The sequence below is a fragment of the Silurus aristotelis genome (genome assembly GCF_946808225.1).
Source record: "Silurus aristotelis genome assembly, chromosome: 15".
Taxonomy (NCBI): Eukaryota; Metazoa; Chordata; class Actinopteri; order Siluriformes; family Siluridae; genus Silurus; species Silurus aristotelis.
Genome location: NC_139588.1, coordinates 1522918 through 1588428, shown reverse-complemented (window position 1 = coordinate 1588428; position 65511 = coordinate 1522918). Strand labels below are relative to the sequence as shown.

At 40.3% G+C, this 65511-nt stretch overlaps 4 protein-coding genes and 2 pseudogenes across 6 annotated transcripts in view; all 6 read left to right on the top strand.

The window, feature by feature from the left end:
• Positions 1-17840: 17840 nt before the first annotated feature.
• Positions 17841-18467, top strand: LOC310738159 (histone H1-like; the record flags this gene model as incomplete). The annotated part of the gene is made up of 1 exon (XM_083563154.1): positions 17841-18467. One exon carries the CDS (start codon positions 17841-17843, stop codon positions 18465-18467), a length of 627 nt encoding a protein of 208 aa, XP_083419280.1.
• Positions 18468-18965: 498 nt separating this feature from the next.
• LOC310738203 (histone H2A) lies at positions 18966-19429 on the top strand. The gene has a single exon (XM_083563206.1). The coding sequence runs from the start codon at positions 19020-19022 to the stop codon at positions 19404-19406; it is 387 nt and encodes a 128-aa protein (XP_083419332.1). The 5' UTR covers positions 18966-19019; the 3' UTR covers positions 19407-19429.
• Positions 19430-19899: 470 nt separating this feature from the next.
• On the top strand, positions 19900-20375 carry LOC310738188 (histone H3.2). Its single transcript, XM_083563192.1, has one exon. The coding sequence runs from the start codon at positions 19919-19921 to the stop codon at positions 20327-20329; it is 411 nt and encodes a 136-aa protein (XP_083419318.1). The 5' UTR covers positions 19900-19918; the 3' UTR covers positions 20330-20375.
• A 7313-nt stretch (positions 20376-27688) lies between these two features.
• LOC310738262 (histone H4 pseudogene) lies at positions 27689-28000 on the top strand (annotated as a pseudogene). Its single transcript has one exon. The product of its transcript is annotated as a histone H4 pseudogene (transcript).
• A 500-nt stretch (positions 28001-28500) lies between these two features.
• LOC310738245 (histone H2B pseudogene) lies at positions 28501-28920 on the top strand (annotated as a pseudogene). Its single transcript has one exon. The product of its transcript is annotated as a histone H2B pseudogene (transcript).
• A 22225-nt stretch (positions 28921-51145) lies between these two features.
• The window catches only part of LOC310738274 (uncharacterized protein), a 259060-nt gene continuing 244694 nt past the window's right edge, over positions 51146-65511 (top strand). Inside the window, 10 exon segments of the mRNA XM_083563256.1 lie at positions 51146-51484; positions 55723-55824; positions 56366-56482; positions 57722-57838; positions 58222-58275; positions 58503-58938; positions 58983-60014; positions 60016-60468; positions 60859-61056; positions 62137-62310. Of these exon segments, the coding sequence (XP_083419382.1) occupies positions 58871-58938; positions 58983-60014; positions 60016-60468; positions 60859-61056; positions 62137-62310 (1925 nt within the window). The 5' untranslated portion in view covers positions 51146-51484; positions 55723-55824; positions 56366-56482; ... (1 more) ...; positions 58222-58275; positions 58503-58870.

The window sequence follows — 65511 nt, the reverse complement described above, 5'->3', positions numbered from 1 at the left end:
AAGCAGAATGGAGATGCTGACGCACTATCGCAACGTCCCCATGGCAACCTGCAAGACGACCCCACATCTCAAAAAGAATGGGACAGGATCCGCCAGTTCACCCAACAACATCTATCCGATCCAGATAACATTGAGGCTGTGGATCAGGGGGCTGTTTGTGCCATCTGTGAGAGACAACTGATTTATTGTTCCAATGATGGAATGGGCAGAGATGGAAGTATCTCCCTTGTCGAGAGCCTAGCTATCTCTGGAGATGCTGTACCTGACAGTTTTGAGCAGGAAGATGAGCTTGGAGGGCTTCCCATCGTCCCACACCTATCAGAGGCAGAGCTCAGAGACAAACAGAGAGCCGACCAATGCATTAAACATGTCTTCTCCCAGATTGAGCATGACGAGAAACCACCACCCGCTGTGAGAACCTTGCTTCCAGACCTACCTCTGTTGTTGAGAGAGTTGTCCAGGCTTGAACTGCGGAACGGCATCCTCTATAGAACACGCCAAGAAGAAGGCCAAACACAGTACCAGCAAGTCTTACCTGAAGATCTTCGTGAGAAGGTCTTAATGAGCATGCATGATAACATGGGTCATATGTGAAAAGACCGCACGCTGGACTTGGTAAGAGCCAGATTCTACTGGCCGAGGATGGCCTCTGACATTGAGCAGAAAGTCAAGATGTGTAACAGGTGTGTGCTCAGGAAAACCCTACCTGAGAGGGCAGCACCTTTAGTAAACATCATGACAACAAGACCGCTTGAACTGGTCTGCATGGACTTCTTGTCTATAGAACCGGACAGAAGTAACACAAAGGACATTCTTGTGATCACGGATCACTTTACAAAATACACAGTGGCTATCCCAACACCAAACCAAAGGGCTCAAACGTTTGCAAAGTGCTTATGGGACAATTTCATCATCCATTATGGTATTCCAGAGAAACTGCACAGCGACCAAGGTCCTGAATTTGAGTCGCGGTTAATCAAACAACTGTGTGAAGTTGCGGGCATACAGAAAATTCGTTTTAATGTTTTAACCGCACTCTGTTAGACATGCTTGGCACTATGGAAAACCAGGATAAGTCACAATGGAAGGACTTTGTAAAGCCTTTGGTTCACGCGTATAATTTTATTAGGAATGAGGTGACTGGGTTCACACCATATGAGTTAATGTTTGGACGCCAGCCACGCCTGCCAGTCGACCTTGCATTCGGCTTACCTTTCAAAGAAGAGCAACAGAAGTCACACTCCCAGTATGTAAAGCACCTCAAATCCCACCTCGAGGAGAGCTACAGAATAGCTACAAGGAGTGCTGTCAAGGTGGCTGAAAAGAACAAAACAAGGTTTGATAAGCGTGTGACTCCTTCTGCTCTGGACATTGGAGACAGAGTACTTGTCAGGAACGTACGCATTCGTGGAAAGCACAAGCTTGCTGATAACTGGGAGTCCACCGTCCATGTGGTAGTGAGGAAAGCTGGAGACCTCCTCGTTTATACAGTAAAATCAGAGACCGGAGAAGGCCCCTGGCGCACCTTGCATCGAGACCTCTTGCTCCCATGTGGGTTCCTCCATGTAACACCAGAAGAACAACCAAAACCACTCGAGCGCCGCAAGACACACCAGAACAATCGCAGTGACCCAAGAGAAGTTGATCAGTCCTCTGATGAGGACGATATCATGCTTGTTACCTGGTCCCAAAAAGAAGCGGTTCCAGAAGTAACCAGATATATTGTCTCGCGAGATGTTCCAAGACACCATGGTCCAAGTCATTCTAAAGAGAGTCTGACGACAAACTTCAACAAAATGATTGATGATGTTCCAGCTAATGAGAGTAGCCTACCCGATGTTGCTCCAGTCAACAGAGTAACACAGAACCCGAACACACCTGGAAATGAACTTGTGGAAAAAAAAGACCTACCTGGAAGTGAATCTGTGGAACGAGAGACAAACTTATCTGACAATGGTAACCTTGTAAAAGGCTTGGATGAGGACTGCCCTGAACAACTTCCAGTCCCCTCTGACATGCCAGAATGTGATGAGACAAATGTTCTTGAAAATGAAGGAGAAGAGGAGATTAATGAGACAGAGGAACAGGCTGATACTGATGACCTAGTCAGGAGATCCATGAGGAATCATCAGCCACCTAGGCGGCTGAACTACACTGAACTGGGAACCCCCTTAGTCACAGTGGTGAAGTCATTCTTTCAAGGAGACTGACCACTGTGTGGAACAACCTCATAAGTGAGAATGATGCATCAGCTTGTCCCCCTGTTTTGTTTCCTCCGGTGATAACTGTTTGAACATTGACATGCACAGGGACGTGCATAAGTTAGGAGGGGAGAGTGTAACCCACCTAAGGATACTGAAGTGACACACTCTACTCTGCCTGCGGGTGGCCCATACACCCCAGGTAATTCACCTAAAAACAAGCTTCTCCGGTGAAGAAGTTGCTAGAAAGCAAACAATTCAAATTGATTCAAATTGTTTTATGTTGCTCATAAAAGATTGCTAATCGCGCTAGCTGCATGCTAATTGTTAACAATCTATAAGTCCTATTTGGTTTGTCATGCTGGCTTAGCTAAGCTAGACACCACTGTAGCAGATCTTTAATAGTGTTTACACCGCTAAAGGTGCCTTTATACTGTTTTTTTACTTGTTGACTTAAAAGTTAATATACATGTATTTAAAATAAGGGTGATTTAGTTCATTTAATTGTGAATATACATGTTTGTGTATGTATATGTATATGAGGAGGAGAAGTTTCTTAGCTGTTAAAAAGAATGAAAATGGTAAAATGTGATGGTTAAAATGTTAAGATGCAAAAACAGGTTCAAAAAGTTAAAAAGGTTAATATCTGGTTTCATAAATATGTTTCTGAAATCCTATGATTTATTTTGTACTGTAAGATATAAATACATGATTGTTGTTCATTGGAACTGACTTATGTTATGTGGTGTGATGTGTGCCTATTCATTTGCACAATGATCAGAGTATTTATAATCTTTACAATTGGTTATATTTGATTTGATATTTGAATGGAGAAAAGTTGATTAGATTTGAACAAAAATGAGGCAATTGTAATTAATGCATTCTGTACTGTATGTATAGATTGTTTTTTTAGAAAGGGATAGACCATCTGAATCTGACCCTAGCGGTCAGTGGCGAGCCAACCCGCAGAAGTGAACGGATCAAAAGCCCGGTGTGGCCAGCCGTGGCATCTTTGGACCAGCATCATCCTGTGCCTTCATTTGTGAACAGATAAGAACATAGGTAGACCTACCCGGGTAGTGAAAAGAACATACTCTACGAAACACACACACACACACACATCAACAACTTCTATGGACTCTTTCTTTATTTGAGTTTTTTATTTTGAGTTTGTTGTGCGCTGTGCACTCACGAAGCCTTTTTAGGTAGGCAGGGATTGTAAATAACTGCCAATTTATTTTGTATAATACTTTTATTTTTTTTTTAATAAAAAAAATAGCACTTTATTAAATAGCACTATGGAGGAGCAGGTGGAGAAGATGAGCATTACAGAGGAGCAGGTGGAGCAGATCAGCACTATGGAGGAGCAGGTGGAGAAGATCAGCACTATGGAGGAGCAGGTGGAGAAGATCAGCACTATGGAGGGACAAGGTAATTAAGACATCTTTAAAGTTAGTTAATTTTGTAAAGGCTTAAATTGTTTAAACCATGTGGTACCTTAAAATTGCTCAATGTCTAAGGTTTTCCCCATTGAGCTTTATGCAGGTCCGGGCTGCATGATATCTTTTTAGCGTCGGTGCTGCAATGTAATAATGCAGTAAGATAATTACACTTGATAAGATTTCTTAAAATAAGAAAACATACCTAGCCTTTAGAAAATAGCAAAGTGTTTAAAACAAGGATTAAAATACTTATTTGAAGCAGTATATTTAGTGTCATTTACTTAAAACTAGGTTGTTAATTTTTTTAATTTTTAAGAGTTTGCTTTTCTTAATTTGTGTGAAAAGATCTTAAGACCAGAGCTATTAAACAAGATGATTCTTCTTAATTTAGGATTTGTCATAAGGTAATCTGTCTTAAAATGAGTAAAGCATTTAAACTTAAAACACGGTTATATAAACTAAAATCAAGACCATGCATTCAGAGTCAAAAATGATTTATTCAAATGAAAACCTGCCTTCTTCCACAGAATAGTTACCATGCACAAAACAAAGCTTACTTTACTGCTTCTCAAAATACTGAACTTACTGTAACATAAAACAGTACATGTGTTGCCATTGCTGAACACGGAATCACAATCAACATGAGAATCTGACACTGTAATAAAACTACAAAACAACTTGTAACAGAGATGCCCAAGAAAAAAGAACAAAAAACATACAAGTCTTCTGTATAACCCCCCCCCCATAGATTTATGACATTACTTGTTGCTAGTGTAACGAAGGTCATAAGAACCGTATCAAAACCAAAAAAAGAAGAATTATACAAATGCACAATAATTTTAAATCATATTTTAAATATTTTATTTTAAGGTTTTGGGAATCAAATATTGCCAAAAGAAATTAGTAAATGTCACAAACCAGAAATATTTATGAGATTAAATAATTAAGAGTAGCTCCGCCCTTAATGATTGTTCTTCGTCATCATTGGTGTTGATCAGAGGGGGAGGAGCCTTGAACAGAAAAAAAGATGCATGCCATTAGCAGTACTAAAAAGGAAAAAAAAAACTAAATGAAAACCCAAGCTGATGACTTTGTGAAAGCGATTTCCCTTAGTTCATCTGGTATTATTTAATACCATTTCTCTTTCTTGGTGTTAGTTTTTTCCTTTTTTTTGTGCTAAGACAACCTTATTGAGTTATGGGTTGTGTATTGTTCAGTCTTTTGTGAAATCAGACATTTTAAAATCATACTGTGGATAATTCCTCTGAAATGTTTAAACATCTGAGTGAAGTGATAAATGAACAGTTGATTTGCTGCTTTAGTGTTCATGTAGATTGCCAATCGTATTAGTGTGGTGTGTGTAACATAGGTCATGTGGTGTTCTGCTAACCATGCAGTCTCATGCTCTGATATCAGCTATAGGCGGATTGAATGCTCACAGATAAATTAAGCAATTATTCAGATAAAAGAAACAATTTAGTGTCAGTAAATGTGTTGATGCATTTTGAACATTATTACATTGAAAATTATAATTAGAAATATTAATGTGTGTAAATGGGAATTTACTGCAATAAATTATTTTCCTGCCTTGTCTTCGCATGGTTGTTTTTTGTTTTTTTTCCCTCCCTTTGTTTCCTCTTCCTAATTTGTTTGACATCTCTCTTTGATGCTGGATGAGGAGTTCTCGGAGCTCTGGAATTAGAATCGTTTCTACCATCAGCTAGGAGCTCAACATTGATGGAGACTGGTGAGCCCCTTGTTTCTTCTGAACCTGGATCATTTTCTGTTCTTCATCTGTGTGGTAGAACCATAAGTGCACCATTTTCCTTTCCTTTTTTTCTCTCTTCCTGGATTTCCATGAACTTTTTTTGGAATGTGTTGCAGGTCTGAATGACAGGAAATGATGTATATTTACACATGACATGAAGTTGACCAAACAAAACATGAAATATTTTGTTTTCATATTGTCTGCAATGAAATACAAGTCAAAGTAAATTTAGAAATCACTACTTTCTTTTTTTATTTGCGTTTTCCATACTGTCCCAACTTTTTCTGATTTGGGGTTGTAGTTTTCTAGTTTTTCCATTGCGGGACGATTTTACAGTCTTTAAAACGATTTGCATGAAAACTGAATACATAGAATCTATCGAGTCTCGCCATAGATAAAACATTATCCCTGCTGTGGGCCATGTTTACTGCCTGGTCTTAGTATTCATGTTCCTCCAAATGTCACACAAATCAGAAGTTCTGATCAGCTGTACAGGTGTTTTTTGAGAGCTAATATGTGGTTCTATGTGATTCCTATCCAGTTTATCATCTTCAGTGCAATTAAAATCCCCACCTAGAAACAAAAAACCTTCTGAATTGATGTTTTTTAAAGTGGAGCTGATTTTGTTTAGAAAGAGGATTTTTTTCTGCCCCTTGGTAGGTGCATAAACATAACAAAAATTCATTTCTGTGTTTTCGAATTTTGCTTGTACTTTTAAAATGTGCCCTTTAACTATTTCTTCCATTTTGTAAGAGGTTGGTAGAAAGTGTTTTGAAAAGAGTATTGCTACTCCTCCACTAGTAGAGAACATCCAATCCACTTCAGTTTTATGATCCCTGTGTGATTCCTGAATAAACATGACATCAATCCGTTTCAGCTTTATAAACTCAAACAACACCATTCTTTTCTGACCAGCTCTAGCAGCATTTAGATTAAGAGTTCCTACTTTTACATACTGAGATCTCAAAACTCTGGGCTTCTAGTAGTTCCTAGAATAGCAAAGTCCACTAAAGGCGGTAGAGCATTTTCACATTTAGCTCCTAAACTCTGGAATAGTCTTCCTGACAGTGTTCGGGGTTCAGATACACTCTCCCAGTTTAAGTGCAGATTAAAAACATATCTTTTTAGCAAAGCCTACACATAACACACATCACACACATCACATCACAATCTTGTGCTCCAGAACATCTGATCACATGCACATTATCAACTTGTGCTGTTAATATCATGAACAGCAGCTACGCTAATTCCTCTCCACTGCTTCTCTTTCTCTCCCCATCCCGAGGCTTCCTGAGGTTTGGCCAGCTCCAGTCACGTCCCACCTCGTGAAGATTATGGACCTATGGATGATCATGGAGAAGTAGATGCCGAGTGTTTAAAGGCCCTGGCATGGAGAAGCTGATGCTGGATCTATGATGATCACAAATTGTTCTGTATCGTTGAAAGATTTATGACCAAACTTTTGATGTCACCCATATGAGGATGGGTTCCCCTTTGAGTCTGGTTCCTCTCAAGGTTTCTTCCTCATATCATCTAAGGGAGTTTTTCCTTGCCACTGTCGCCACGGCTGCTCATCAGGGACAAACGCACACCATTCACCTTCACTGTTGTTTTCTGTAAAGCTGCTTTGAGACAATGTCTGTTGTGAAAAGCGCTATACAAATAAACTTGACTTGACTTGACTTGACATACTTCATATTGGAAATAGAGAACAACATACCTATACAGTACAGTACAGTACAGTAGTGACACTGGGCGCCAGTTCTTCAGCTGCGTCAGGTCTCCCTTCTTTGGCAGCAGGCGCTTTTCTTTTAAACAGTTGTAGCTGCTAATTCCAGGTCTTTCTGAAGCTCTCCACAAGTGGTCCTTGTCTCTTGGACAACTCTTTTGATATTCTTTTTGCTCCTCTGTCTGAAATCTTGTGAGGAGCACCTGGTCATGGCTGCTTTATGGTGAGATGATGTTCTTTCTACTTCTGGATTATGATCCTAACAGTTCTCGCTGGAACATTCAGAAGTTTAGAAATCCTTCTGTAACCAATGCTAATAGTATGTTTTGCAACAATAAGGTTGTGAAGGTCTTGAGAGAGCTCTTCACTTTTACCCATCATGAGATGTTTCTTGTGTGACACCTTGGTAATGAGACATCTTTATACAGGCCATTAGTTGGGACTGAAGCAGCTGATATTGATTTTCACTGACACGGGGCAGGACTGCTTTCTAATTACTGATTGATTTCAGCTGGTGTCTCGGCTTCCATGCCTTTTTTCACCTGCCTTTCTTCATGTGTTCAACACTTTTCACCAGATGGAATAAAATTAAAGTAACGAGACTGTTTTTGAAAATGTAAGAAGTAGAAAGTACAGATATTTATGGGGGAAAAAAATAATGAGTAAAAGTAAAATGTTTTGTAAAAAATAAATAATGAAGTAAAAGACTGATTAAAATTACACTTAAATTGTACAAGAGTCTGTTATTATCAATATAATCATCTTTCTAATAATAATAATAATAATAATAATAATTATTATTATTATTATTATTATTATTATTATTATTATTATTATAATAATAATAATAATAATAATAATAATAATAATAATAATAAATCTAGTAATATATCTTGTAGGTTCCCTGGTGGTCTTTAGGCCATTAGGGTTGCACAAGCCTTAGTGCCGGTCCCAAGCCCGGATAAATGGGGAGGGTTGTGTTAGGAAGGACATCCAGTGTAAAAACATGTGCCAAATCAAACATGCGGATGATCCGCTGTGGCGCCCCCTAATGGGAGAAGCCGAAAGAAAGTTTTAGTAATGTATTTTGTATCTAACAATATTCTACATATATATAAAAAAAAAGGATAGCTATTATAAAATTTTAAATTATATAATAAAATAAAGAATATATAAAAGTAACAACAATTTTAATCATTTTATTATTTGCTTAATTAATCTTTATCATTACTGTACATTCTGCCCAACATTTAACATTCATTTGTGTATACAATGTATGTATATATATATATATATATATATATATATATATATATATATATATATATATATATATAAATATATATATATATATATATATGTGTATATATATATATATATATATATATATATATATATATATATATATATATATATATATATATATATATATTTTATATATAGTAGACTGTTTATTCAGCTTGCTACTCCTTAATGCCATAATCTTGTGATCTGTAACCTTTCATTTCTGCACATTTTCTTAATTACTGTACACCTCTATATTTATTCACTGTACTTCTGAATGTCCACACATCTCTGCACTCAAATAGCCTTTATATTTATTCACTGTATATACTTTCATATATACCACTTGCTGTAAATATGCTAGATAGTTATCTGCACTGTAAATATGCTAGATGTTTATCTGCACTTTTGCACGACTGCTAAGTTTTGCACTTCTGGTAGATGCCAAACTGCATTTCGTTGCTGTGTATCTATCTATCTATCATGCTACCTATGTTGTGCTACTATGGCTCTAATTCGAATCATGTTGTGCTGGTAGGTCCCTGATGTGAATCACAGTTAGCATTAGAGCTATAGTAGCAGTACAGTGTTTCATATTAGGGCCCTAGAGGCACAACATATATTAACTTAGAGCCATAGTTGGCCCACATGATTAGTATTGGAGTCATATCGGCGTTACATAATTAGCATTAGAGCTACAGTGGCACATCAGTGTTTTACATCAGGGCCAGGACAGCACAGCATGAATTGAATTTGAGCCACAGTAGCGGAACAGTGTTTCCCACTAGGGCCATGGCAGCACGCCATAATTTGAATTAGAGCCATAGTAGCACAACATAATTTGAATTAGAGTCATAGTTGGCTAACATCATTTTAATTAGAGTCACATCAGCACTACATAATTAGCATTAGAGCTACTGTAGCACAACAGTGTTTGACATCAAGGCCCTAGCAGCACAACATATTTTAAATTGGAACTACAGTAGCACGCCATCATTTGACCTAGAGCCATAGTTGGCCAAAATAATTTGAATTAGAATTATAGTAGCGCAACAGAATTTGCATTAGAGCTATAGTTGAAGAACATTGATCCACATCAGAGCCATAGCAGCACAACATACTTCCATTCAGAGGCATAGTAGCACAACAGAATCTGAATTAGGGCTATAGTAAAACAACCTAATTTGAATTTGGGCCATGGCCGCACGACATAATTTCTATTACTGCCATAGTGGCACAACATCTTTTGAATTAGAGTCATAGTAAGACTACATAGTTAGCTTTAGAGCTGTAGTAGTACAACAGTGTTTCACATTAAGGCCATAGCAGCACAACTTAATTTGAGTTTGGCTTAGTGCAGCACAAAGGTAGGGTTAGGATTACCACTTTTCAATTGAGGGTTAGAGCGGCCTGAATGGAACAGGGTTAGGGTTGGTACTGTTCGAATTAGGGGTAAAGCAGCCTGAGTGACATGGAATTAGGGTTAGGGTTGGCACTGTTCGAATTAGGGTTAGTGCAGCCTGAATGACATGGAGTTAGGGTTGGGGTTGCACTCTTCGAATTAGGGTTAGCGCCGCCTGAGTGACATGGAGTTAGGGTTATGGTTAGGGTTGGCACTATTCGAATTAGGGTTAGCGCAGCCTGAGTGACCTGGAGTTAGGGGTGGCACTGTTCAAATTAGGGTTAGCGCAGCCTGAGTGACATGGAGTTAGGGTTAGGGTTGGCACTGTTCGAATTAGGGTTAGCGCAGCCTGAGTGACATGGAGTTAGGGTTAGGGTTGGCACTGTTCGAATTAGGATTAGCGCAGCCTGAGTGACATGGAGTTAGGGTTAGGGTTGGCACTGTTCGAATTAGGGTTAGCGCAGCCTGAGTGACATGGAGTTAGGGTTAGGGTTGGCACTGTTCGAATTAGGGTTAGCGCAGCCTGAGTGACATGGAGTTAGGGTTAGGGTTGGCACTGTTCGAATTAGGGTTAGCGCAGCCTGAGTGACATGGAGTTAGGGTTAGGGTTGGCACTGTTCGAATTAGGGTTAGCGCAGCCTGAGTGACATGGAGTTAGGGTTAGGGTTGGCACTGTTCGAATTAGGGTTAGCGCAGCCTGAGTGACATGGAGTTAGGGTTAGGGTTGGCACTGTTCGAATTAGGGTTAGCGCAGCCTGAGTGACATGGAGTTAGGGTTAGGGTTGGCACTGTTCGAATTAGGGTTAGCGCAGCCTGAGTGACATGGAGTTAGGGTTAGGGTTGGCACTGTTCTAATTAGGGTTAGCGCAGCCTGAGTGACATGGAGTTAGGGTTAGGGTTGGCACTGTTCGAATTAGGGTTAGCACAGCCTGAATGATCTGGAGTTAGGGTTAGGGTTGGCACTGTTCGAATTAGGGTTAGCACAGCCTGAGTGACATGGAGTTAGGGTTAGCACTGTTCGAATTAGGGTTGTTCTGCTACTATAGCTCTAATGCTAACTATGTTGTGCTACTATGGCTATAATACAAATTATGTTGTGCTGCTAGGGCCCTGATGTGAAACACAGTTAGCATTAGAGCTATATTTGCAGTACAGTGTTTCACATCAGGGCCCTAGTAGCACAACATAACTCGAGTTAGAGTCATAGTAGCACAACATTGTTCTGCTACTATAGCTCTAATGCTAACTATGACTCTAACTCAAGTTATGTTGTGCTGCTAGGTCCCTGATGTTTCACACCAGGGCCCTGTAGCCCTGTAGCCACATCAGGGCTAGGGTCCCTCGCAGCACACCATAATTTAAATGAGAGGCATAGTAGCACACTGTACTTTTAATTAGAGTCATATCAGCACTACATAATTAGCATTAGAGCTACAGTAGCACAACAGTGTTTTACATCAGGGCCAGGACAGCACAACATTATTTGAAATTGGGCCACAGTAGCGGAACAGTGTTTCCCACTAGGGCCATAGCAGCAAAACAAAATTGAAATTAGAGCCATAGTTGGCCAACATAATTTGACTCAGAGCCATAGTTGGCCCACATAAATTGACTTAGAGTCATAGCAGCACTACACAATTAGCATTAGAGCTATAGTAGCAGCACAGTGTTTCACATCAGGGCCCTAGAGGCACAACATATATTAACTTAGAGCCATAGTTGGCCCACATGATTTGTATTGGAGTCATATCGGCATTACATAATTAGCATTAGGGCTATAGTAGCAGCACAGTGTTTTACATCAGGGCCCTAGAGGCACAACATATTTCAAATTAGAGCCATGGTAGCACAACGTAATTTGAATTAGAGTCATAGTTGGCCAACATAAGTTGAATTATAGTTATAGCAGCACTACATAATTAGCATTAGAGCTATAGTAGCAGTACAGTGTTTAACATCAGGGCCCTAGCAGCACAACATAATTTGTATTAGACCCATATTAGCACAACATAGTTAGCATTAGAGCTATAGTAGTAGAACAATGTTCATAGAACATGCTACTATGACTCTAACTCAAGGTATGTTGTGCTGTTAGGGCCCTGATGTGAAACACAGTTAGCATTAGAGCTATAGTAGCAGTATAGTGTTTTACACCAGTGCCCTGTAGCCACATCAGGGCTGGGGTCCCTAGCAGCACACCATAATTTGAATGAGAGCCATTGTAGCACAACGTACTTTGAATTAGAGCCATATCAGTACTACATAATTCTCATTAGAGCTACATTGGCGGAACAGTGTTTCCCACTAGGGCCATAACAGCACAACATGATTTGAATTAGAGCCATGGTAGCAGAGCATAATTTGACTTAGAGCCATCGTTGGCCAAGATCATTTGGATTAGAGTCAGAGTAGCACATCATAGTTAGCACTAGAGCTGTAGTAGCAGCACAGTGTTCCACATCAGGGCCCTAGTAGCACAACACAATTTGAATTAAAGTCATAGTAGCACAACATTGTTCTGCTACTGTAGCTCTAATGCTACCTATGTTGTGCTGCTAGGGCCCTGACGAGAAACACAGTTAGCATTAGAGCTACAGTAGCAGCACAGTGTTTCACATCAGGGCCCTAGCAGCACAACATAATTTCAATTAGAGCAATAGTAGCACAACATAGTTAGCGTTAGAGCTATAGTAGCAAACCAATGTTGTGCTACTATGACTCTAACTCAAGTTATGTTGTGCTGCTAGGGCCCTGATGTGAAACACAGTTAGCATTAGAGCTATAGTAGCAGTATAGTGTTTCACACCAGGGCCCTGTAGCTACATCAGGGCTGGGGTCCCTAGCAGCACACCATAATTTGAATGAGAGCCATAGTAGCACAACGTACTTTGAATTAGAGCCATATCAGTACTACATATTTTTTATTAGAGCTACATTGGCGGAACAGTGTTTCCCACTAGGGCCATAACAGCACAACATAAATTGAATTTGGGCCACAGTAGCGGAACAGTGTTTCCCACTAGGGCCATAACAGCACAGTTGGCCAAGATCATTTGGATTAAAGTCATAGTAGCACGACATAATTAGCACTAGAGCTGTAGTAGCAGCTCAGTGTTCCACATCAGGGCCCTAGCAGCACAACACAATTTGAATTAAAGTCATAGTAGCACAACATTGTTCTGCTACTGTAGTTCTAATGCTACCTATGTTTTGCTACTATGGCTCTGATTCAAATTATGTTGTGCTGCTAGGGCTCTGATGTGAAACACAGTTAGCATTAGAGCTACAGTAGCAGCACAGTGTTTCACATCAGGGCCCTAGCAGCACAACATAATTTTAATTAGACCCATAGTTGGCCCACTTAAATTAACAGAGTCATAGCAGCACTACATAATTAGCTAAAGAGCTATAGTAGCAGCACAGTGTTTCACATCAGGGCCGTAGAGGCACAACATATATTAACTTAGAGCCATAGTTGGCCCACATGATTTGTATTGGAGTCATATCGGCGTTACATAATTAGCATCAGAGCTACAGTGGCACATCAGTGTTTAACATCAGGGCCAGGACAGCACAGCATAAATTGATTTTGGGCCACAGTAGCGGAACAGTGTTTCCCACTAGGGCCATAGCAGCTGCCATTATTTGAATTAGAGCCATAGTAGCACAACATAATTTGAATTAGAGTCATAGTTGGCTAACATAATTTTAATTAGAGTCACATCAGCACTACATAATTAGCATTAGAGCTACTGTAGCACAACAGTGTTTGACATCAAGGCCCTAGCAGCACAACATATTTTAAATTGGAACTACAGTAGCACACCATCATTTGACCTAGAGCCATAGTTGGCCAAAATAATCTGAATTAGAATCAAAGTAGCGCAACTGAATTAGCATTAGAGCTATAGTTGAAGAACATTGATCCACATCAGGGCCATAGCAGCACAACATACTTCCATTCAGAGGCATAGTAGCACAACAGAATCTAAATTAGGGCTATAGTAAAACAACATAATTTGAATTTGGGCCATGGCCGCACGACATAATTTCTATTACTGCCCTAGTGGCACAACATCTTTTGAATTGAAGTCATAGTAAGACTACATAGTTAGCTTTAGAGCTGTAGTAGTACAACAGTGTTTCACATTAAGGCCATAGCAGAACAACTTAATTTGAGTTTGGCTTAGTGCAGCACAAAGGTATTCAGCGTTAGGGTTACCACTTTTCAATTGAGGGTTAGAGCGGCCTGAATGGAACAGGGTAAGGGTTAGTGCTGTTCGAATTAGGGTTAAAGCAGCCTGAGTGACATGGTATTAGGGTTAGGGTTGGCACTGTTCGAATTACGGTTAGTGCAGCCTGACCTGATTGGAATTAGGGTTAGAGTTAGCACTGTTTGAATTAGGCTTAGGGCAGCCTGAGTGACATGGAATTAGGGTTAGGGTTGGCACTGTTCGAATTAGGGTTAGGGCAGCCTGAGTGACATGGAATTAGGGTTAGGGTTGGCACTGTTCGAATTAGGGTTGGCGCAGCCTGAGTGACATGGAGTTAGGGTTAGGGTTGGGACTGTTCGAATTAGGGTTAGCGCAGCCCGAGTGACATGGAGTTAGGGTTAGGGTTGGCATTGTCCGAATTACGGTTAGCGCAGCCTGAGTGACATGGAGTTGGGGTTAGGGTTAGGGTTGGCACTGTTCGAATTAGGGTTAGCGCAGCCTCAGTGACATGGAGTTAGGTTTAGGGTTAGGGTTGGCACTGTTCGAATTAGGGTTAGCGCAGCCTGAATGACATGGAGTTAGGGTTAGGGTTGGGGTTGGCACTGTTCGAATTAGGGTTAGCGCAGCCTGAGTGACATGGAGTTAGGGTTAGCACTGTTCGAATTAGGGTTGTTCTGCTACTATAGCTCTAATGCTAACTATGTTGTGCTACTATGGCTATAATACAAATTATGTTGTGCTGCTAGGGCCCTGATGTGAAACACAGTTAGCATTAGCGCTATAGTAGCATTACAGTGTTTCACATCAGGGCCCTAGTAGCACAACATAACTCGAGTTAGAGTCATAGTAGCACAACATTGTTCTGCTACTATAGCTCTAATGCTAACTTTGACTCTAACTCAAGTTATGTTGTGCTGCTAGGTCCCTGATGTTTCACACCAGGGCCCTGTAGCCCCATAGCCACATCAGGGCTAGGGTCCCTCGCAGCACACCATAATTTGAAAGAGAGGCATAGTAGCACACTGTACATTGTATTAGAGTCATATCAGCACTACATATTTAGCATTAGAGCTACAGTAGCACAACAGTGTTTTACATCAGGGCCAGGACAGCACAACATTATTTGAAATTGGGCCACAGTAGCGGAACAGTGTTTCCCACTAGGGCCATAGCAGCAAAACAAAATTGAAATTAGAGCCATAGTTGGCCAACATAATTTGACTCAGAGCCATAGTTGGCACACATAAATTGACTTAGAGTCATAGCAGCACTACACAATTAGCATTAGGGCTATAGTAGCAGCACATTGTTTTACTTCGGGGTCCTAGAGGCACAACATATTTCAAATTAGAGCCATGGTAGCACAACGTAATTTGAATTAGAGTCATAGTTGGCCAACATAAGTTGAATTATAGTTATAGCAGCACTACATAATTAGCATTAGAGCTATAGTAGCAGTACAGTGTTTCACATCAGGGCCCTAGCAGCATAACATAATTTGTATTAGAGCCATAGTAGCACAACATAGTTAGCATTAGAGCTACAGTAGTAGAACAATGTTGTGCTACTATGACTTTAATTCAAATTGTGTTGTGCTACTAGGGCCAACCCATAGTTGGCCCACATGATTTGTATTGGAGTCATATCAGCATTACATAGTTAGCATTAGAGCTACAGTGGCACATCAGTGTTTAACATCAGGGCCAGGACAGCACAGCATGAATTGAATTTGGGCCAAAGTAGCGGAACAGTGTTTCCCACTAGGGCCATAACAGCACAACATGATTTGAATTAGAGCCATAGTAGCAGAGCATCATTTGACTTAGAGCCATATTTGGCCAAGATCATTTGAATTAAAGTCATAGTAGCACAACATTGTTCTGCTACTATGGCTATAATGCTACCTATGTTGTGCTGGTAGGTCCGTGATGTGAATCACAGTTAGCATTAGAGCTATAGTAGCAGTACAGTGTTTCATATTAGGGCCCTAGAGGCACAACATATATTAACTTAGACCCATAGTTGGCCCACATGATTAGTATTGGAGTCATATCGGCGTTACATAATTAGCATTAGAGCTACAGTGGCACATCAGTGTTTTACATCAGGGCCAGGACAGCACAGCATGAATTGAATTTGAGCCACAGTAGCAGAACAGTGTTTCCCACTAGGGCCATAGCAGCACAACATTATTTGAATTAGAGCCATAGTAGCACAACATAATTCGAATTAGAGTCATAGTTGGCTAACATAATTTTAATTAGAGTCACATCAGCACTACATTATTAGCATTAGAGCTACTGTAGCACAAAAGTGTTTGACATCAAGGCCCTAGCAGCACAACATATTTTAAATTGGAACTACAGTAGCACGCCATCATTTGACTTAGAGCCATAGTTGGCCAAAAAAATTTGAATTAGAATCATAGTAGCGCAACTGAATTAGCATTAGAGCTATAGTTGAAGAACATTGATCCACATCAGGGCCAGCGCAGCACAACATACTTCTATTCAGAGGCATAGTAGCACAACAGAATCTGAATTAGGGCTATAGTAAAACAACATAATTTGAATTTGGGCCATGGCCGCACGACATAATTTATATTACTGCCATAGTGGCACAACATCTTTTGAATTGGAGTCATAGTAAGACTACATAGTTAGCTTTAGAGCTGTAGTAGTACAACAGTGTTTCACATTAAGGCCATAGCAGAACAACTTAATTTGAGTTTGGCTTAGTGCAGCACAAAGGTAGGGTTAGGATTACCACTTTTCAATTGAGGGTTAGAGCGGCCTGAATGGAACAGGGTAAGGGTTAGTGCTGTTCGAATTAGGGTTAGCGCAGCCTGAATGACATGGAGTTAGGGTTAGGGTTGGCGCAGCCTGAATGACATGGAGTTAGGGTTATGGTTGGCACTGCTCTAATTAGGGTTAGCGCAGCCTTGAGTGACATGGAGTTAGGGTTAGGGTTGCCACTGTTCGAATTAGGGTTAGCGCAGCCTGAATGACATAGAGTTAGGGTTGGCGCAGCCTGAATGACATGGAGTTAGTGTAAGGGTTGGCACTGTTCGAGTTAAGGTTAGCACAGCCTGACCTGATTGGAATTAGGGTTAAGCGGGCAACGAGGCACACCTGTCGGCCTGGGACTACTAGAGCACGGGGCCATGCACGAAGCGTGCCATGCCTAGTGGCGAAGACCAGACGATGACAAAGACATAGGGAGTCCGGCTGCGGGAGGCACACGGGGAGTTTGCACACCTGCTCCATACACTAACACGTGCTTCACACAGCCCACAAGAGCCAGCGTTCCCAATACTACGCACAGCATTCACACACTGCCAATGCGTCAGACACATTGACAAGGCTCGCCGTTCACGTGAAACACACGCTGTTCCGCCGACATGGATGTAACTCAACCCTTTTTACACTGCACTCTGCACAAAATGCGCCGAGCGCCGGCTCGAGCGCCAGGCGCGCGGTGCACTTCCGTGCAAAACGCGAGCGACCACTGCTCTCTATTCGGCCATGACGGGCCTCGCGGAACACTTGCAAGCCCGTACGCGCGAAATGTGTGCATAATAGCGCGGGATCTTGTCTTCGGCGTCTTATTTACGACGAGAAACGCTGCGAGAAAACACACTCGCGAGCGTGTCGCGGAAGCGGCGGCTGCCCGGTTGAGTCTACAACGTTCTCATGCTCGGTTTTAAGACCGGCCCACCAGCAGAGGGGCGGGAGGTTTCTGTGTGTTACACAGCGTATACAGAGTCTGACTCGCACTGAGATACTACAGATACTAGAGAGATGGCAGAAGTTGCTCCCGCGCCCGCCGCCGCGCCGGCTAAAGCGCCAAAAAAGAAAGCAGCGTCGAGGGCCAAGAAAGCCGGCCCCAGCGTCGGCGAGCTCATCGTCAAAGCGGTTTCCTCGTCCAAGGAGAGGAGCGGTGTGTCGCTCGCCGCCCTGAAGAAAGCCTTGGCCGCCGGCGGATACGACGTGGAGAAGAACAACTCCCGCGTCAAGCTCGCTGTCAAGGGTCTCGTGTTGAAGGGAACTCTTCTACAGACCAAAGGGACCGGCGCGTCTGGCTCTTTCAAGCTAAACAAGAAGCAGACCGAAGCCAAGAAGCCCGCAAAGAAGACCGCAACTAAGGCGAAGAAGCCCGTCGCTGTTAAGGCGAAGAAACCCGCCGCGGCGAAGAAGCCCAAGAAGGTGGCGGCCAAGAAACCTGTTGCCGCCGCCAAGAAGTCCCCGAAGAAGGCAAAGAAGCCCGCAGCGGCTGCTAAAAAAGCCACCAAGAGCCCGAAGAAAGCGAAAAAGCCGGCAACTCCTAAAAAAGCAGCCAAGAGCCCCAAGAAAGCAAAGACCGTGAAGCCCAAAGCGGCGAAGCCCAAGGCTGCAAAGGCGAAAAAGACAGCGCCCAAGAAGAAGTAAACATGTTTGTTTATTTCATGTCTACCTTAACTAAACGGCTCTTTTAAGAGCCACCTATATTTTCCCCCAAAGAGCAACATTTTGAATCCTCCCATGATGAAAGTGAAAGCGAATACAAGATAGGGATTTATGACATATGGATACGCAAACTATGTAGTAGTTATAGAGATGCTTATGATTATATGATATATGTGTCGTTGTACACATTTCACATGAATGTTGTTTCCTGATACCTGTGTCTCCCATGAGCGCGCGCTCAATCCTCAGTCACACACACACACACACACACACACACACACACACACACAGAGACTATTAGGGAAGGGGAGGTGTGTGTGTGTGTGTGTGTGTGTGTGTGCGGGGGGGGGGGGGGGGGGGTTGTTAGGCTAAAGCTGAATGAGTGTCACCATTTGTGCATTTGTGATTGGATGTTGATCACATGGTGTTCTAAGCCAATGAGAGAGTGGCTGTGTTGCCTATATCACTGAGTTTTCAGCGCGAAGCGTTCACTATTATCGACTTGTTCCTTGAACAAATCTGATCTACAGCAAAATGAGTGGAAGAGGCAAAACCGGTGGCAAAGCCAGGGCCAAGGCCAAGACTCGCTCATCCAGGGCAGGACTGCAGTTTCCTGTAGGCCGTGTGCACAGGCTTCTGCGTAAAGGCAACTACGCTGAGCGCGTCGGTGCCGGCGCTCCCGTTTACCTGGCGGCTGTGCTGGAGTATCTGACCGCTGAGATTCTGGAGTTGGCTGGTAACGCTGCCCGTGATAACAAGAAGACTCGTATCATTCCCCGACACTTGCAACTCGCCGTGCGTAACGATGAGGAGCTGAACAAACTGCTCGGCGGAGTGACCATCGCTCAGGGTGGTGTGCTGCCTAATATTCAGGCTGTACTTCTGCCTAAGAAGACTGAGAAGGCTGTCAAGACCAAGTAAAGACGTCCAATGCTGTGTTTGTCAGTACCCAAAGGCTCTTTTAAGAGCCACCCACTTTGACTCAAAAAGTGCAAGTTTGTTACTTTGTGTATATAATTGTATTCATTCTAGAAAGTTGCACCCAAGAGAATCACATTTAATAAAGCCCATTGGAATAGTCTAATAATCATGCCATTCTCATTAGTGACTTAGAAGCATAAATATAACGGAAGTATTTTTAATTTTTTTCTAAATTGCGACGGCCGTCTTTGTGTAACTATAGAACAGAGGAAAACAGTGCTGTGCAAGAGAGCCGAGGGAGGGAGGGAGGGAGGGAGGGTGGGGTGTTCAAACTGTGGCGCTGACTAGGTCTAAGCCAATAATCGTCGAGTGACGTATAGCGATCGATCCAATGCAATTCGAGAGGTTTCGAGACGCCCAATGAACGCGAGGCGTCGTTCAGGCTTAAAAAGCCAGCGTTTGCTAGCGCTTTTTATTCAGTTTTTCTTCCGCGAAGTGCAGAGCTCAACGCTATGGCAAGAACTAAGCAGACTGCCCGTAAATCCACTGGTGGCAAGGCGCCCAGGAAGCAGCTCGCCACCAAGGCTGCTCGCAAGAGCGCTCCGGCTACCGGCGGCGTGAAGAAGCCTCACCGTTACAGGCCCGGCACAGTGGCTTTGAGAGAGATCCGTCGCTATCAGAAGTCTACTGAGCTGCTCATCCGCAAGCTGCCCTTCCAGCGCCTGGTGAGAGAAATTGCTCAAGACTTCAAGACTGACTTGCGTTTCCAGAGCTCTGCTGTAATGGCTTTGCAGGAGGCGAGCGAGGCATACTTGGTCGGCCTGTTCGAGGACACCAACCTGTGCGCCATCCACGCCAAGAGAGTGACCATCATGCCCAAGGACATTCAGCTGGCCCGCCGTATTCGCGGAGAGCGCGCTTAAACAATAACTCTGTCCAGTATACACAAAGGCTCTTTTAAGAGCCACCTCATTGTCTCAGTAAAACGAGCAAGTCTATACCGTGGTTGTTTTAAACAAATGATGATTTTATATATATATATATATATATATATATATATAACTAGTTATTAGATTGGAGTGCTTCGGCAAACCTCTGATTTTGTGGCTCTGTCGCTGAGCATTTTGTGTATTTTATTATAGATTATTTTAATACTTGGCGACAGTAATAATATTAATAATAATAAATGCAAAAAGAAGTTCGCTTGCTGTTCTGCACGGAGCGTGACTGCCATCTTGTGGCCAAAGTGTCACCTCCCATTCTCGTGTTCTCGTTTGTATTCTAAGGGAGACAAAAAACAAACAAAACAATAAATTGCATTCATCATAGTATTAATTCTCTCACATATAACTTTAGTATGCTGACTACGATTCTGACCATTTAAACATGTTTTTATGCGTTAGGAACAATTTGACATAACATGAATCTAAAGCACTGTATGTATGTTCTCTTTCGTTGTCGTGCATATACGTCCAAACCTGACCACACACACACACACACACACATGTATATGTGTATATGTATTTGTGTGGGAAAATGTGCAATACCAAGAGCAACACAATGAAATGAATGAATAGTGGCCCTCTCCAAGTACTCATGGACACTAGTGTAATTTTATATTATATTTTAGATTAGATTTATTGTTGACTTTATTGTCATTGTGCAAGATACATGTACAGAGCTAAGAGAATGCATTTAGCATCTGCTCAGAGGTTCGTTAGATAGATAGAAATATATATCTGTATATACATGAATGTGGCAGGATGTACAGTAAGGTATATACAGATACACAAATATAATAGTAGTGCAGATGGAAGTGAGGCACAATATGTGTAGAGAATGCGGAGTATACAAAAAACAATATGTAACATTTACATATACAGTGCTTATACAGTGATCTAACGGTGTAGTGTAGAGTTCAGTGTGGTGATGGTGGATGGAAATAAAGCTGTCCCTGATCCTGCTGGTTCTGGTGCGTATGTTTCTGTATCTGGATCTTGATGGATGGAGGTTAAACAGTTTGTGACTGGGATGTGAAGGGTCCTTGATGATCTTGTGAGCTCTGCACAGACAACTGCTGCGCCCTTTGTTCTGTAACCACTAGTTCAACGGTAAAAGACCTGGGAGTTATTTTAGACAGCAACTTATCTTTTAAAAATCACATCAATCAAGTTACAAAAACAGCCTTCTTTCACCTTAGAAATATTTCTAAGTTAAGAAACATGTCTATATCCGATGCAGAGAAGCTCGTCCATGCGTTTATGACCTCCAGAATAGACTACTGTAATGCATTACTAGGTGGATGTCCTGCGTCATTAATAAACAAGCTTCAGTTAGTTCAGAATGCAGCAGCAAGAGTTCTTACTAGGTCAAGAAAATACGATCATATAACCCCAATCTTATCGTCCCTACATTGGCTTCCTGTTAAGTTTCGAATAGACTACAAACTACTGCTACTCACTTATAAAGCACTAAATGGTTTGGCTCCCATGTATCTATCCAGTCTCTTAACACGCTACAATCCGTCACGCTCCCTGAGATCTCAAAACTCTGGGCTTCTAGTAGTTCCTAGAATAGCAAAGTCCACTAAAGGCGGTAGAGCATTTTCACATTTAGCTCCTAAACTCTGGAATTAGTCTTCCTGACAGTGTTCGGGGTTCAGACACACTCTCCCAGTTTAAGTGTAGATTAAAAACATATCTTTTTAGCAAAGCCTACACATAACACACATCACATATCATAAGTTTGTGCTCCAGAATACATGAGCACATGCACATTATCAATTTGTGCTGTTAATATCATGAACAGCAGCTACGCTAATTCCTTTCCACTGCTTCTCTCTCTCTCCCCATCCCGAGGCATCCTGAGGTTTGGCCAGCTCCAGTCACGTCCCACCTCGTGAAGATTATGGACCTACGGATGACCATGGAGAAGTAGATGCCGAGTGTTTAAAGGCCCTGGCATGGAGAAGCTGATGCTGGATCTATGATGATCACAAATTGTTCTGTATTGTTGAAAGATTTATGACCAAACTCTTGATGTCACCCATATGAGGATGGGTTCCCCTTTGAGTCTGGTTCCTCTCAAGGTTTCTTCCTCATATCATCTAAGGGAGTTTTTCCTTGCCACTGTCGCCACGGCTTGCTCATCAGGGACAAACGCACACCATTCACCTTCACTGTTGTTTTCTGTAAAGCTGCTTTGATACAATGTCTGTTGTGAAAAGCGCTATACAAATAAACTAGACTTGACTAGACCTTTCCAGACAGTGTTTCTTGTGAATGTTCTCCAAGATGGGGAGCTGATTGCCAATGATTCATTGGGAGATTTTTATTTTCCATTTTATTTTATAGGGCCTGGAGCAGTGCAGTTGCTGTACCACACAGAAATGGTACAGCTGAAGAAGTTCTCCAGTATCCTGTAGCACAGACAGGACTTTTAAAGTGTCCTCAGCAATCACAGGCGTTGTTGAGACAAGTCAAGAGGTCAGGTCAAGAAGCTTTTATTGTCATTTCAACCATATATAGCTGACGCAGTACACAGTGAAATGAGACAACGGACCCTTTGCATCCCAGCCCTGATGCTACATTAAACAACAATTCCAGAAACAGAACACACAGGGCTGGTAAGTGTCCTTGCCACATAAAGTGCATGTGTGCAACCTGGTGCAAACAGTGCAAAGACAACACAAGACAGTGCAAGACAACACAAGTCAGTGCAGGACAATCCATAAAACACATAATAGCTCCGCCAGTGAACCTGTTGTGACAAGACAAATTGAACAAAATTGAAGAGTAGCAAAAATGTAAAGAAAAAGAAAAAGTGTTCTGCAAAGGAGCAATATAGCAGCAGTTCAGAAAGGATGTGCAAGAAACGCATTTAAAAAGGTTCTGGTATTGAAGTGATGTAATATGAGTGGTACTAAAGTCATGGGTGTGCGAAGTAGAGAGAAGAGTTCAGTGACCAGGTGAGATCCTCGAAGATAAGGCCTTAAAGTAACTTGAGGCTGAATTCACACTCCACAACATCTCTGTTGGTGTGAATTACTAGGCGCTGGATCTCCTCCCTGAAAGCCGTCTCATCTTTACCTCTGATCAGGCCTACCATTCGTGGTGTCATCAGCAAACTTGATGATGCTTTCTAAGGCTTAGGCAGGTAAGCACTCATTAGTGGAAAAGTGAATATAAGTAAGGGTACAATACGCATCCCTGAGTGTGGGACTGGAGGAGGTGAAGGTGTTCAAGCAAGTCCAGGGTCCAGTTACAGAGATGTGTGCTGATGCCAAGCTGTTGACAGGGCTAACTGTAGTATAAGCTGAGCTAAATTCAACAAACAACCTGCTGAAATGAGAGACACACACATGTTAATCTAATGTGACATTATTGACTCTCACTCTGTTTCTCTCTTCAAATTGTAACACAGTACAAATATACTGACACTTTCCAGGATATTGTGCAACATTGTTTGGTTTTATTTCTTGCTCTTCCCAAATCTCTTCTGTTGTCCAAACAAACACACGCACACACAAATATTCAAATGATCTAGGAACTTGTGACTATAGTTATGGGCACTAATGCAATTTGATATATATATATATATGACGTGTTCTACTGGCCTATTAGATAAACACGAAGCGAGACAAAAAGGGACTCACAGTTCACTTTAGGAAGAAACCCTGTATACCCTTAAACACTAGTATGAAATGTTTTTGGACTAATTTTTTTGAGGTTTAATTTGTGAATGTTGTTTGTTTGTTTTTTCTGATCTCATCTCAGACCCAGTTCTTCTACTACATTTACTACAACTACCACCACCACCAACCATGATCCTAATAATTATTCTTAGTAAGTTGAGGAATGAGTTAAGAATAGGGTTTGATGAATACCATAAATAATAATAATGATTGCTTAATGCAGCATGGTGTGTAGTTCTGCATCGGTCTTGACTGCTATTGTGTGACCAAATCTAGAAAGTGCACATTCCTCTCTACCTTTTGTTGATTACCGAAGTCAAGTCAAAGGAATTGTTCACTTCATCAAATGATGCCTGTCTACACTACATGGTACGTTATTAGGAAATATAAACAGAGATATATAGCATACACTGCATTTCCTATTCAGGTGAGCACTCAGTGAGCATACACACTCTTTGTGACAGTGGAGCAGTTACCAAGAAAAATGTGTCGTGATGCGCTAAGTTCTAGAATAATAGTTTGATTGACAGTCTGTACAAGTCAGCGTGACACTGTCCAAATACAATTGTAACCTTTGGTTAAAGGTATTAGAAATAAAAAGGAACCGACTACGCCACCTGGGTTATTTATTCACCCAGGAAAATAAATTGAACGCAAAAGAAAAATTAAACCAAAAAGTTACAAAAATATGAAGGACCCTGCTGGTTCGGATGGGGTTAAAGACAGAGACGTGACTTTCCAAAAATAGTACAAGTTTATTTCACAGAAAATGCTTACAAATATTTTAAAATACCATTTACAGCTTACCAGTTATTTACCCACAATTGGAGAGACTAGATTAATTCCACTTTTTAAACAGAAGGGACAAAACACCCAGCAAATCAGTGCATAATTCTTAAACAAAGAAACCAAAAAATAAACCAAAAACAAAGCCAACACACAAAAATACTCCCCTTCTGTTTAAGTCTCAAATCACGGCTCATCAGATAATTACATGTGGAAACAATTACATAAATGGCACATAAACTTATATACCCACAAAGAAAAACACAGTACAGCAAAACCGGTAACTCCCGATTAATATTTAAAAAGTATACAAGTGGCTCACAGAGCAAAAATACAAAGCCTGTTATTTTAATACACTTGCACCAGAGATAAATATCCATGTCCTCACTCAAACATAGTACAAAGAACGGTGCGCAAAATAATCTGTTAAAAACACTCAGTAACATAGCGGTTTACTACCGCGACGTCCGCTTAGTCCCAACTGTACACCAAAAGTCTAAATAGGGTTTATAAACCAGCTTGTAGAAGTCTCTAGAAACCAGCTTGTAGAAGTCTCTAGAAACCAGCTTGTAGAAGTCTCTAGAAACCAGCTTGTAGAAGTCTCTAGAAACCAGCTTGTAGAAGTCTCTAGAAACCAGCTTGTAGAAGTCTCTAGAAACCAGCTTGTAGAAGTCTCTAGAAACCAGCTTGTAGAAGTCTCTAGAAACCAGCTTGTAGAAGTCTCTAGAAACCAGCTTGTAGAAGTCTCTAGAAACCAGCTTGTAGAAGTCTCTAGAAACCAGCTTGTAGAAGTCTCTAGAAACCAGCTTGTAGAAGTCTCTAGAAACCAGCTTGTAGAAGTCTCTAGAAACCAGCTTGTAGAAGTCTCTAGAAACCAGCTTGTAGAAGTCTCTAGAAACCAGCAGCTAGCACTCTTTGCCGCACCTGAAAAACTAACAAATAAAACACTTCAAAAAGGTTTCCCTCTCCCATAAATAACCCACAATTAAGTTGCCTACCTCATAAACAGGGGTTAAACTATTGTCACTATATGCTACCTGCGTTCATGCACACATCCCTACAAACACACATTCAGACCATGATCAGCAACTAATAAAGTCAAATAAAACAACCATCTCACCAGGGGGCCGCAACAGGACAGTATACGCAAAAATACCTTCTCTAGCCACACAGCCTACAGATAGGAAAGGTATCAAAGAGCCAAACTCAACAGTGCTTTTTATAAAGCCAAGAGCACGCTGAACTAATTACGTGGCACAGGTGTGCTCAATGTCAAAGCGCAACTCTGCAGCAGTGGGCGTGTCTTCGGATTTAAAATTAACCCATTATGTATGCCTGTCTATTTGTCTTTATTTTAAAAGCCATTAAACCGGTCACACATAGAGACCTTACCGCATATTTTGCAGCATAGGTAAAAGATGCATACACTCCCAGACAAAGTGTGTGGCCCTGTCCATATACTTCTGGACACTAGTGCAGATTGAGCACTGGGTTTGCTCAGCTTGTCAGCTCCTGCTGTGGTGGAATGATGTTCACGAATGATTTGTGAGTTCCTGTTCCTGCACTCGTATTTGCATCTGCATATATGTTTTCTCAATAAAGGAACATTTCTCCCTTTTTTAAGGTGCCATCAAAATATTGGTGCTGTAGAAGTGACTGTGTATCTGAAGCATCATCTGTCTCTGAAACTTCGTCCTATTGAATTGGATAAATAATATACATATATTTACTCAATGTTCTACAGCCCATGTAGGTACACACAATGCTCACTCATTCTGATGCTTGATGCAAATATTACCATAATCTCCTGGTCTATGTGAGAGATGTATGGATAACTGACTACTACTACTACTACTACTACTACTTCTACTACTAATACGACTACTACTATTGCTACTACTGCTAATGCAAAAAGTACCACATTAATAGAAATGAGAATAATGCTTGTTAATATTAATAATAATCATGGGCCATTCCTACAATAGTCATGCTATATTTCTTGTGTGTTGAAAAGTATAGTACAAGATTAACGCTACTACTACTACTACTGGTAGTGGTGTAAGCAGGGCAGTGGTAGTCCAGTGGTTAAGGCTCTGGGTTACTGATCACAAGGTCAGCGGTTCAAGCCCCAGCACTGCCAAGCTACCACTGTTGAGCCCTTGAGCAAGGCACTTAGCCCTATCAGCTCCAGGGGCGCTGTACCATGGCTGACCCTGCGCTCTGACCCCAGCTTCCAGATGAGTTGGGATAAGCGAAAACCTTTTAATTGCATATGTACAGTAGCTCAATATTTTGTCCCCCATCAGGTTTACACCTTTCTGGTCAGTAGTGGCACAGTGTGTAAGTAACTGAAAGCATAGTGTGTGCAATAGTTTGCATTCCTCATGATGATATAAGCCTACTTAATGCAACAAGAACTGCAATTTGATTTATACTTCTACTGAAATAAAAATTGCAACTGAGTCAAAACAGTTTTTCTAATTATAATTCTCAATTTAAATATTTGTGTGTTGAACTGCATTGAGTGTACCATGCTGTGAGCAAAAACCAAATTAAATCAATTCCACTACATGACTATTACTATTTCTATATCACTATGTTTGTGTGGACAAAAAGCCTGAGGAAGTACAAGACTCTAGCATGTTAACGGCTGTGGCGTTTCGCTTTGAAGACATTGTTTTGTGTGATCGTTGGTTTTAGGTCCGCCCCCTCCCCTCAACTAGGTCCTGTGGAGAGAGAATAAATAGGCGGGCATTGCGCGGGGCTTCTTTATTGAGCAGCTTGAATTTGTGAGAGCAGCACCATGTCTGGAAGAGGAAAGGGTGGCAAGGGACTCGGTAAAGGAGGCGCTAAACGCCATCGTAAGGTTCTGCGCGATAATATCCAGGGTATCACTAAGCCGGCTATCCGCCGTCTGGCTCGCCGTGGTGGTGTTAAACGTATATCCGGTCTGATCTACGAGGAGACTCGTGGTGTACTGAAGGTGTTCTTGGAGAACGTCATCCGCGATGCAGTCACATACACCGAGCATGCGAAGAGAAAGACCGTCACCGCTATGGATGTGGTGTATGCCATGAAACGCCAGGGACGCACTCTTTACGGCTTCGGCGGTTAAACGCTTATCTACCAAATAACGTGAACACAACGGCTCTTTTAAGAGCCACCCAAATATTACAAAATGAGCTATTGTTTCTTTTACTGTGTGTGTGTGTGTGTGTGGCGGAGAAGGGGAGGAAATAACTATTTTCTCAAGTGTATGTGACTAATGGAATTTGAAATAATTATAGATATATTCTAATAAGGTAAAATGTTGCACAAGCACTACAGTTTTGTCTCAAAGTCTCGCTCTTTATATATATATATATATACTTCATATTTGTCTGTGCGTGTGCGCGCACAAAACGGCGGGCAGGGAAACAAAGAGTAGCTCAGGGGCGGGGGAGAGGGAACGAGAGAGGATGGGACGAGGGCGGAGCCTTGTATGATGAGGTTTGGATTTGTGACCAATAATACGACTCCTTTCCCTTGTACGTAATTACAATGCAGGTCTGTAAATAGAGAGGCGGCGAGGCGGCCCTTTTTCATTCTCTCGCAGTTTCCTCGAGAAGCAGCATTATGCCTACTGATCCAGCAAAGACCGCACCCAAGAAGGCTGTCACGAAGACGGCCGGCAAAGGAGGCAAGAAGCGCAGAAAGTCAAGGAAGGAGAGCTACGCTATCTACGTGTACAAGGTTCTGAAGCAGGTGCACCCTGATACCGGCATCTCTTCTAAGGCTATGGGCATCATGAATTCCTTCGTAAACGACATTTTCGAGCGCATCGCCGGTGAGTCTTCTCGTCTCGCTCACTACAACAAGCGGTCCACCATCACTTCCAGGGAAATCCAGACCGCCGTGCGCCTGTTGCTTCCCGGTGAACTTGCAAAGCATGCCGTGTCCGAGGGCACAAAGGCCGTCACCAAGTACACCAGCTCAAAGTAAAGCGTGTTATCGCCGTCTTTAAGATAAAAACCAACGGCTCTTTTAAGAGCCACCCATTTTTTCATACAAAGAGCGGTCTTCTTTGCGGGGGCTGCAATTCTCCCCGCCCGCTGACTATGACCTTTTGTATAACGAGGTAAGTAAACAAACCTTAGCATTAGAGATACAGTAGTACAGCATCATTTAAATTATAGTCATGGCAGCATTGCATAATTAGCATTAGAGCTATATTTGCAGAACAGCACAACATAATTTAATTTTGAGCTATATTTGCACATCATCTTTTGAATTAGGGCCATAGTCACACAACCGTGTTTCCCATCAGGGCCCTAGCAGCACAACATAATTTGAATTAGAACCATAGCAGCACAGCATTATTTGAATTGGAGTCATAGTAGCACACCATTGTTCTGCTAACTGTTGTGCTACTATGACTCCAATTCAAATAATGTTGTGCTACTAGGGCCCTGGTGGGATACACTGTTCTGCTCCTATAGCTCTAATGCTAACGGTGTTTCACATCAGGGCCATGTAGCAGTGCAACATAATCTGAATTATAGTCATAACAGCACTGTAATTAGCATTAGAGCTATAGTTGCAGTACAGTGTTTCACATCAGGGCCCTAGCAGCACAACGTAAATTGAATTCGAGTCATAGTTGGCCCACATGATTTGTATTGTCATAACGGCATTACATAATTAGCATTAGGGCTATAGTAGCAGCACATTGTTTTACATCAGGGCCCTAGAGGCACAACATATTTTAAATTAGAGACATAGTAGCAAAACATGATTTAAATTAGAGCCATAGTTGGCCGACATAATTTGAAATATAGTCATAGCAGCACAACATAATTAGCATTAGCGCTATAGTAGCAGTACAGTGTTTTACATCAGGGCCCTAGCAGCACAACATAATTTGTATTAGAGCCATAGTAGCACAACATAGTTAGCATTAGAGCTACAGTAGCAGAACAATGTTGTGCTACTATGACTCTAACTCAAGGTATGTTGTGCTGTTAGTGCCCTGATGTGAAACACAGTTAGCATTAGAGCTATAGTAGCAGTACAGTGTTTCACATCAGGGCCCTAACAGCACAACATAACTCGAGTTAGAGTCATAGTAGCACAACATTGTTCTGCACAACATTGTTCTGCTACTATAGCTAACTATGACTCTAACTAAAGTTATGTTGTGCTGTTAGGGCCCTGACGTGAAGCACAGTTAGCATTAGAGCTACAGTAGCAGCACAGTGTTTCACATCAGGGCCCTAGAGGCACAACGTATTTTAAATTAGAGCCATAGTTTGCCAACATAATTTGAATTATAGTCATAGCAGCACTACATAATTAGCATTAGAGCTATAGTAGTAGTACAGTGTTTCACATCAAGGCCCTAGCAGCACAACATAATTTGTATTAGAGTCATAGTAGCACAACATAGTTAGCATTAGAGCTATAGTAGCAGTATAGTGTTTCACACCAGGGCCGTGTAGCCACATCAGGGCTGGGGTCCCTAGCAGCACAACGTACTTTGAATTAGTCATATCAGTACTACATAATTCTCATTAGAGCTACAGTAGCACAACAGTGTTTTACATCAGGGCCAGGACAGCACAGCATAAATTGAATTTGGGCCACAGTAGCGGAACAGTGTTTCCCACTAGGGCCATAACAGCACAGTTGGCCAAGATCATTTGGATTAAAGTCATAGTAGCACTACATAATTAGCTCTAGAGCTGTAGTAGCAGCTCAGTGTTCCACATCAGGGCCCTAGAGGCACAACATATATTAACTTAGACCCATAGTTGGCCCACATGATTTTTATTGGAGTCATATCAGCGTTACATAATTAGCATTAGAGCTACAGTGGCACATCAGTGTTTAACATCAGGGCCAGGACAGCACAGCATGAATTGAATTTGGGCCACAGTAGCGGAACAGTGTTTCCCACTAGGGCCATAACAGCACAACATGATTTGAATTAGAGCCATAGTAGCCGAGCATCATTTGACTTAGAGCCATAGTTGGCCAAGGTCATTTGGATTAGAGTCATAGTAGCACAACATAATTAGCACTAGAGCTGTAGTGGCAGCACAGTGTTCCACATCAGGGCCCTAGTAGCACAACATAATTTGAATTAAAGTCATAGTAGCGCAACATTGTTCTGCTACTGTAGCTCTAATGCTACCTATGTTGTGCTACTATTGCTCTGATTCAAATTATGTTGTGCTGCTAGGGCGCTGATGTGGAACAACTCTAATCCAAATGACCTTGGCCAACTATGGCTCTAAGTCAAATGATGCTCGGCCACTATAGTAGCAGCACAGTGTTTCATATCAGGGCCCTAGCAGCACAACATAATTTAAATTGGAGCCATAGTAGCAGAGCATTATTTGACTTAGAGCCATCATTCGCCAATATCATTTGGATTAGAGCAATAGTAGCAGCACATAGTTAGAGCCATAGTTGGCCAACATAAATCGCATTATAGTCATAGCAGCACAACATAATTAGCATCGGAGCTATAGTAGCAGCACAGTATTTCACATCAGGGCCCTAGCAGCACAACCGAATTTGAATTAAAGTCATAGTAGCACAACATTGTTCTGCTACTATGGCTATAATGCTACCTATGTTGTGCTGGTAGGTCCGTGACGTGAATCACAGTTAGCATTAGAGCTATAGTAGCAGTACAGTGTTTCATATTAGGGCCCTAGAGGCACAACATATATTAACTTAGACCCATAGTTGGCCCACATGATTAGTATTGGAGTCATATCGGCGTTACATAATTAGCATTAGAGCTACAGTGGCACATCAGTGTTTTACATCAGGGCCAGGACAGCACAGCATGAATTGAATTTGAGCCACAGTAGTGGAACAGTGTTTCCCACTAGGGCCATAGCAGCCGCCATTATTTGAATTAGAGCCATAGTAGCACAACATAGTTAGCATTAGAGCTAATGTCCAGGTTTATTTTTTTTTACCTCAAATTTAATTAAAATTACACTTAAACTGTACAAGAGTCTGTTATTATTAATATAATCATCTTATTATTAATAATAATAATAATAATAACAACAATAATAATAATAATAATAAATCTAATAATGTATCTTGTATCTAATAATATTCTACATATATAAAAAAATAGGATAACTATTATACAATTTTTAAATATATAATTTAATAAAGAATATATAAAAGTAACAAGGATTTTTATTATTCCTTTTTTTTATTTACTTAATTATTCATGATTCACTCAGAACTCGTCCATTGTTATAAAAAATAAATATAAAAAAGGACAAAAATTTTAACTTTATTTAAAAACTTATTCACGACATCCTTCATTTAGTCAGATATTAAAAAATAAATCCACCAAGAAATAAATATTAAACATTTATTTTTACTGATTAAAATCTGGCATGAAGCACAGGTCCGACAAGTAAAAACCATCCGTGTGGAAACAGAGCAAAATTACCAAAAGTACCGCTCGACAAGTTGCAATGTCTCATATCACCACTAGATGGAGGCATTTTACTACTACAAAAATCGCCGATGTTTGGATTTTTTTTTTTATTTTACCTCAAATTTCATTAAAATTACACTAAAATTGTACAAGTCTGTTATAATCTATATAACCATATTTCTAATAATAATAATAATAATAATAATAATAATAATAACAATAATAATGATAATAATAATAATAAAAATAATAATAATAATAATAAATCTAATAATGTATCTTGTATATCTAAAAATCTAATTAAATCTAATTTAATCTAATCTAAATCTCATAATGTATCTTGCTACAGGGCAGGTCCTGTGATGACGTCACATAATGGGCGCTACATAATCAGTACATGTCCCGCCCCTTATCATATATGATTGGCTAGAACATTAAGCAACTCATGCGCTGATTGGACAGTTTACATACATACTAACCAGTGGCTGATAATCACAAGGCAAAAAGTTCACTTATTTTGCATCTTATATGTTCCAACAGAATTTTGTGAGGGACACATATGCTGCAATAAACACATACAAAATGCATAATATGAATGTATTTTTAATCATATATGTTCTATAAGTCCTACATATGACTAAAACCTTATAGATGTTCATGATGTAAAAACACAGGGAAAGATAATTGAATATGAAATCTGTACTTCACTCATGACTTTGCTCTTATCTTCACCTACGTGTGGTCTTTATGCCTATAGTCAATAATAGTCAATATTTTTGATTTAACTTTGATTATTTACAACAATATGTTCTGAATTGTTACAAACAACAATGAATGTAAACACATGGTCTCATAATATCATTGCTGTCAACTGCAAAGGTTAATGATATTTTGACAGTAGATCCTCGAACCAGCTTCTGCACTGTACAGTTTCCACATTTTTCTGACTGCATATAGGCGATGTTGGTCATCACTGACACAGAGAAGGTATGAAAACATAAAAAATACTGCCATCTTTTAATATAACAACAGAGTTGTTCATTTTCTTTGTCTTTGTATATGTTTGGCTGTGAATGACTTCTCCATTGACAAATCTTCTTTTCTAGTAGCTGCCAGTAGAGGTCATGGGTACATCTAGCAATGCATGCAATGTGTTCATATCATTTTCAGACACAGGCCTAATCTTTGCCACTCCAAGTGCAGTCACTCTGTCATATCTAGCACAGTTCCTTATGTGATGTTTACTGGAGGTCATTTCTATGTAGAATGATTTTATTTCAGGTGAGACATCAGGATACAGCAGGATAGCTATGTAACATTTCCTTTTGCCCTGTCTTAGCACTCTACACAGGGGACTTAAAAGATACAGCAGGCCTTAGCTATGCGTGGCAATGCACAAGACCATGCTACCCTTTTGTAAATCTGCTGAGGTACTGCATTACTGATTTTTACTTGCTTAAGCAAGTAGCCATTATAATTCTCAAACATGAAATCAGACTGGGCATAGAGAGGACCTACATTCTCAACACTTTCTAAAATGCAGGAGCACATTGTAGGTCATCTGATCTTCACCATACAAAGACTGAACTGATTTAACATAAAGCTCCAGAGCCTCATGAGCATGGTCAATATCTTCTTGACAAATGTCTGAACCTAGCAAAATGTACATGTAAAACCCAGTGGCAAAGATACTTGTTTGGACATTTCCCCTTCAGGACTGGCAAACTGTAATATTAAAGCCATTTCTGCCATTTGGGAGCTTTCCAAAACCTACACTCAACAATAGACCGTGGGATTCAGGAAAAAAAGCTTGGAAGCTTGATTGCTAAAAGATTTTCATCTACTCTTGAATTGTTCAAACCAGTATACCATGGTTGACTGTAGCTTTTAGAATTAAACCATGAAGTGGCTATTAGCAGCCAAACCCTCAGCAACACACGATACATGTAATCAGGGACCACACCATTGATCAGGTGAAAATTGGGTCCACAATCAGAGATGCCCCTTTTATGACCAAAATGCTCTGTTCGTTATTTTTGCCAATCTCACCTATTTGCACAGTTGTGTTGTGATCTCTAAGGTCTGGCATCTCCTCCAAACAAGGATACACTCGCACAGTCCCAGTGTCTTTTCTCACTTGAACACCTGGATGAAGACTGTTTGAAATTTTGCAGCAAAGGTCGTGCAACAGCATCACATACAGCACATAATGCATAGACCTTTGTGGTTTTAATTAATTAATCTACTGGATCTTGCCATTAAGGTCTCGTTTGTCCAAGAATTTAGCATTCCTCCACAAAAGGTTTGAGGAAGCTAGTCATTAGTGGTTCAGATGAGCCAAACCACAAGGCATATAGTAGACATTTTTATCTCTTTTCTCAGGGGGTACTTCTTTAACAAATCATAGTAAGGGCCAAATGCTGAATTTATATGACTGGAACACAGAAAAGAAAGAATCGCTAACTGATTTTAGATATTTGTACAACTTCCCATCAGAAATATCCGTTATTTCATCCCTGTTTTGGTCATTGTAAATCTTTTTGAATTCATTCTCCAAAAGAGCTTTAAATGGATCCCTCAATGGTATACAAATAAAAAACTGACCAAATTCTACACTTTGTCTCACAGTTTGTGTTGATGAGCAAATCTGGCATTTTAATCCACTGTCCTTAGACACTGAAAAGCCAATGTAAGAGCTGCAAATGCCACAATAATGAGGATATTCTGATTTGTAGACAAAACCAATTTAAACACCTTTTCTAGAATTTACTTGCTACGTGGGACGCTTGCAGCATCCCCACTAAATAACCTTAACAGCTTCAGTAAGTCGTCCATTAAAGCCCCTGTTACATTGTGCTTCATAGGAAAGCAACTATGTTCATCCAACTGTTATCTGTGACATGGTTATTTGAGAAACCTGACGTGGCCCAGTTGATATTCAATAACAAATGGAAAAAGAACAAAATAAGGATCATATTTAAAGTATTTACTAAAAGATTTGTGTTAAGCTTTAATGTTGATCTACTTATTTTTAAACTCGACAACATTGCATTCCGCTATGTCCTGAATTACGCATCACATCTTACGTTCAGTTTATCTACACATTTAGAGACGTACAAAATGTGTGTATGTAACAAAATGTGAACCAAAATGACATACAAATGTCCTTATTTACCTGCACCTCTGATGAAGTCCCCTCTTCTGCACTTTCTGATGGATGAGACACAGGGCTGTAACCCTTAAAAGACTTATAGAAGATATACGAGTTGAACTATAATAGAAAATATAGCAATAAAAACATGTAGAAATATAGCTAAAATAGAAATATAAAAATGTTTACCTGTATTTCTTTGAATATAGACTCCTCAGTCCTCAGTGAAAGATTGACCTGGATTAGGGGACAAAATGAACTGATAAATGTGAATATGAAGAGAATGTTATTTAAGAAATAAAGATTCAAGTATTAAAAGATGGTTCTTTTCGACGGAGGGAAACTCACATTAGTGTTTGATGATCGTGACTGTTTGTCGACATCCTCAACAGCAATTTGGTAAATCACAGTGATGAATTTAAGTTTAAATCCAAACCCCATGTGTAATTAAAGAAACTCTTTAGACAAAACTGACAGTCCAGTAGATGCATTAAGAACAGAATTTAGTAAAGATTTAGACTAAGATTTAGTTTGATACTGAATGATGGTGTTTTTTTCTAAATATTGATCAGTTGACTTTTAATTGGTCTTTATCTAAATTGTCCTGCAGCTTTATTTTGTATTTTCTTGGTAAAATCAATGGTAAAAACTTATTTTTTATGATTTTCACACAAGTGTGTTGTGGCATTGTGCTTACAATTGCAGTTGTGGCAAAATCTATTGTTTAGTACATGGTATTATTATTAACCCAAACCAAGACAGACATCTTTTATTATTGTTCTTTACAAACAAAAAAAATTGTACACTTCTGCAAAGCACTTCCTGTGTGAAGTCCAATCAACACATCTGTTTCCGATTTAGCGAGTTAGAGAAATGTAAACAATGTGTGATTCTACTCAAGAAGTTCAGTATGAGTGCTCTACTGGGATTATAGGAACTTGTGTTATGTCTTTCAACCATTCACAATATGCAGAGTTACTGAACTGTTGTAAAAGTAAGCATGTAGTAAATGTGTATTTATTTTTATTTTTTTTATACATTTATTTTGTTCCAAGTCCGTTTTGACTTGCATCAGCCGCTATATGTTTGTCAAACATGCCATCATCAGTGGACCCCTGACTGAAGGACATCCTTCGGAGTGGCTATTGGCCAGCTTCTGTCAACAGTTCCACACTTTATACACTGGACCTCCTGAGCTGCTTTCAGGAACTCAAGGTCATCTCTCCGGGATTCTCCAGACAAGCCTTCACAAAGCAGCTGAAACATCGCACTAAGATTGAAGGAAGAGTAACTGTAATTGTTTTACCATATTATAAAACTTCTTTCTGTAAACAGACATCACATATTCTATTATATATGTATATCTTCCAGTCTGGACATATCAATGTCGATACACTACAGCGCAGCTTCTTAGAGTTTTCATCTGCTTCATTTGAGGAAAAACAGCTCTGCTGTGGTGCTCCTTTCACCTGCACGCATGTCCAGTCTGTAGGATTTAGTGGTAACTAGCGGTGTGGTTGTAGATTACAACCATCTTCCTCCAAGCTGAAGTAGAAAAAGTGATTGGTTCTATCTAGAGCCAGTAGTTTGTTTTTCCATTGTGGGTTACCGTAGGAACATGGCGGCTTCCGTGGAAGGGGACCATATTTAGATAAAAAAAACTGCTCATTCCAAATTAATTAAAGCACAATTCTTATTTTCAGGAATATGTGTAACCCTAAATGTTACACACTGAACCATTGACTTACCTGTTTATCAATCTAAAGTGAAATTTTCACATACTTCAATTATTGCAGCTTTGCTTTCATTTTTTTTAGGTGCAATACATTTTCACTTGTTGAACAGTGCTGTGACAAAACCTCTACCCCTGTACTTCCTGTCTTTCTAGACAGCAGCACGCTTCCACCGCCTTAGAAGGAAGCTGGCAGAAGACAAAAAACTCCTTCTTCAGGAGATCAAGAACTACAATGGTCTTGTACTATACTCTGAAACAAACATTGATGTAGCTGTGGTGGAGCATTCCCTTACTGGAGAGAGCACCATGTCTCAAATATGGTCGTGGGAGGTTCATGGCAGTGGTATGTCAGCTTTCAGACGCTTCACCAGAATGTATTTACAGGTCAGCTATATAGAGTACAATGAACTAAGATTTAATTTGGATAAAAGAAGTATGTGTTTGTAGTTACAAAACAGTGCCATGCTATTATGCAAGATCGTCTCATATAAACATATAACTATTGTTGATTCTTAGCAAACATTTCAATCAAGAAGCAAATGCATGAACAAGTGATGTTGACAATGTGACTGCAAGAGGACAAAAGCATTTTGGTGTTGGAGATGGAACAACACTGCACATGCTTGCAGAGCCTGCCAGTTGTTCTCAAATACAAGATAGCTGCGGAGTGAAAGTTTAATAAAACCCCTGTCCATATTACAATAAAAAAACATATCAGTGTCTATCACATAACTTGGATGAAGTAGAACAGCTCTGTTTGAGATGGTCATTTGTCTTTAAAGTCTTAGGGCTTTAAAGTGTGTCACATTTGCTTAAGAGATTTATTGTATTGTTGCTGTTACATGAAAGCTGAAATGAACTAAATATTTTGAACATTACAATTTGTTTCCTGATGTGTAACAAAAGGTTAGCATAACATCAAGCTTATTATTATCTCCTCCAGTCAACATAGAAAATCCAGCTGGTCAGCGTCATCAAAAACCTTTTTATTAATGTAACTCCTTGAATTCTACACAAGGTGTTACTTTACCACACCTGTAGAAGAAAGATGTTAACATAAAATAGCTATTAGACATTGGCTGCAACACAAATCGCTTTCTGCTGCTTTGGGCTTCGCTGCATAAAGTCACCTCAGTGAGACATCAGAGTTGCCTTAAGTGGGTTTATTCCACAGGTAGCTGGCAGTATGACAATGATGCACAAGAAAATGCCAGCCATCCTGGTATACAGATTTAAATGGGTGAATTGTTGCCTCATGAAGCAGTCTTAAAATGTAGTTTGTCTTTGATGTTATCTCTTTTGTATTTTGCGATGTAGACAAGGGAAATGAGGGACTTTGCTGTCTCTTAAGAAGAAGATGTCAGAAAGGTTGCAAGTGGTCCTCTAACAGTACAAGACTGCTTTAGGCCCTAAAGCCTCTGCCCTTCCACATGTTGAAGCAGAAGATCAAAGTGGCCTCAGTAGTCCAGACACCAGTGAGGATGAAGAAGAAAACACAATTTAGGTAATTAACTTATTCAAATGTATGATTGTTTGTTCTAAAAAAAAAATAGACCAGGGTATAGAAAAAAAATAGACCAGGGTGCTTGAATAAGCATTGTGCTTGTGCATGGAGAACATAAGCAGCCCTGAAGAGTTCAGTCAGTTTTAAGCCTTGTGGCACCTGTTTTTAACAGCCAATCAGCTCGTAGCAAAGTTAGCTGGTCAAGTCCCTAAACTGTCAGCTGGTTGAGCCTGGTTGAAGTCAGTGTTGACTACACATGGCTTAATTAGTTTGGTGGAATGGCGTGAGCCTGCAGTGAATGTTACTGTTAATTCAAGCCAGGTTTTTTCAAGTGAGCACAGCTTTCCATTAACTGTGTTGATGAAATGCCCCCATTGCTGTTACTCTTCAGAATTTCTTTGTGTATTTGTTGATGCTTTACAAGGTCCCCTGGTGGTCTAGTGGTTAGGATGTGGCGCTTTCACCGCTGCGGCCTGGGTTCGATCCCCGGTCAGGGAACCAACCCCGGCCACTCTTAGTGCCGGTCCCAAGCCTGGATAAATGGGGAGGGTTGCGTAAGGAAGGGCATCCAGCGTAAAAACATGCGGATGATCCGCTGTGGCGACCCCTAATAGGAGAAGCCAAAAGAAAGTAAATTTGTTGATGCTTTACACATACAAGAACTGAACTTCACCTTCTTCTATAAAAACCTCTTGCTGTTTTGTTTTTCTGTATTTCTTCAGATGGATGTGCACAAAGGACTGTGTCGAAGGAAATGAACTTGTATTTTTAGAATGCTCTAAACAGGTATGAGACAGGTATGAGGTGTGAGGTATTATGGGAGTGTGAGTGTATTATAAACATTATAACATAAATACTTACCTCAACCCTATTAAACCCAAGTCCTCTTCACCTCACCTACATCAGTACCTGACTTTACTAAGACCCTTCTGTCTGAATGAGCACAAATCTAAACAAACACAATCCATAATCTAGTGGAACATCTTTCCAGAGAGGGAAGCTTATTATAAGAGCAAATGGAGACTGAATGTGGAATGGGATGTTTAAAAATCACATATAAATCTTATGGCCAGGTGTCCACAAACTTTTAGCAATATAGTGTATAGATTAAGCATATTTATATGTGGAATCTTGTTTAATTTGACATCACACTGCATTATTAATTCATCATTTATGGATTGTCTTTTTACTCAACTTCAAACAATCTGATCTTGCTTAAAATTACATCTGAGATATAGAAAGTAATGTGTATAGTAAGGTGTTTATGCATGTTAATGCATGCAGAGCTTTGTTTTAGTATTTGTACATTTACTGCATGTATTTGAACATTCTTTGGGGAACAAGTTGGTGTGGTGGGGATTGGCTGGACCTGGGAGAGTTTTTCTCTGTGTATGTATTTGAATTGTTTTGTCTATTTTGCTTTATGTACAGTAGTTTCTGTCTATTTGTTAAGGACCCCCTTGAGAACTAGATGGTTCATCTGAAGTGGTTTATCCTTTCAATCAACTTACAGAAATATGAGCAAAATGAATCACCTTTTTAAATGAAAATAAAAGTGCATTACTGTGAGAGACGTGGGGGATGGCCTGAAGTACTTGGGTTGAGGCTGAAACCATAGATCTTAGGACTAAAGGAAATACATTGGCTAATAAAACAGATTCTGTCATAGAAGGTGTTTCATTTTGGTAACTGTTTCCACATAAATAGCTCTGAGCTCTTTCCTGTTTGCAGTGGTGATGGACAGGTTGAAGGACAAGGTCAGACAGGAGTCTCCATGGACTATGTTGTTTGTGGAGGATATTGTGATTTGTGGTTGGAGTAGGGAGTAGGTGGAGAAGAGCCTGGAGAGGTGGAGGTGCACGCTGGAGAAAAGGGGAATGAAAGTCAGTAGGAGTAAGACAGAGTACATGTGTGTGAATGAGAGGGAGGGCAGTGGAGGGGTGCGGTTGCAGGGAGAAGAGGTGGAGAAGGTGGGGAAAATATATATTAGTATTAAGATGGGCCTTATACTAGTTCTCTAAACACACATTCCTATGTTATCTGTTCAATGTCTATACAATCTTTATGATGTGAGCATGTAAGGTACACGGAATGTCTTTGTCTGGACTCACACATCTCTGGTTACTGTGTCTTCTTACCCAATCAGAATCAGTTTTAGCTCAGGGGTTTTACAGAGTCTACTGTGTATATACAGTGAAGAAAATAAGTATTTGAACACCCTGCTATTTTGCAAGTTCTCCCACTTAGAAATCATGGAGGGGTCTGAAATTGTCATCGTAGGTGCATGTCCACTGTGAGAGACATAATCTAAAAAAGAAATCCAGTAATCACAATATATGATTTTTAAACTATTTATTTGTATGATACAGCTGCAAATAAGTATTTGAACACCTGTCTATCTGCTAGAATTCTGACCCTCAAAGACCTGTTAGTCTGCCTTTAAAATGTCCACCTCCACTACATTTATTATCCTGAATTAGATGCACCTGTTTGAGGTCGTTAGCTACATAAAGACACCTGTCCACCTCATACAATCAGTAAGAATCCAACTACTAACATGGCCAAGACAAACGAGCTGTCCAAAGACACTAGAGACAAAATTGTACACCTCCACAAGGCTGGAAAGGGCTACGGGGAAATTGCCAAGCAGCTTGGTGAAAAAAGGTCCACTGTTGGAGCAATCATTAGAAAATTGAAGAAGCTAAACATGACTGTCAATCTCCCTCGGACTGGGGCTCCATGCAAGATCTCACCTCGTGGGGTCTCAATGATCCTAAGGAAGGTGAGAAATCAGACCAGAACTACACGGGAGGAGCTGGTCAATGACCTGAAAAGAGCTGGGGCCACCGTTTCCAAAGTTACTGTTGTTATACACTAAGACGTCATGGTTTGAAATCATGCATGGCACTGAAGGTTCCCCTGCTTAAACCAGCACATGTCCAGGCATGTCTTAAGTTTGTCAATGACCATTTGGATGATCCAGAGGAGTCATGGGGGAAAGTCATGTGGTCAGATGAGACCAAAATAGAACTTTTGGGTCATAATTCCACTAAACCTGTTTGGAGGAAGAAGAATAATAAGTACCATCCCAAGAACACCATCCCTACTGTGAAGCATGGGGGTGGTAGCATCATGCTTTGGGGGTGTCTTTCTGCACATGGGACAGGGCGACTGCACTGTATTAAGGAGAGGATGACCGGGGCCATGTTTTGCGAGATTTTGGGGAAGAACCTCCTTCCCTCAGTTAGAGCATTGAAGATGGGTCGAGGCTGGGTCTTCCAACATGACAATGACCCGAAGCACACAGCCAGGATAACCAAGGAGTGGCTCTGTAAGAAGCATATCATGGTTCTGGCGTGGCCTAGCCAGTCTCCTGACCTAAACCCAATAGAGAATCTTTGAAAGGAGCTCAAACTCCGTGTTTCTCAGCGACAGTCCAGAAACCTGACTGATCTAAAAAAGATCTGTGTGGAGGAGTGGGCCAAAATCCCTCCTGCAGTGTGTGCAAACCTGGTGAAAAACTACAGGAAACGTTTGACCTCTGTAATTGCAAACAAAGGCTCCTGTACCAAATATTAACATTGACTTTCTCAGGTGTTCAAATACTTATTTGCAGCTGTATCATACAAATAAATAGTTTAAAAATCATACATTGTGATTTCTGGATTTTTTTTTTTTTAGATTATGTCTCTCACAGTGGACATGCACCTACGATGACAATTTCAGACCCCTCCATGATTTCTAAGTGGGAGAACTTGCAAAATAGCAGGGTGTTCCACAGTCTGAAGCTATTTCAGACCATTATCTCATCTCTTTTAAAATTTGCCTCAGTCATTGCATTACTACTTCACCACGTTATTGTGTTAAGCGTACTTACACGTCAGCTACAGCAGCGCGTTTTATTAACAATCTTCCAGAAATTACGATATTAGATAGATCTCCGTCTGACCCTGCAGAGCTCGACTGGGCCACTGAACACCTAGAATCAATGTTACGTTATACCCTAGATGATGTAGCTCCCCTTAAGACCAAAATGATCAGGGAGAAAAAATTAGCACAGTGGTATAATGATCATACACGCACCTTAAAACAGACCACTCGAAAATTAGAACGGAAATGGCGTCAAACAAAATTACAAGTATTTCAAATAGCATGGAAGGAGAGCCTCCTAAATTATAGAAAATCTCTTAGTGCTGCTAGATCAGCATATTTCTCCACCCTCATAGAAAATAACAAGCATAATCCTAGATTTTTATTCAGCACGGTAGCAAAATTAACAGGGAATAAAAGCACTGCACTCACAAGCACACCATTAATAGGTAGTAATGATTTAATGAACTTTTTTAATAATAAAATTGAAAACATCAGGCAAAAAATCCAAACGATTAATATAAATCCAAATTATTTTACAAGTAACCCTGTAGACAGCAGTGTAATTATAACAGACAATCAATTACAAAGTTTTACTCCTATTCACGAGAATGACTTAATTTCATTAATTTCCTCATCAAAATCATCAACCTGCATTCTCGATCCCTTGCCTACAGGTTTCTTTAAACAGATCATTCCAGAGGTAATTGAACCTGTTTTAAAAATAATAAACTCTTCCATTAGCACTGGTTTTGTACCAAAATCCTTCAAACTGGCAGTTATCCACCCCCTAATTAAGAAACCTGACCTTGACCCATGTCAGCTGTCCAACTACAGACCAATATCAAATCTCCCCTTCATAGCCAAAATTTTAGAAAAGGTTGTAGCACAGCAGTTATGCTCACACCTACTTATGAATAACATTTTTGAAATGTATCAGTCAGGAGTTTGGCCTCATCATAGCACACAGACGGTGCTAGTTAAGGTGGTAAATGACCTGTTATTGGCCTTTGATCAGGGTTTTGTCTCTTTACTTGTTTTGCTCGACCTTAGTGCAGCTTTTGACACCATTGATCACACTATACTACTTGCTAGACTTGAGAACGTTGTTGGAATAAAAGGGAACAGTTCTCTCTTGGCTCAGGTCTTATTTGACTGATCCCTATCAGTTTGTTGATGTAAATGGTGAGTTCTCCACACTCTATGAGGTAAAGTTTGGTGTTCCTCAAGGATCTGTCTTAGGCCCACTGCTTTTCTCTTTATATATGCTGCCTCTTGGTGAAATCATTCATAAACATGGGATTCGCTTCCATTGCTATGCTGATGACACACAGCTGTATATTTCAGCAAAGCCAGATGAGCGAGATCAGCTTAACAATGTTGAGAAGTGTGTAAAGGACATTAGACAGTGGATGCTTAATAACTTTCTTCTGCTCAACTCAGATAAGACGGAAGTACTTTTACTAGGACCACATGCAGCTAGAAGTAAACTTTCCGATTACGTAGCATCTCTGGATGGTGTTTCTGTTTCAGCATGTACGGCTGTCAAAGACCTTGGTGTGATTATTGACTTGAGTCTTTCCTTTGAGTCTCACGTGAATAATATCACCAGGATCGCCTTCTTTCACCTTAGAAATATTGCTAAAATTAGAAATATGATGTCGTTACAGGATGCAGAAAAACTAGTTCATGCTTTTGTTACATCTAGATTAGACTACTGTAACGCTTTACTGTCCGAGTAAGTGCATAAATAAGCTTCAGTTAGTTCAGAATGCAGCAGCAAGAGTCCTCACTAGATCTAGGAAATATGACCACATCACCCCTGTTTTAATCAGTCTACACTGGCTCCCACTAAAATCTCGCATTGATTATAAAATATTACTACTGACGTATAAAGCACTTAACGGTCTTGCACCGCAGTATCTGAGTGAACTTCTCTACCAGTATGATCCTCCACGCCTACTTAGATCAAAAGGTGCTGGCTATCTGTTGGTTGCTCAAATAATGAAGCCTACAGCAGGGGGCAGATCTTTTTCTTATAAAGCCCCACAGTTATGGAACAACTTTCCAATCAGTGTTCAGGACTCAGACACAGTCTCAGTGTTCAAGTCGAGGTTGAAAACTTATTTATTTAGTCAAGCCTTTTATCAGTAGATTTTTCTTAGGTAAAGGAGCAGATCTGGAGGGAGCATGGATATAGAGTGTTTGGTGAACACTCTATATTTGTATGCTGTCGTCCCCTCACATTCACACGTTCACTCGGGTTTGTTGACGGTGGTGTGGTGGGTCGTCACTTATCCCAGAGATCCCTCATGTCTGTGTTACCTTCTGGTTCTCCCTTTTAGTTATGCTGCCATAGCGAGTCTTGCCGCAGTCCAAACTGCACAGTAACATTAACTTTCATACACCAATAGGGACACCTAATAATCCATATCCTTATCTTCCCGTCACTCTCTCTCTCTCTCTCTCTCTCTCTCTCTCTCTCTCTCTCTCTCTCTCTCTCTCTCTCTCTCTCTCTCTCTCTCTCTCTCTCTCTCTCAGTCGAGTTAAACATGCTCCTGAGGCTCCAGTGACCACTGTTCCTGCCCCTCTCCCCTCCGTGGAACTTCACACTTCTGTGCAGCTTGGGACAGTCTCTCATCAACACCTTGGGTGGTTCCATGTAATTCCGGAGTAGAACGGTTGCTTTGAGGATGGATTGGACTGTAGTTGGTGTCGGCGGTCTGCTTCAAATGGACATTTGGTACAACCCAGATGAGGATGGGTTCCCTCTTGAGTCTGGTTCCTCTCAAGGTTTCTTCCTTATGCCATCTCGGGGAGTTTTTCCTTGCCACAGTTGCTCATCAGGGACAAACATACTTACAAAGAACATATTTACGTTTAATCAACACATTATCTGTGTAAAGCTGCTTTGAGACAATGTTCATTGTTAAAAGCGCTATACAAATAAAAATGAATTGAATACTTGCATAATCGTGAAGTTAGTGCACAAGAGGCAGTGTATAGGTTGACAAATATGCATTTAAAGGAGTGTTCCAGAAATGTTCAGTTTATTCCCACAGGTGATTCAGTTCGTATGAGTTTACCATTGCAAGTTCTACAAAACAAGTTGCAGTCGCAAACTTTAAGAAGTGAAGAGATGTGGATGAAAAGTTTGGTTGATCGTTACAAGAATAGACCACGTCAGAGTGTTTTTGACGATATGTGCTTAGCCACATTTGCGTCTGAGTATCGTATTACATCTTAAGGTCAGTCTCCCAATGAAATGACATTAGATAATAATCTTGGTTTTATTGTTACAAAAAACACATTCAGCCTGCAGTTGTTCGTTATGCACGATTTTCAGTGACTAAGAGTCCTGAAAAGTTTTACCAAAGTATACTGCAGTTGTTTTCTCCTTATCGTGCAGATACGGAACTAAAACCAGAGGGATATACTACTTATGAACATTTTTATAAAGAAGGTGTTTAGGTAATGGATTAGTAAAATTGGTTTAAAATGTAGTCAATAAAAACAGAGCATTATTTGAAAAGGATGCAGACGTGTTGGATACCGCACACAATACTGTTAATACTGAGGGCATATTAGAAAGTGCATGGTGTTCCCTTTGTCCTGAGCAGCAAGTTGATCATTTAGAACGTAAACAGGTTAGACGTGAGATTGTCCAAGAAGAAGAAGATGATAATGAAAGTATTCCAGATTTGACTGATAAAAACGTTCAAGTTACAAAAGTTACACAGTTACACAAAAAATTGTTTAAGTCGTGTTAAAGGGTTAAGTATAATTTGTTCCCTAAACAAAACCCAGATGGCTGTTTTTAATAAAATAAGGCAGTGGTGTTTGGGTAAAATTAGAGGAGAAAACACAAAACCTTTTTATTTGTTTATTACTGGTGGTGCAGGAACAGGCAAAACTCATTTAATTGAAGCCATAAAATGAGTCTTCATGACTATTGTCTCAGATTTCTTTGAATCCAGATGATATTTGTGTTGCTTTAACAGCACCAACAGGCATTGCAGCATACAATTTAAAGGCTGCAACAATATTTAGTATTGGCACAAATGTAAAATTGCCATACACACCGTTGGGTGAGGACAAATTAAATTCTTTGCGAGCAAATTTCCATGGTCTTCAAATACTAATAGACGAAATATCTATGGTTGATCATAAATTATTGGCATATATACATGGAAGATTACGTGAAATTAAACAGAGTGGAGATTTGTCTGCTTTTGGTAATGTGAGTGTAATTACTGTTGAGGACTTTTTCCAATTGCCTCCTGTGAAGGGAAAACCATTGTATGTGGATGTACCTGAAATGAGTTTATGGAGTTGTTTTAGTGTTGTTGAACTCACACAGGTTGTTAGACAAAAGGACAGTAATTTTGCTGAAATGTTAAACATTTAAGAAAGAAGCAAAACAACTGCACTAAACAAAGATGATGTAATGATGTAATCATATCAAGTTGTGACAAGGTTGAGGAAGATAATGTATCTTTACACATTTATGCTACAAATGATCAAGTGCATATGCACAACTTGAAGCAGGTGATAAAAATGTGCCCGGAAATTGAACCGATAGAGGCAGAGGATTATGCACGGAGTAAAAAAAAAAACAGGCAAAATAGAATTAATAGCTGGTCATCATGTAAAGGTTCATAACACATGTTTGCCAGAAAAGTTACTTTTAGGCAGAGATGCACGTGTTATGTTAATTAAAAACATAGATGTTGATGATGGATTAGTTATTGGTGTTTGTGGTGTAGTTACTCATATCGTACGCTCATCTAAAGAGAAGTTACCTGAAACTGTATACGTTCAGTTTGATGATAGTCATGTGGGATTGAAAAGACAAAAACAATGTTCATTTGAGGCAGTAAAATTGCTCCATTCTACACCTATGATACTGCTGTCGTTAGTTTAAAGTGTTTGCACCTGGTCAGGCTTATGTAGCTTTGAGCCGGGTAAGGAGTTTGTCAGGGTTAACAATTAAAGACTTTAGTGAAAAGGCCATTTTCTGTAATGATCAGATTTGTGAAGCTCTTCAAGAAATGCCATCTTTTATGGCACATGATGAATCATTGGTGACAGTACAAGATAGTTCCTTTTCTGTGTTTATACTGAATGTACAGAGTTTGCATTGCCATAAAGAGGATTTAAAATGTGTCTAGTCAACATTTACAACCAACATGTATTGCTGTAACTGAAACATGGCTGCCAGAACACTATCTGCCTGAAAGTGTACATTTAAAAAACTACAACTTTGTGGGTATTCCTCGTTGTGTTGCATACACAAGTATATGTCCTCCTTTCAATGATTTGTAACTACAACAACACGGTGGAGTTGGAGTTTATACAACATGTGGAGTGCCAAACACTATTATAACAATTCCAAATCTTAATTTACAATGCCTGTTGACACATTTTCCTGAAAATGATATTTTGCTTGGTGTTATTTATAGACCACAAACATACCCTTTGTGTAGTTTTACAGAAAATATGGGCAGGTTAATTAATCAGCTGCCCTTAATTTCAAATAACATTGTGCTTGTGGGAGACTTTAATAATGATGCATTAAAGTCTAATTCTGTGTGCTCTTTTATGGCAGATAGGGGTTTTATTCAACATGTTACGGAACCTACAACAGAAAAAGGAACATTAATTGACCATGTGTACATAAAATGTATGACAAATTTCTCAGTACACACAGATATTGTGCCAGTGTACTTTAGCACACACGAGGGAATTTTCTGCTCTTTTAAACTTTCAATTCAAATGGTCTCTGATTCTCTGTTGAAAGTCAAATAGTATAATTTACTAGAAAAATGCTAGTATGTTTACTTAAATCTGACTAAAATATTGAGTTTACTAAAATAGTTAATTATTGGTAAAATGTTAAAATAAATATTTGAGATTACAAATAAAAATTAAGTAATATAACTCGAAATGTTTGAGACATTTCATTGGGCATGCGCAATGAAGCACAACTCCCCTCCCCCACACTTTGCTGAAGCTCATGGACTGAAGACGGTTTGAGCATCTACTGATTAAGGTATTAATTAAGGCATATTTTTGTTTCCTTGTTTTAGTTATAATCATGATGTTTACTTGAATTAATATTACTTTGCTGAACATGTTAGGAACTTTTAATCTTGTCTTTACATAAACATCTTTTGGACCGTTTGTAGCTTTGAACACCTCGTGTTGGAAACCAACATCTAAAATGTCATTTTGCACTTTAGATCTGTAAATTCGGATTACCGGTTAATTATTTAGAAATGCTTTATTTTTGTTAATTTGATTACTCGGTCGTGACAATGCGGGACCTGGCAGTGTAACTTAACTAGTCTATAATTAGCATGCGTTATTGAATCTAACCATTTTCATCGTGATGTGGAGCGGGGATGGGGAAGGAAGAAAAAACATTTGCGAGATGTTGGAAGGAAGGAAGGAAAAAAACTCGAGAAGAAAAAAAAACGTAACATGGGAGACAAAAAAAAAAAAACTGTCTTAAACCGAGGGCGCAAGTTTTGACTGAATACACCGTCAAACTGTAACCAACGCGCGAAAATACAAAAGTAACGTCTGAATGTCACCAGCGCGTGCACTGCACATGCATCTTTTAAAAGACAGCGTTGAAGTGTAGGTTACTGAATAGTACAGATTCAAGCTGCGTGTTTTAGTTTTAAAGAAGTAGTTCACCAAACATTTTTCCCATGACTTTCATGATAATTAGATTTTTTTCAATAGTTAATACCAATAGTATTGTTCATTGTTAAAGTTGTGGATTAATTCATTTTATTGGTAATATTTAATGCTAAATGAGCATGTGAACTTCATTGCAAGTTACTCTCCCTTTACCTTGCCTTTAACTTAATTCTTTTTTTTTTTTTTTTTCTTTTTAGGTTTCCTGTTGATTGCCTTCTGCCATGCAGTGGAATTGTAAGTTTTGAAATCTGTCTTCAGATGTTGGATGTACTCTGACCTCTGGTATAGTCTTTAGAAATAATTTAAGCTTTAGCTATTGTGGCTGAAAAGTGCAAAACACATTAACAAATATAGAAGCACATTAAAAGTGTACAAATGTATTGTCCTTATTGTGGATTCAAAAGGACCCTGTGTACTTCTGTACCCGGTCGGCTCAGAGGTCATTAATGTTCCTGGGACCCCGAGGCCTTTTATACTGAAGGACTATAAAACAGAAACTGGAAAACCTTATGCAAGGATAAATGAGTTTATTTGCAGAAGGAAGCACTTTGAAGGTTAGTTTGCCAGAATGAAAGTATTGTTTATGTTTCGGGTAATAACATGGTTTGTTCTGTGTCTAGGAGAACAGGAAGTCAGTTCAGAATCAGATACAGAAGTTATCAGAAGGACACAAAATCCTGAGAGATCTAACCTGACTGACACACTGCTGATAACAAAAAAAGAACATTTTTTTCTTCAATTCTGCTGAAGTTTGCTTTAGTTCATTATTATTATTTTTACTTAATTTATATTCATGCTTCAGTTTTTATCCTTATTTCCAAGTCTGTTTATGTTTATAATAATTATGAAGAGACTCATGCAGGCCATGGGCAAGTTTAAATTCTCTCTTTCTCCCCTGATTCTAACCTGACAGCTCCTTTTACACAGTCAGTAAGTTTTAATAACATGTTTTAGTAGGTGAATTTTGTCTGGTTGGAACCAGTAGACCAAAGGAGACTGAAATTGTTTTTGGGCAGCAAAAAAACTTGGAAATAAGGACAAAGAATACTGAAGCTTAAAATTAAAGTTAATTAAAATACTGAATTTGTAAATCTTTGTTTTCAATTATATGATACACGTTTGTCATGTTTTACCACAATATTCATGATGTGAAATTGACACCATACACCACACTTAGTCCTTCTTAGGCTGTACTCTGGCGTCTATAGGGGGTTTTTGTGAGAAAATTGATGTTCAAAGTCCAGTTGTTTCCTTTAAAGTGTAATAAAGTCGTAATGCTTCGTCACAGTTCTCTGGCCACTGTAATCGAGGATGTTGCATGACCACGTGGTATCATCATTGTGGAGGGTTTGGCTGTTTGTAATTTGATTGCAGATGCTGGAAGCACAGACTGCTGGGGCTGTGGAGGAACTGACTTCTGGAGAAGCTGCTGCTTTGTTTCATTATTTACTTTCTTTGGTGTTTGTGTGTGTGTTTACTGATTAGTAGAAATACAAGATGATGTCAAACTCAGTGAACACGTTCTACAGTGGACTCAGACATAAAAGTAGAACAGGCTTTTCTACTCATTAAAATGTATGTCCAAACTTGCTTTTATATGTTTAATAACATTTATAATTAAATATGACACATTTGACAACTTTTATTGATAGTACCACAAAATTGGAAGTTGGCTGTTAATTAGGAAGTACTCGTTTGAGGACACTGGGACTTATGATGGTAAGATCGCTTATGAAATGAGAATCTAAAAGTAAGGGCATAAAAATTTTGAAAAGGTTTGAGAAGAAACCTTTTTTCAGGACCCACTTTCACATTCGGCACCAGTGGGACAGTATGGAGTTCAGGATGGAGCAGTTTCTAAAGGGAGAAAAAGGCTGACTTTCCTCTCCTCCACAACATCTCCACTACATGCTGTTATTAATCACAGCACTTTCTCTTTTAGTTCTTGATCATTAAAGTGAACTTGATGGAGTGCGATTAAAATAATTCCGTTTCCAACTCGTCAAAGAGTCGCTTCAAAGTGTCGATTCAAAGAGTCAAGTCGGTTTTCCGAAAGTGAAAGTGTTTCTCAGCCTCGACTGCATTTGGAGGAGTGGTTGGAAAAACACAAAGATCTTCAACAGCAGCCAGAAGCAGTGAGATTCATGTCCAACAACAAGCAGTGCTGAAGAAAAGCTGGTGAGTTTTTCCTAGAAATGACTTTCTATCGGAATAATGCGTTTGTGTTTTCTATGTAATGGAGTTTGTGGAAAGATCGATCGATCTGTCTCTCTCTCTATCTATCTATCTATCTATCTATCTATCTATCTATCTATCTATCTATCTATCTATCTATCTATCTATCTATCTATCTATCTATCTATCTATCTATCTATCTATCTATCTATCTATCTATCTACAGTGGTGTAAAAGTGTTTTGTTCTAATTTTTTTGCATGTTTTACACTTTAATGTTTCAGATCATCAAACTAATTTAAATATACAGTGGGGAAAATAAGTATTTGAACACCCTGCTATTTTGCAAGTTCTCCCACTTAGAAATCATGGAGGGGTCTGAAATTGTCATTGTAGGTGCATGTCCACTGTGAGAGACATAATCTAAAAAAAAAAATCCAGAAATCACAATATATGATTTTTAAACTATTTATTTGTATGATACAGCAAATAAGTATTTGAACACCTGTCTATCAGCTAGAATTCTGACCCTCAAAGACCTGTTAGTCTGCCTTTAAAATGTCCACCTCCACTACATTTATTATCCTAAATTAGATGCACCTGTTTGAGGTCTTTAGCTGCATAAAGACACCTGTCCACCCCATACAATCAGTAAGAATCCAACTACTAACATGGCCAAGACCAAAGAGCTGTCCAAAGACACTAGCGACGAAATTGTACACCTCCACAAGGCTGGAAAGGGCTATGGGGAAATTGCCAAGCAGCTTGGTGAAAAAAGGTCCACTGTTGGAGCAATCATTATAAAATGGAAGAAGCTAAACATGACTGTCAATCTCCCTCGGACTGGGGCTCCATTAAGGATCTCACCTCGTGGGGTCTCAATGATCCTAAGGAAGGTGAGAAATCAGCCCAGAACTATACGGGAGGAGCTGGTCAATGACCTGAAAAGAGCTGGGACCACCGTTTCCAAGGTTACTGTTGGTAATACACTAAGACGTCATGGTTTGAAATTATGCATGGCACGGAAGGTTCCCCTGCTTAAACCAACACATGTCCAGGCACGTCTTAAGTTTGCCAATGACCATTTGGATGATCCAGAGGAGTCATGGGAGAAAGTCATGTGGTCAGATGAGACCAAAATAGAACTTTTGGGTCATAATTCCACTAAACGTGTTTGGAGGAAGAAGAATGATGAGTACCATCCCAAGAACACCATCCCTACTGTGAAGCATGGGGGTGGTAGCATCATGCTTTAGGGGGTGTTTTTCTGCACATGGGACAGGGCGACTGCACTGTATTAAGGAGAGGATGACCGGGGCCATGTATTGCGAGATTTTGGGGAACAACCTCCTTCCCTCAGTTAGAGCATTGAAGATGGGTCGAGGCTGGGTCTTCCAACATGACAATGACCCGAAGCACACAGCCAGGATAACCAAGGAGTGGCTCTGTAAGAAGCATATCAAGGTTCTGGCTTGGCCTAGCCAGTCTCCAGACCTAAACCCAATAGAGAATCTTTGGAGGGAGCTCAAACTCCGTGTTTTTTCAGCGACAGGCCAAAAACCTGACCGATCTAGACAAGATCTATGTGGAGTAGTGGGCCAAAATCCCTCCTGCAGTGTGTGCAAACCTGGTGAAAACTACAGGAAACGTTTGACCTCTGTAATTGCAAACAAAGGCTACTGTACCAAATATTAACATTGACTTTCTCAGGTGTTCAAATACTTATTTGCAGCTGTATCATGCAAATAAATAGTAAAAAAATCATACATTGTGATTTCTGGATTTTTTTTTTTTTTTAGATTATGTCTCTCACAGTGGACATGCACCTACGAAGACAATTTCAGACCCCTCCATGATTTTTAAGTGGGAGAACTTGCAAAATAGCAGGGTGTTCAAATACCTATTTTCCTCACTGTATTTGTAAAAGATAGCATAAGTGAACATAACATGCAGTTTTAAATAAAATATTTTATTATTGAGAGAAAACAAAATCCAAAACTACATGGCCCTGTGTGAAAAAGTGTTTGCCCCTATACCTAATAACTGGTTGGACCACCCTTAGCAGCAACAACTGCAATCAAGCGTTTGCGATAACTTGCAATGAGTCTGTTACAGCGATGTGGAGGAATTTTGCTCCACTCATCTATGCAGAATTGTTGTAATTCAGCCACATTGGAGCGTTTTCCAGCATGAACTACCTAAACTAATTTCTAATTTCTAACTAAACTAATTTCTAATGCTGTCCTTCATCATCACTCCCAATGAACATCTCAACATCTTCAGCTCTGCTACCTTCAGCTCCACCTCCTGTCTTTTACTCAATGACACTGTCTCTAAACCATACAACATCTCAGGTCATCTGGTCCAACCGACTTTCCACTCTTTATCCTCTTAAGCTCTGCTCTCACTTCCTCCTTACTAATCCTATCCACTTTCTGCCTTACCATCTCCACACCATCCAACCTTCTTTCTCTCTCATTTTCCTGCTCAAATCAGCTGCTTAAAATACTCCCTCCATCTTCTCAACACACTCTCCTCATTAGTTAACACATTTCCATCTCCATCCTTTATTGCTCTAACTTGCAGCACATCCTTCCCAGCTCGGTTTCTCTGCCTGGCCAATCACTACAAATCCTTTTCTCCTTCTTTAGGGTCCAACTTCTCATACAGCTCCTTATATGCCTATGCGGCACATCTCCTTGTACTCCTGCCTACTTTTATTATCTCTTTCAATCCCAATTCTGTTTCTCCAACCTCTTTCTCCTTATATGTTCCAGCACTTCCTCATTCCACCACCATGTCTCTTTTTCCTCCTTTCTATTTTCAGATGTCACACCAAGTGTGTTTCTCGCTGTCTTCCTCATCACTTATGCAATAGATGCCCAATCATCCAGCTTGTCTTCACCACCACAGAGAACCTGTCTGACCTCTTCCCTGAACCTCACACTACAGTCTTCCTCCTTAAGTTTCCACCTTATTCTTCTTTCAGTCCTCACTCTCCCCCTCTTTCTCTTCACCTCTAAAACCATCCTACAGAACACAATCTGATGCTGTCTATCTACACTGTCCCCTGCCAACACCTTACAGTCTCCAATCTCCTTCAGGTTACATCTTCTACATAGAACATAGTCCACCTGTGTGCCCCTCCCTCCACTCCTTTATGTCACCCTATGCTCCTCATTCTTCTTAAAATAAGTTCATAACTGCCATTTCCATCATTTTAGCTAAATCTACCACCATCTGCCCTTCAACATTCCTCTCCTTAAGACCATACCTACCCATCACCTTCTCATCACCTCTGTTCCCTTCACCTACATGCCCATTTAAATCTGCCCCAATCACCAATTGCTCATTCCTAGTTACACCATCTACCATTTAATCTAACTCACTTCAGAACTTTTCTTTCTCACAACCCACTTGTGGAGCATAAGCACTGATGACATTTAATATCACCCCTTCAACTTCCAGCTTCATCACTCTATCAGAAACTCTCTTCACCGCACTACACTCTTACTGTACTCTTCCTTCAGAATCACCCCTACACCATTTCTCTTTACATCCACACCATGATAAAACAGTTTAAACACATCCAATGTTCCTGCTCTTACTCTCTTTCCACTTGGTCTCCTGAACACACAACATATCTACCTTTCTCCTCTCCATCATATCAGCTCCCTCTCTTACTTTACCAGTCATAGTACCAACATTTAAAGTACCAACCCGAACTTCCACTTTCCTACACTTCTCCTTTCCCTGCCGTCTCTGTAGACGTCTTCCTCCTCTACTTCTCCTCCTTTGGCCAACAGTAGCCCAATTTCCACCGGTACCCTGTTGTTAACGATACCTGTTATGGTCTTTTTTAACTCTTGCCTCGACCGATCCGGTATAAATCTCTGATTTCTACTAGATCCTCATTTTTCCAAGGTTTTGTGCAACCCTAATGGCTGGGTTAACATTAAAGACTATATAATTTCTTTTAATCATCAGAATATCTCTATTTTTTGTCAGGTTATTGCTATTATAACTGTTATTGTTATGTTGTTATATATGCTGTTTAGGTGCATTTGTTTACAGGAAACTCTCACCTGGACCAAGATTGCAGCAGCATTGGCGTATCGCAGCAACGGACCAAAGCAGCCAATGAGGCGTTTGTGTCTATGTCTATGGCTTTCACCTCTAATGGGACTTTAGAGGAAGATTTTCAACCAGTTTTAACTGCATGTTTGTTTTTGCGTTTTCTAGTAATGTGATTGATTCCAGCAGAAGAGATCGGCATCTTCAGCATTTAAAAATGGAGATCCCTGATCAGGGGACAGATCACATGACCTCACCCTCAAAAGACTGGTAACCTGCCATGTTCTAGTATTTTGCTAATGAACTGTTCATATCTGCATTATGGAGTTTCTGTAGAAATAATAACTAATATTTATGGTAAGAATAAAACTTTAGCACTCACTTAAAAAAAGTGGTTGATGAAATGATGTCCCACAACTGCTTATTTTTTGCCTTTTGATTAGTTTTTGTATTTATACTCCCATGTTTCCATTGTCTCTTTGTGAAGACCTGTTTGTTTCTGCTCTTAGCCTATTCCAGGCATGGTAGCATGTGGATATAAGCAGCACTATGTAGATCTGCTACTATTAGCATTCCGTTGTATTTAAAGTTAAATGAAACAAGGTTGTGGCTTTTTAAGGAACTATACTGCAGGGGTGTTTGTTCCCTGTTCACAATCTGTGTTCTGTATGCTACTATTCCTAGTGTGTAAGAAGTGAGAAAGATTATAATAAATTTTAAACAGAAATATTGTGATTATACCTTAGTATATTTTATACCTTATTATTATACCGAAATTATGTCTCATATCCATTTCTATCATTTTAAACAGTAAAGGAAAGAGAAAGAGATCACACTCCCCAGAACACAGCTGTGTCTCCATGAAGAGTGATCGGTCTATGGGTTATCCTCTCTACTTCAGAAATGAAAACCCCTCACCTGTACACAGGTAACATCTCTGTCAGGTGGCAACCACGAGTCGGAAACGAAAGAAACTCTGTCATGTTTATGGAATCATTCAGCACACAAACAGAGGACAGGGAGTGTTATGAAATGTAATGCTGGTTTGGTCTGTGATGCGGGTATAATCCTTTAAGGAAGTATAATCCATTTAGGAAAGTATTATCCATAAGGAAGGTAATGTCCGTAAGGAAACGGGTAATCCGGAAAGTGAGGGTAATCCGTAGGACATGAAGAAGGGGTAGGAACCAGCGGGGAAACTCAGCACATAAATAAACTCGCAATGTCCTGCCGCTGCCCATTTCCATTATTTACCTGTTTTTTTGCTGAAGTTTAAGATACAGGACGTGTTTACACACTTAAATTCAGGCAGTTTTGCAGCCAATATTATTAAATATGTTTGTGTGTTTTTATGGAAGATTGCTGATGATTTGTGTGGTGTGGGAGTGGAGCATTGTGGTGGGGTTACAATAGGAATCTTGTCCAGGGTTCCAAATGCTACAAACTGACCTGTTACGCAGAACGTAACAGACCCCGAAGAGAGAGAGAGAGAGAGAGAGAGAGAGAGAGAGAGAGAGAGAGAGAGAAAAAGAGAGAGAGAGAGAGGGAGGGAGGGATGGATGGAGGGATGGATGGAGGGATGGATGGAGGGATGGATGGATACCGGGCAGAGCTGATGGTGTGTATGCAGGTTATGCTTTGGTGTGAAGGAAAGATGTGCGTTTTTAGCGAGTGTGTGTGTGTGTGTCCCGGCGTGAGTACAAGGAAAGATGTGAGTTACTGAGAGTGTGTGTGTCGGCGTGAATACGAGGAAAGAAAGATGCGTGTTACCGTAAGTGTGTGAGACCATTTCAGTGTCGATCTGTTCGGTATTTACCTGCACCTGGTCTCCGCGCCGCACCGAAAAGTCACGTGACCACACACACACCACACGTGTGCCTATCTGGTGTTTTTTTTGTTTTGTTACAGAAAATCTGCAAACTGTTCTCAGAAAGTATATGTCCACACAGGCGCTTATTTATTTAATTGAAAGGCAACATTGCTGTCATAAAATCGCACAAACTAACATCACAATTGTGATACAATTAATTGTGCAAGACTATTTAAAGTTAAATGTAACAAATTTAAGGAGTTAACAGAAATATTGTGATACCTTATGATACAAATTCATCTACACATTTTTAACACTGAAATTCTGTCTCATGTCCATTTCTATCATTTTTAACAGTAAACAAAAGAGAAAGAGATCAAACTCCCCAGAACCCAGCTGTGTCTCCATGAAGAGTGATCGGTCTATGGAACCTCCTTGCAACTTCAGAACTGGAATCTTCTCACCTGTACACAGGTAACATCCCATAATTCTCATAGTTAAAATCACAGTTAATGACTAAAGCTGGAATTCTGATCTATTATATAATTTTCATCTTTTACTCTGAAATCCAAATGTCTTCAGTGTCGAGCAAAAATCCAAAGAATTGGACTCCCTGTTCCAATACTTTTTAGAGGTTTGTGTGGGAAGAATAGAAAAGTAGGAAAAAGTGGGAAATGAAAACAGGGAGCACATTTAATTCTCCAGGTGCACAATGTTGGAGTTGTATTCAGCTCTGTGTTCTCCAAGTGTTCCTGCTCTCACTACAATTATTGTAGTACAATTTGTGTTCAGGTTTCGACTCCAGTATTAAAGTGAGGAACGTTGAGATCTTTAACACTTGTTGTTTTTGTTCCCAGTGTTCTACAGAAGGCAGGAGACAGAAGAGAGAAGAACATCATCACAGCTACAGGGTACGATCAAAACCAACACCATGACTGTGACACTGACACACTGCTATTCTAAAGCTCTCTGCTGTTAGGAACTACAGAGTGATTAGATGATAGAAAACCTCCAGTAGAATAAAGTAAATCCACAGTGAGAACATCATAAAGATCTATCTAGCAGAAAAAATGTGAGCTTCTACTCTAATTATTGGAGCCCATGTCTCACCATGTCTTCCTACTTCACCCTGTCACAGACACGACCCAGAATCCACTGCTGCAGATGAATTTCAGAAGAAGTTCAAGTTCAATCTGATGAAGAAGTTTCAGTGTTTGAATGGATTGATGCTAAAGCAGGAAAACCGAACACTCCTGAATGAGATCTACACAGAGCTCTACATCACAGAGGGAGACAGTGGAGACGTCAATAAAGAACATGAGGTGAAACAGATCGAGGCAGCATCCAGGAGGAACCCAACTGAGGACACACCAATTAAATGCAGTGACATCTTTAAACCCCTAACTGAACAAGACAAAGCCATCAGGAGAGTTCTGACAAAACCCTTATCTGAACAAGATGAAGAACCCATCAGGAACATTCTGACAAAGCTCTTATCTGAACAAGATGAAGAACCCAACAGGAACGTTCTGTAAAAGCTCTTATCTGAACAAGATGAAGAACGCATCAGGGACGTTCTGAAAAAGCTCTTATCTGAACAACATGAAGAACCCATCAGGAATGTTCTGAAAAAGCTCTTATCTGAACAAGATGAAGAACCCATCAGGAGAGTTCTGACTAAGGGAGTATCTGGAATTGGAAAAACAGTCTCTGTGCAGAAGTTTGTTCTGGACTGGGCTGAAGGGAAAACAAATCAGGACGTCCACCTCATAGTCCCACTTCCTTTTAGAGAGCTGAATTTGATGAAGGAGCAGAAACTGAGTCTGATGGAGCTACTTCAAGGGTTTTTTAAGGAGATGAAAGATATGGACATTTCCAGGTTGGAGAAGGTTTTGTTCATTTTTGATGGTTTGGATGAGTGTCGTTTATCTCTGGATTTCCAGAAGACAGTAAAAGTGTGTGATGTAACTGAATCAGCACCAGTGCATGTGCTGCTGATAAACCTGATCAAAGGAAACCTGCTTCCATCTGCTCTCATCTGGATCACCTCCAGACCAGCAGCAGCTGATCAAATCCCCTCTGAGTGTGTTCATCGAGTCACAGAGGTACGAGGGTTCAATGACCCTCAGAAGGAGGAGTACTTCAGGAAGAGGATCAGTGATCTGAACCTGGCCAATAAGATCATCACACACCTGAAGTCATTAAGAAGCCTCTACATCATGTGCCACATCCCAGTGTTCTGCTGGATTTCAGCTGCTGTTCTAGAGAGAATGTTGGGTGAAGCAGAGAGTGGAGAGATCCCCAAGACTCTGACTCAAATGTACACACACTTCCTCACCATTCAGACCAACATCATCAGAGAGAAGTACCTACAGAAGCAGGAGAGCGATGAAGAAATGCTTCTCAAACTGGGGAAACTGGCTTTCCAGCAGCTGAAGAAACAAAACCTGATCTTCTATGAGGAAGACCTGAGAGAGTGTGGCATTGATGTGACAGAAGCAGCAGTGTATTCAGGTGTGTGTACGCAGATCTTCAGAGAGGAGTTTGGACTTCACCAGAGTAAAGTGTACTGCTTTGTCCATCTGAGCATTCAGGAACATCTCGCAGCTCTGTATGTGCACCTGACCTTCATGAAGGAACAGAGAAATGTTCCGGCGTGCTGTAGATCAAGCTTTAGACATTCAGACTGGACATCTGGATCTTTTCCTCCGCTTTCTTCTGGGTCTCTCACTCGAGTCCAATCAGAAACTTCTACATTCCTTAGTAACACAGACAGGAATTAGCTCCCAGAACAAAGAGAAAACAGTTCAGTACATCAAGAAGAAGATCAGTAAAGATTATCCTGCAGAGAAATCCATCAATCTGCTCCACTGTCTGAATGAACTGGGTGATGATTCTCTAGTGGAGGAAATCCAGCAGTATCTAAAATCTGGAGCACAAAGTGAACTTTCTCCTTCACAGTGGTCTGCTCTGGTGTTTGTGTTACTGACATCAACACAGGATCTGGAGGAATTTGACCTGAATAAATACATCACTCCAGATAAGATCAGAGATGAGATTCTTGTGAGAGTGATGCCTGTGATTGCAGCATCCAGAAAAGCAATGTAAGTGAAGCTGAATGAAATTGTTCTACTGTTACAGTGTTGAGAACAAATCAAAGGTCTGAGCTGTTCAGATGAATCGAACTCTGCAGGACTCTTTAGACTTTTTCCTTTCTTCTCTTAGAAACCTTTTAGATCAGACTCTCTTACTTTCCCATTTGGATTCCCGGATCTCATCGTCCATGTTTATACAACGTGTGTGTGATGATGTTCCTCAGCTGAAACTCTCCCCAAGCCAAATCTGAACATTCCGGCTGTCAATTCTTATTATTCCACCATTTAATCATTGTGTTCAACTGATGTGTGTGATGTTGAAAGTGAGACGCTGCAATGAAGCTTTGAGAACTTGTTTGATCTTCTGCATTTCTGTTCATTATCTTTTATTTCCTTCAGTATCAGATGCAGTGAAATTACAAAGAGAAGCTCTGTAGAAGCTCTGACCTCAGTGCTCAACTCAGAAACCTCCAGTCTGAGAGAACTGCATCTGACTGTCAATACACTGGATCTGACCTGGAATAAACTAGAAGACTCAGGAGTGAAGCGTCTCTCTGCTCTACTGGAGAATCCTGAGTGTAAAGTGAAGACACTGTGGTAAGATCATCTCTCTGAGAGACACAAGAACTCACTAAAAGCTGCAGTGAATTGTTGTATACAGTGTTGTTTTTCAGGTGAAATTTGCTGTAGCAGTACAACATCCAGAACAAATCTATCAGTAATGAAACTTCTCACTTCCACTAATCATTAATGCACTGAGAATTAGATCTATGTGTGAATAAAACTCCAGTTAAACAGAGAGAAAGAACCTGATTCATGACTTTGAACAGAAAGCAGCAATACCTTTACACCTCTTGTACACATAATGACAGGAATCTCAATCACAGCAATAATCATTGGTCAGGTTTAATATTATCTTGTGATTGGACAAGAGAAGGGAGACGGTCCACTATAACACACACATCATCTTCAAATCATCATCATTGCTTTTTCAACCTGTTTCTAGACGTCTTACCATATTATTCTTCATTGTCAGAGATTCCCCTCTGCTCCGTTTGCAGAATGATGAAGTGTGTGTCAGCTTGCATTGCTCTGGACTTCCCAGTTCCATTCTCTGTTTCTCAGAGCGACGTGTGTTTGTGCTGCTGCTCTCCTTCATCCCATCTTCTTTTACAACTTCTTTATTAAACTGCAAATGTTTAAGCTCTTCTAAGAGTAAAAAATCCCACATTTACTTCTGTTTTTTTCTCCACATTCATTTGGTCATTAGTGCTGCTCTACTTCTAATCCCCTGCTGTGAAAATGAGCTGAAATACACCTTACACTGCCACCTACTGGTCATTTACTGCAGTTTTCTTGTGTCAGCAGTCTGAGATGAATCAAAGTGCAGTACAAATATTTATCTCTATTAAATCATCTTTAAATTCATTTATTTTCATTGATATATTTTTGATTTACTTTGTAAGTCCTGGAGAAATCTGCTGCAACTTATTTTACACAAATCAAATCTGTCCATTTTGTAGTCGGGCAACTCGCACTACATGACTGTCTAGACGAGGACTTCCATCAGTGTCTGTGACTGGTTCTCACACCAACACTGCAGGAACGAGGGAGAACACAAAGGATGTGTAATGTGTAGAAACTGAGAGTGAAGTGTGTGTCATTGTGTATCTGCAGGTTGTGTAAGTGTGGAGTATTAAATGAAGGCTGTGCTGCTCTCGCTTCAGCTCTGAGATCAAACCCCTCACACCTGAGAGAACTGAATCTGACTGGGAATAAAGTAGGAGACTCAGGAGTGAAGTGTCTCTCTGCTGTACTGGAGAATCCTCACTGTAAACTGGAGATACTGTGGTAAGATCATCTCTCTGAGAGTCACATGACCTGCTCCTCAGTAACACACATTCTCTAATAGTGAGACTGAAGCAGAGCTTTTAGGTTCAGCATCAATGTTCTGAGGAGGAACTTTTAGTTTTTTTGTTAGTTTAAATTAGTGTTAATTGACCACACACACTCTCACACACACACACACACACACACACACACACACACACACACACACACACACACACACACACACACACACACACACACACACATATTCACACTCACACACACATTCACACACACACACACACACACACACACACACACACATGCACACTCGCACACACTCACACTCACACTCACACACCAGCCTCTGGATCAGCACTGTGGTGATTTCTTTAGAGAACATTGAGGAAGTAAACAGGGTGGTGAAAATAGAGTTGTTATTCAGGAGACGTTTACTCCAGTAATTCCCTCAGTCCAACCGGCAAAAAATATCATTTTGTCCAATGTTCCCCCGTTTATAAAAGATGAATTGTTGATAATGGAATTGTGTAGATATGGAAAAAATGTTTCGCAAAACAAGAAAGTTCCGGCTAACCCTAGGCTGTAAATCCCCTTTACTTAAACCTGCTCTTTTAGACCAAAAGTTGTTATGGTCCTTAAAAGTGAAGTAGAGGATCTAAGTGTGGCTTTTAAATTCAGAATCGATGGCTTTGACTTTGTTGTGTATGTAAGTTCTGAGATTATAAGATGTTTTAAGTGTGGAGAGGAGGAGCACATTAGAAGTTCCTGTCATCTACAGATCTCGGATAACAGCGCTCACGTAGCGGCTGATGAAGAGGCTGGAGATACTGTTGTCACTGGTTCTGCTTGATGTGATCAGGCTGGAGATACTGTTCTCACTGGTTCTGCTGAATGGGATCAGGCTGGAGATACTGTTCTCACTGGTTCAGCTGAATGTGATCAGGCTGGAGATACTGTTCTCACTGGTTCTGCTGAATGTGATCAGGCTGGAGATACTGTTCTCACTGGTTCTGCTGAATGTGATCAGGCTGAAGATACTGTTCTCACTGGTTCTGCTGAATGTGATCAGGCTGGAGATACTGTTCTCACTGGTTCTGCTGAATGTGATCAGGCTGGAGATACTGTTCTCACTGGTTCTGCTGAATGTGATCAGGCTGAAGATGCTGTTCTCACTGGTTCGGCTGAATGGGATCAGGCTGGAGATACTGTTCTCACTGGTTCGGCTGAATGTGAACAGGCTGGAGATGCTGTTCTTACTGGTTCGGCTGAATGTGATCAGGCTGGAGATGCTGTTCTTACTGGTTTGGCTGAATAGGATCAGGCTGAAGATACTGTTGTCACTGGTTCAGCTGAATGTGATCAGGCTGGAGATACTGTTCTCACTGGTTCTGCTGAATGTGATCAGGCTGGAGATACTGTTCTCACTGGTTCTGCTGAATGTGATCAGGCTGGAGATACTGTTCCCACTGGTTCTGCTGAATGTGATCAGGCTGGAGATACTGTTCTCACTGGTTCAGCTGAATGGGATCAGGCTGGAGATACTGTTCTCACTGGTTCGGTTGAATGTGATCAGGCTGAAGGTGCGTCTATTGTGCCAGAGGCAGGAACGAGTGATGCCAGGGGGAGAACCCGAGGTGACAGAGGGGAAAACAGTAATAGATACTGTCAAAGCAGCTAAACAGGTGAGTGAAGAAGAAATGAATCCAGATTATGTGAGTGAGGATGCACTGTTTAAAACACCTCCTGAAAAAGGAATAAAGTAAGGATGAGGAATGAAAAGTTAAAACAATGGTCTGAAACACAAGCTAATGAATGTGATGATGTTGAAAGTCCTGTTGAAGATTGTGACAGTGAAACTCTGGACAATAAGAGCAGAGGGAAGACATGTACCGTATTTTTCGGACTATAAGCCGCTACTTTTTTTCCCACGTTTTGAACCCCGCGGCTTAAACAACGAAGCAGCTTATTTATGAATTTCATAAACTTCAAGCCAAAAAAACTGAACCCCATAACATTAGACCAATGAAATTTTCAAACGGAAATGAAAAAAAATGCACCTCACCTGTGTTCTGAGCTGCACGGCTTCGGAAGAAAAAACTTTTTTTTAAACACACGACGATGCCAAAAGATAAACTCCCGAGAGAAATAGTTGTGAAAGGAAGGAGGAAGACAGTGAACAATGACTTTCTTGGTAGGCTACTGTTTAGATACAAGCCGTTGTAACGCGTTGAGTCTGGGTGAAGGGAGGAGCTCACTAACTCCAGTTACAACAGAAATCATATAAGCACAGACAGGTTTCCAAAACTCGTGCTATTTTTATTTTTCTTGGCAACAGCGTTACGGGTTAGTCAAAGAAACTTAGAAATGAGCATCAGAAAATGGGACATAATCCTCCGTCTTCACACATGCAGTAATAGCGGAAAAAATGCGGCGCCAGGCTATTACCAAAATACCCGCTATGCTCCTAAAGGAAGCGCAACATATTTCACCCATCTTTCGTTAAAGCCTGTGTAAAGTTCATTAGTTTCAATGTAGACACCTGTGGCTTATAGACAGGTGCGGCTTATTTATGTTTAAAATAAAAATCTTTGTCAAATTCAGTGGGTGCGGCTTATATATGGGTGCGCTTTATAGTCTGGAAATTATGGTAGTGACTATTCTTTTGGTAAAGTCAAATCTTTTTTTACAAAGATCAATAAAGATGAAAAATGTGCAGGCTAAAGATTCTTTTCCTGATCGCAAAATGTTTGTTGATTCTGTTGGGATGTTAATGAGAAGTGAGGGTGAAGAAAAATTCCTGCTAAATGAAGATCAGAACTTCAGGCAGAGGATGGGGTTTGAAACAATGTAGTTTTCTCTGCCTTCACATGCTGAAATTTGTCTTGTCTCTTTTAATATTGTGCAGAGCTGTGTAATGAGTCCTTCTGGGGTTTCTGATCATGATATTGTTATTTGTAGTGTGTTTATATCAAATATAAGGTCAAAGAGTTCCTATTGGCATTTTAATGTCTCTTTGTTGAGTGATGCGAAGTTTAAAGAGGTTTTTCGAATTTAAATAAAAAGGAATTGAAAAAAAGAAAGAGTTTTATAAATGTAAAACAATGGTGGGATTTTTTAATTTGGAAAGAAAGAATGGCCAGAGTAGATACATTCACTCATTGTGATCAGAGAACTGGCAGGAGCTTACAGTGCTGTCTGAAA

What these genes read in the sequence shown, in the direction of transcription:
- LOC310738203 (XM_083563206.1), top strand. Translation starts at nt 19,020, where the DNA reads ATGAGTGGAAGAGGCAAAACCGGTGGCAAAGCCAGGGCCAAGGCCAAG.
- LOC310738188 (XM_083563192.1), top strand. Translation starts at nt 19,919, where the DNA reads ATGGCAAGAACTAAGCAGACTGCCCGTAAATCCACTGGTGGCAAGGCG.